Source organism: Schistocerca gregaria, chromosome 8, assembly GCF_023897955.1.
Source record: "Schistocerca gregaria isolate iqSchGreg1 chromosome 8, iqSchGreg1.2, whole genome shotgun sequence".
Taxonomy (NCBI): Eukaryota; Metazoa; Arthropoda; class Insecta; order Orthoptera; family Acrididae; genus Schistocerca; species Schistocerca gregaria.
This window is the reverse complement of record NC_064927.1, coordinates 138,876,045-138,948,133: the sequence shown is the minus strand read 5'-3', so window position 1 is coordinate 138,948,133 and position 72,089 is coordinate 138,876,045.

The window sequence follows — 72,089 nt, the reverse complement described above, 5'->3', positions numbered from 1 at the left end:
ATATGGCAGCAGAAGATTGCCTTTGACTAATGAAGGAGATAGGTGCCCCAGAGTACAAACAAAGGACACCAGGTGTCGAGGGCCCAGAGCCAAGATCACCAGCAACATGGTCAGCATCACTAGAACACTCTAAAACCTGCTTTTTAGAATAGTTTTTGTATAAAAGTCCATAATTTGTTGTGCCTCTCAGATATCGTAAGATTTTTTTTAAATTTCACTACATCACAACCTGTTGGTTTTTCAAGATTTCTTGATACAACACTGACAGCATATGCAATGTCAGGAAGTCTCCCACACATCAGAAACATCAGTGCTCCAACACCTTCACTTTTATGGAAATTCAGAGTTTCAAGGACTTTCTTCAATATCATTGTCATTTATAATGGTTGTAGTTACAGCCTTGACATTCTTCATGTGTAAACACTCTGGTATTTTCTCTGTGTAACGAGTTTGACTTACACATACAGTTTCACGTTCTTGTTGGACAATTTCCAGACCTAAGAAAAATGATGCAGGCACTGAAGTTATTTTAAACTCTTCTCTTAAATCACTGACAATGTCTTCAAGTTTCTGTTCACTGTGAGCTGCATCAGACCATCATCAACATAAAGCACAAGGAATATTTTCTTACAGCCTTAATGTCTCACGAAAAGACAAGTATCAACTTCACTCCTCAGAAAGCCCAATTTAGTGAGATTATTACTGAACTTCTCATTCCAGCAATGTAAAGCCTGTTTCAGTCTGTATAGACGTTTCTTCAAATGACATAACTCTCCCAGACCCATCATTACATTCTTGAGGTTGTTGCATATAAATGATTTCTTTTAAATCACTATAAAGAAAAACAGTTGAAACATCAGTTTGTAAAAGTTTCATGCTCTCACTTGGTGCAACACTTAGTAGTGCTCGCATGGTAGACACACTAGCTACAGGACTGAAAGTATGGCCATAGTCAACTCCTCTCTGCTGCGAATAACACTCAATCTCCAATCTTGCCTTGAATTTATTGACTGAGCCATCAGCATTTGCTTTGACTTTATACGCCCATATATTAGGAATGGACGTCTTTGCATATGGTAGGTCAACCACATACCATGATCTATTTTCTTGAAAAGCTTTTATTTCAGAATCCATAGCTTCCTTCCAGAAATCGTGTTGAACAGAATTCATGGCATCGCTGTATGTTTCTGGTTCCTGGAAAGATAGTGATAGGTTCATTACATAATCATTAAATTTTTGTGGAGCTCTGAGGATTAACCGATCACCCAGTCATGGTAAAGCTTCTCCACTTGTGTCTTCCTGATATTCCTCCTAAGGGTCTTCATCTACATCCGAGGAACTGCCATCCTCTTCACTCTCACTATCAATACCATTGGTCTTCAGTCTGAGGTGCTGGATCCTGATGATTGAAAACATTCACTGTAAGAGTTGAACTTTTCTCACTCTTCAGTAGCTTCTTCTCAAAGATGACATCTCATGACCTACTGAGTTTGCACACCTCTCCACAATAAATTCTGTAACCCTCATTGTTATCATATCCAATGAGGACACCTTTCAGTGCTTTTCGGTCCATCTTCCTTCTCTGTTGTTTTGGAATATGAGCATAGCAAGTGGAGACTATCACCTGTGGATGTTTCAGTCTTGGCTTCTTTCCATACCACAATTCATATGGAGATGTTCCTGGAATACTGGAAGGCCCTGTTTGGTTTAGAATGTAGGTCGTGGTGTTCACCATCTCTGCCCAAAGTTTTTGTGGAATGTTTGTATGTGCATGCATTATGGCTCTGGCAGTTTCCACAACTGTGCAGTTCTCTCTTTCATTGCACCTATTTTGTTCTGGAATGTATGGCATTATGAGGCGTTGAATTATACCCTCTTTGTGAAGAATCTCTTTTGCTTGTTTGTTGCCAAAATCTTTCCCATTATCACTCAGATGTTCCTTGATGGTATGTCCAGCAGCTTTTGCTTCAGCTATGAACTGCCTTAACTTTTCTGAAACTCCAGACTTTTCTTGCATTAAATATGTTGTCCTAAACTTTGTACAATCATCTTTGAAAAGAACAAAATACCAGTCCCCTGACACAGAAGGTACTTGAAACGGACCACGTAAATCAGCGTGAATAAGCTCACCTGGTTGTGCTGTACTCTTTCTGTTGCCAAATGCTAAACGATGAGCCTTGACATAAATACAGCGTTCACAAATCTCACTGTCCATTTCCACCTCATTATTTAACTCACTACAAAGTACAGACTTCATGTGGCGCTTGTTCTGGTTTCAAAATGTTTCATGATAAAGCTGTAACGTATTGTCTCTGCTAGTGGTATTAACTGCGCTGAGGCAGCTAGGTTTCACATTTCTTCCAGCAAGTTTAAAATGGCCTACAAAGCGATCACAGACAACTACCTATCAAATGACATTATCAATCTTAAGATGACAAATTTCTGCAGTTGATGTGAATTTACTTTCTGGATGTTTTTTCGTTTGCTGCAAGAACAGAGAATAGATTCTTGTGAATCTGAAGTACATACCATACATCAGTAAAGGTAATTCTGTTCCATTTTCCCCCAACTGCTGCTTCAGTGTCTATTGAACCGTTTTCCAGGTGCTTCTATTATGTCACCATTAGCTGTAGTAACTGAGTGTTTTGTTAGAAAATGCTCAAATGTTTTGAAACAATTCCTGTCATTTGTAATATGACTTGTTGCACCATTGTCTGTATACCAGTCCTCGTTTCTACATTCAGAGTTCATCACAGAAAATGTCACAGAAAGAAGTAGCATATTTGTTTCTGTGGTAGCTGGTTTTGTAGGTTTGCCATCCGCTGCCCACTTTCTACACAGATTAATTGTATGGTTGGGTTTCTTGCAGTAATTACACATTAATTTCTTTTTGTTCTTTTTCTCCATTGGATTTTCTTGCTGAAATGTCAGCCTTGATGAGTCTGTATTGAGGGCTCCTTGTTTACTAAAATCATCCTCATTTATACTCTTTGTTAGTTTATCAATTGTTCTGTCATCTCTAGATATTAGCATCAAAATAGATTTAAACGAAAAATAGTCTTCTGGTGGTGTACCTAATATTTTACAAATCAAAAACAAATCAGGCATTTCGCAATTATTTACAATATCTTTGGTCATTTCCAGCTTCAATTCACCCCAAAAAAAATTTCTGCTAGGAAATATGTGTCACAATATCATCTTCAGGAGCCTTTTTGTAACTAAAGACCTGCAAACAAAGGTTGTAAACTTTGTCTTCAGAGACACCATCAAATATTTTGTGTAATTCTGTCCACATTTCATATGCTGTATTTAGATGCCTTATTTTCTGCTAATTTCTTTCCAACATATTTCTAGTCAAAGCAAGTAGAGTGGTGCTGTCTGTTTTGTTAAAAGCTTCTAAAGCACTTTCATAGATCACCCTTTGTTCAGTGGTAGCACTTTCTGAAATAATACTATGTTTTACTACCCTGCCTTTCACAACATCAAGTGCGCTAGGAATTCCTCGTAGACAAATACGTATTTTGTATTTCCAAGTGTTCCAATTTGTTTTGCCTTCCACTATTCCGATGTTGAAAATTCTTGTTTAATCCATCGTTGGTTGCATGGAGTTAACAACTTCAAAAACTTTTTGCACAGAGCTACGTTATTATTTTCGTACAAGTGTCTTTTTAGCACCTACCTAGTCCCATAACCTTCTGAGATTTTCTTAGAAAAAAAAAGCATTTGCATATTTGGAAATACACATGGGTTATTAGGTACCGGTTCAAAACAAAGTACCTACAACAAGAACAACAATATACAGAAAAACCACACACAGGTGCGTATTACCAACCACTGAACATATCATACTGACTTTGGTTATTTAGTTGTTAAAGAGTGCCAAAGACATAAAATACATTAACACTGCACATACATTATCATACAACACCGCTCGACATTTACATTACAATTCATACTAAAAAATTGATACTTATGATCATCTTAACACAGTTTCTGAATTCTCTAACGTGTGCAATTCTGTGACCACAACTTTGAACTGCAAGAGTAGTTTGACTTCAAGTTGGATTGTGTTTGGACACCAACCCTGTAGCACCAAAATTTGTTACGTTACAGGTCAGCAGTAGTAATGTGTTCATTTTGCTAGGTGAACTCACTGAAATCTGTGAACAGCTGTCAACCAATAGCTCACTTTCTAGGCCACCTACTACTACTTTTACAATCGGATTGACATCAGCTGAAATGGGCACCAACTCTCCTCCACAAAACAACTCTTTTATTTTTGCTTTTTTTAACCAGCTCAGTCACAGGCATCGAATTTCTGTCTTTGCTCTTCATATTCACCATTCAGCCTGGGAGTCTACAAGCACACTGCATGAGCACTGTCCAACTTAGATAGCAGTTCGTATTTGGAATCTCCATCAAATACGAATTTATAAATCATATTAGTTCCGTCCAGAGGCACTGTTGTGTTTTGCAATGAACATTCTTGCAGTTCAGAAGTGCTTGCTTCCTTGCAGTCATTCATATACTGTTCTGGAGCCTGAAGTCCTCACACTTGCGACATCAACGAATTTTTACTTCTTATTGTTCCTGTTCCAGTCAGTTGCTTTTTGTCAAACTGTCACACTATCCCAATAGTACCAGCAGTGTTTAATCCATTAGTTATGTCATAATAATAACTGGTGTGTAAGTCAGGTGACTCTTCACACACACTCGGTGCAGGAATGTCTCCTTCACTCATCAGTGAGTCCAGCCCTACCAAGTTCAATAGAACTTCCCATCAGCTGCCCAACCAAGCTATTCAGCAATCTTGTTCTCCCATTGAGTGCACGTCCTCACCACCAAGGTCACCTGTGGTGGCTACTATCCACATTTTGTTTATATTTCTCACTATTACATGGCAGTTTTCTACTTAAAACTGGTCATCAAAATGACTGATATTTTGCCTGTTGTGCACATCATCATACGTGGCACCAGTCTTCCACCTTCCCGCAGCTGCTGTGGTATATTTCTCACTACACTGTAAGGGCCATCAGAATATTAGACTCTTTCGAAAAAACATTCATAATTCTCGTAATTGTCATGGAGTGCTGCTACAAGGTCTCACCAAAAATAGTATGGTAACAAAAGTTTTCTACTCACAGCAACAACTGTACAGTCACCCCCAAAACAGTACTTGCAGAGTGCCTTCATTGAGCCCTGCCGAGGTTGATACTAGTCTTCGGTGCAGAAATTTATGAGCAGTTCTCGCTGAATTGCTGTAGACCAATATTCTTTCAAAAATGGGACCTTGAGAATTTGGAAACAATTACAGTACTTAGTTACATCATTCACCTGTCTAAAGACATCATATTTTAATTGATCTGCTGTAAAAGAAACAGACAGCGAATGAGTTGTAGAAAAGGTAGTAAGAGCAACTTGACTTTCTGCGAGTTGTATCCAAGGCTATATCCTCAAAGTCTTATGTTAATGGCATTAGCAGCAGTTGGTTCCATGGCTAAATAAAGATGAGGACAGCAAACAGGCAACAGTCGGTTACTGCTTCACAGTGAGCTAATAGCACTTGTCCAGAAACGCATGGAAGTACTACTTCTTGACATGGCTTGAAGTACAAGAAGATTGTACTGAAAGATGTTAGGTGATTAGCCAGTTCCATCCATAGCTAGTTTCACACTCTTGGATATTTTGGTGCAACTTAATGATATAAACAGTAACAAATGTTATGAGCACAATGAAACAAACATAAATTAACAAAATATAGGCACTAGTAACTTCACTAGGTAAAGTTACATTATATCATTACCTTTGTCAAAGTATCATTAACCATGAAGCCACATGGCAAGATTAAAATGTGAGTATGTCCTTAATATAACTATTAAACATAGAAACTGTAGCTTATACGTTTGAAATCCGTGGTTACAGCTAAAGAGGCGAAACATAAAATGTAGTAATTGTTCCCAGTTTAAAATTTGTTTCAGACTTGGAAACAGACTCCTTTTGATGAACTGTTCCTTGTGATATGCACCTCCCTCTACTATTTATGTGTAAGGTCTATATGTTTTGGCATACAACTTGAAATTTGACATTTCTCTCATGTGGCATAGGCACCAGCACTTAAATCAGTGTCTTTGTTGTCCACAGGTGTGCTCGGTTGTCTTGGACAGGCCTACTGTCCCCTGTGATGGGTCAGCCAGCAGCGACAAAGTCATTAGTATCTGGGTGGACAGCCACTTTCCAGGCAACAGGAACAGGGACAGCTCATCACCGCTGAGGTTTTCTTTAGCGCAGCCATCGCATTAGCGGCAACATGTGCCAATGTCATGGACACAGACAAGACATCAGCTATTGGCTGGAGACGCTGTGGCTCTGCTGCTACCTCAACAGAAACATTACATCATTGTGAGGCTAACATCAGTACAGTCAGAAATGTTTACCTGGTATTTAAAAGAGATTTTTGGTTACAATAAACAAATTATTTGAACAACATGAGAATGCTCATTGAGAGTAACATAATACATGCATTGGCCTATGCACTTTCATTCAGCACATTGTTCCATCAGAAATTTAACAGCATTCTTGACGGTGTTCACTGTCAACCACTTAGCCTATCTGTAGCAATGTATGTTATGCGTCACCAACCTCGCAATTTCTTCATGGCAGAACTCTCAATATAGACGAAGTTTCCAGAGCTTCATGTTTCCGAAGCCATCTTCAGAGTATAAGAGTCCCAGATCGAGAGATAATGCCTGAGAAAGAAACTTATAATAGAGAATAATTTATCTGTGGTCGTCACAGACACAGCTAAGAACTAATAATCCTGACTTTTTTCCCATTGAAATCTTAACACCTAAACATCCCTCTTGACATATTCTGCCTGAGAAAGGCCACACCAGTTTAGTTACCACACTGTATTCATTGGTTCATCACAGATATTTCACATGAAAAGTCAAAATAAAAAGGAAATACTTTCTTGCTTGGCAGAGCGAGTGCACCAGCATACATCATTGGTTCAGTAAATGACATGTCGCAGTCACCTGAGTGGCCATTGGTCCCTCTCAGCAGACTTCCACAATTGGTGGCCAGAGTCTGGTTTGACATAGGAAAACTCTAGAGCGCAGTGTTTTGAGCTGCACCACAGCCAACAGCTTTTTTGCACAACATTTTTTGATCTTTCTCTATTACTGAAAGTCAGAAAGTGAAAAACATCACTTTTACTCTTCCACTATAGAAAACTGATACTTTTAGCTTGTAGGGGAATGTAAATACACGTCAGGTATTGCACATCACATAGTAGATATCCACTGCTGTACCAAAACACTGTTTCTAGGAAGTTGGATCTTCACCCAAATGGTGAGAGGTGGTAATAGCTAATGCATCCAGGAACATTGTCTAACATGATTGTTTTCATGGTGCAGGTGTTAATGATGGGCAAAGGCATAATGTTATTTGATTGAACTGACCACCACACCAACCTGTCAATGTTATTGTGACACTATACTTGTTCCCCACATTTGTCTTTCCGGAGGTGCATTCGGCACTGGCTTCAATTTTATTCATATATATATTATTTCTCAAGTAACCATCCATTTTCTTCAAGACATGCTTATCATACAAAGATGAATGAGGCACCGTTAGAAAATTTTTAATCGTTTCTCATACTCTATACCGATTTTGCGCTAAAACTTACTATTTGTCGAAAATTTTGAACTATCGTAAGCAAAAGGGCATCATAGATGTCCGGCATCATACCTGTAGTTTGTGGAGCTAACCTCTTACTCACGCACAAGAGACTCACTTTTCATTTTATCTTATTACAAATTACTTCTTATTAACTGGATAATTGGTATACATCAGTGTCATAGACGATAACGGTGACCACTGCAGTAGCCCATTATCTCTGCCCGTTGTACAGGTTGACTTTTCTAAACAAATATACCTTTCGAAATGACAAAAATATTAATCATTGCCAACCTAAATTATGATTTATGTATTGCTGCTATGGCCTGATGTGCTTACATGAAGTACGAAATGCAGACAGAATCCCAAAATATACTTAGAATTTATTAAGGTCTTAGTGAATGCCAGGTAAGAAGCAAATTAAAGTTTCATTTTCTGCCACTATAAGCAAGACACAGGGACAAAGTTTCAAATTTATTTACCATATCCATTCTTTACTTACAGGAGGTCACATGTAGCCATTGCAGGACTAACTAAATCAACCAACATTTTCGTATCCCTTAAGGAAAATGAAAGTTAAAAGTTCATGAAGCTCAAATTCTTATACAATATATCATTTAAAATGAGGTATACTAAAGCTCTGGAAACAATTTTGTTAAAATGTGCTGTGTGGAAATATATAGAAAAGTGTGCGTCATAAATTTATGATTATTATTTCACATTTTCAGTTTATTTTTAAAGAATTTTTATCAGTTCACAAACTATCCGTATCCCAAGTACTTTCTTATCCCAAATATTGACGTTATTTAAAACTATGAAAGTGCTTAAGTTTTGTACAGGGCTCCTGATGAGTAATAATGTCCAGCCGCATCGAACAGCTTTGTTGGAGGTGCTCTTGGAGTAGGAGGATATTTGGTGAGTGGGCTGGCCTGTACCGTGACGTGAATTTCATCGAGCACATGTGAGATCCTGTAGTAAAACATATTGCAGCATATCCACATTCACCAATGACCATCCAACAGCTGTCAGTCCTGCTGGTAGATGAATCAAACACCCTGCCACAAGGACTTATTACCAAAATTATGGTCAGCATAGGAGGATGCAATACAACATGCACTGTCATCAATGGTGATCACACCTTCCATTAAGACTCATGTTCTGCCATTTGTAATACCAGGGGACCATCATGAAAAGTGGACACTTTAGTGTAATTCAACTTTGAATGAAGTTATTTCTGTTCTCATTGCGCACTTCTTTCAGTCACCTTCTCTAATACACTGTAGCAATTCTTTCCATGAATGGTCCACATTTCGTTGAACCATATTACTTGGCAGACACACATCTTGCAAAAATTATGAACTTTTGTCCTTAAGGTTTGCAAAACAGTTGTATTGCCATGACTTTGCACACAAATAGCCAAGATATTGACAATAGTGCAAAACACCATTCACAGTAAGATTCTACACAGCTATTATGTTTTCATAGTCAATCGCGATTACAAGGCCACCTGCAATTATCTACCAGTACACCAGAATAGCCCATACGCAGTCAGATAGTGATGATAGCTCTACGTACCGGTCCTGTTGTGAGACATGGCACAGGAGTATGACAAAATTATTGTTCATCTCATCACATCTCCTACATGATAGCACATCATTTTATTTAGAAACATCAGTTGAAGTAACAATAAATCTTATTGCACCTCTGAGGTAGTGTCACCTTGAGCTACACCTGCATAAATATTCTGTAAGTCACCTTAAAGTGCCTGACAGAGGGTTCATCAAAACACCTTTACTATTCCTCTACCATCCCTCTCTTTAACAGTAAATGGGAAAAACGGAATTTGCTGAAAAGATATCACTACTCTGAAAAAAACAGCATTGTTTTAATGACTGGCATCATTAGTCATGTATTATGCCCATCTCTCTCTCCCCTATTTTTTGATAATACCAAATGAGCTGCCCTTCTCTGAACTTTTTCAATGTGCTCTGTCAATACCATCTGGAAAGGGTACTATACTGCACAGTCATACCCTAGCACAGAATGGACAAGCAAAATGTCGGCAATGTCCTTAGTAGACCTGTTGCATCTTCTACGTTCTCTGCCAGTAAAATGAAGTCTTTGGTTTGCCTCCCTCAAAATATTATCTATGTGACCATTCCAATTTCAGGAACATTGCATCACAATTATCAACAACTCAGGCACTGCAATACTATAACTATCCTCCAACAATTAGCAAGTGTCTTTCAATTAAAAATGTCACTTTTGTATGCAATATACATAATTAACATACGAATGCTGGTTACAGATGCATGATTGACAACATATGGAAATTTGGGTCTGGCTCAGATAGGCGAATGGTAAGGTGACCACTTGCGTTAAGTGGGAAATCTGCATTTGAGTCATCCTCCAGCACAAATTTTCATTATTGTCATTCAGTTATACAGTTGACGGTTGTCCATGCTGTGCCTGTTCCTTTCCACATGGATGCACATCTAAGGGAACATGGCATTGTACTTCAAAACAACAAAGCCACCACAAAATTTTATTTATCCACCAATAATGGGGAACTTCAATTAAAATATCTCTCCTGTACAGGAATATAAATAACAGATGTACAACGGCAGGTTGGCGACATACATGGAGAATGCATGGATAGCCTAATGGTAAACTGACAGCTATCAATAAGCCAGAAATCTGCCACAATTCTAGGTCCAGCACAAAAAAATTTTCATTGCCCCTTCATTACACAGCTAATGTTTGTCCATATTTGCAACTACAACTACATTGCATGCACTTGTCTGACTCAGTTCTGCCCTATGGTATAATCTGCAACTTGTCGAAGTTTAAATGAAAAAAATATTATTGCTGCAGAAGTTGAAATAAAAACATTTTGCCAAGTTGACAAATAAATATGTTTAAGAAGCCTCTTCAGGGAGCTAAGAATTCATTTACTTACATGTCAGTCATATACTCCATACTGGTATTTCTGGTTGATGATAAAAGTGAATGTATGGTGAATGCATAAATTCACTAACACAATATTAGAATTAAATATAATATTGATATAGATTAAATATCAGTTTCTAGTATTCAGAATGCAGCTTATTTATTCTGGTGCAAAACGTTATAATTGGTTATAAATTGGCGTATGGCAAGAAACTGAAGATATCCAAATATTTAAGTTGAAATAAAAGAATGTATTAGCCATTCTATGTGCAGTGTACTCAAGGGTACTCAAGAATATAAATTGTGTATATGTTTGCAAGTATGTAGGCAGCTGGTTGTGGTCTGAAAAAAGTTTCTGAAACACTCTGTTTGAAGAGTTAAGTTAAAACACTAGCTAATTAATGTATGGGAGAAGCAGGTCCCTTTTTTTCTTTTTCTTTTTTCAAAGTAGTCATTTCCCTCCTCATGATTATACAAATTTTCATTCTCCTTCGATTTGGTCATGGGCATGTTGTCACTGTAAAGGTTATCAACTTCTCTTGAAAGTTTTTTGAGCTCAGTGAGCAGCCAAACTTCAGCAGTTAAGACTGGAATCATACGATGATACAGTTTGTTACACTGCCACATATGGTATGTGTTTTTCTGTAAAGGTGACGTGTGAGGCTGTAGGGTTACCTTCACAGTGTGTCACAGGAGCGGGGAGTCATTCAAAGTTGACATACACTACAAATAGGCATCACTCCTGGCTGTGAGCATTCTTAAACTTTTTGAAATTGTTTCCATCAGTAGACATAATATCATCTACCGGGCCATTGGAAATGCATTCTGCTAGTTACACCACTTATAACTTGTCTGAGGAGAAATAATTCAGACACCTTAAGAAAATACACTTTTTATGTTAATTTTTCGACAACTGGCTGTAAAGGAGTCAACACATGTCTTTGATCCAAATGTAGTGATAATTATCACCTTCAGAGAAGATCAGCATTTTCAAATGCAGCTCAAGCTCACCTGAAAATTTTGAGAAATGGAGAGTGCCTGGGAACAATGTGCTTGTCTCGCTCATCTGACTTGCTTTTCTTCTCCAGGCCATAACCTTGAACCAATATTCCAGTATTCTGCGCCTCAAATTTATGTATGTCCTGCATCTTGATGGGGAAATGTATACCATCAAAGTTATAACACCCACGAAAATTATCACCTACATGGTATGTCCTGGGACACTGATGATGATCTCTGTAGCTGTAATTTCTCTCGCAAGCCAGAACTGATCGTGCGAAACAAATCTGGTCGGTTTTATTTTCGACATTAATTCATGCCCTCTTGCAAGCAATATCTTTAGGGAGCTTTATATATCTTGACCCTCCATTTACCAGAGCATAGACGTATATATGGATGTCCAGGTGTAGTATTCAGCTGAGTGTTTTAGCAGACCCTCTGACCTCCATCTCGGAAAACCGAGCCAGTATAGCACTCAAGGTGGATTTACGAAACCACCCGCTGATTGTCATGCCCCATGTTATCACCTCATCCCCCCCCCCCCAAAGATAATGAAGAGTTCATTCTTCATCACCAGAACCAACTTTGGGGGCCTGGAGTGCGATCTACCGATGCAGAGCACCGCATGGATAACTGAGTACTTTGAGAAGCTCCATTTAATGACAGGCAGGCATGCCCTTAGAAAAGCAACAGGGCTGTGGTACCCACCTACCAGGTTCTCGAGCCACGTGAATGAGATTTACTCGTCAAAAGCATCTCCAATCACCGAGTATTCTAATGTATGGTATCACTGACCTGATGTCCTTTATTTAAGGACAGGAGAGTGAACTGTCACTAGCACAGGATCTTCTCTATTACTATTAGTGTTATTCTGAGTCCACCCTGTTGATGATGGTGTTGGGGAAGTCCAGTCAGTATTCACAAAGGCACACATACCTTGCCTTTACATCGATTCTGACAAGGTTGATATGATGATCATAATGATAGAGGAGGATGCTGCAGTGTTACAAGGTCAGACTGATGGGAACAGCCAGGCTGCGGTGATGGTTCACAATGTTGTTGTTGCTACTGCTGCAGACTTGACCCAAGAACTTGAGGTGTGGCAGCTCGTTGTTCAGCCCATGGACGCCAGAGTGGTGGTGTTGATGTGGTGGCGGCTGTCCGGGCAGTGAGGTACCCTCGTGGCAACTAGCAGCGCCCTTACAGGCGATGCGTGCCTTACGGGGCATCACTTTGGGGAGGAAGAAGGTTTAGCCACCTTCGGTATGTGTGCCACACTGTGTTGTGGCTGCGAAGACGGGACTGCTGTAGAAGAAGAGATAAAAGAATAATAAATACGTACATTGCGTACCACTGCTGGCAGAAGTCCTTATCTTAAAACATTTGTCTAAATTAGGATGAAGGCCCAAACAATCTCAGAGCCTATGGGCAAAACAACTTCACCTTAAAAACAGCTGAAGAGCAATAAGGTTCAATATTTGAATTTTATAAGGCAGAATGCCTTTTTCTAAAATTTCTTTAAATCAGGTCCAAACAGTCTCACTCCTTAAGAGCAAAACAACTTTAATTTAAAATCGGCTAGAAGCTCTACATAAACAAACAACAATGACAAATAAGAAAAGGCAGCACATCAAACGGCGCTCAGAAGTTTCCAAGGGTCAGCCTGGAATTCAAACACTAACTCTCGCTTAGGTGAGAAAGACAGTTTGCCCAACAAATTCTCAATCCGACAGCAATCCAACCGACAGACTTTCAATGGACCAAACGACAGGATAGCTTCCACTCCACCCAACCAGCACACAACAGGGAGTTCAATGGAACAACTCAGAAGGTACTGGTGCCCAACAACTTACACATTCAGCTGTCAAACTACACGCCATGCTGGACAGCCGCAATACGATGAGGAAAATACACTGCCTGAATTAACGCCAATGGCCAGGACAGGTAACGGGAACGTTAACGACCACAAGGCAGAAGATTACGTTGGTGCACTTCAATTCAAAATAATCAAGTTAAGTTAAACTCCACAGGAGTGAAGTTAGAATTCACCCACTTGAAAACACACGTTGTTGCTCGCGGGAATGTCCCAACAGCACACAACAAATTTCAAACGACACAATGTGAACACTTGGGGCTGGCTGGTAGATTAAGTAAAGACTCAACTTCCGTGTCCAGGATCGGTGAGCCACGGACCTCATAGCAATGGTAACAGCCCCTCACACTCCAACAGCGTATGGACCCTGCCAGTGGCGCCAGCCAGACACGCACCACAGAGACTTCTTCGCTACTCCACGCCAACCAACCAACTGCCCAGGCCCAGAAACGGTGACAGGACCAGATATACATCGGCCGATGAGATGACTAACCGAACGACCAAGCAACGTTTGTCCCTCTCCAATCTCCCTCCATTGGACACTAAATGTGTGTCGCCAGCGGTCGGCGAGCACTGGCTGTCGGTGCCTCACTAGCGCTCCGTCCCCGACTTAACTGCTGCTGCGTCCCAACTGCACTGCTGGTCCATCCCGAACTGACTGCTAGACACACGTGACCCGGAAATACTATCGGTCACTCCAGAGATGGTACGACAGTGCATTTATCGATATGTGCAGCTGCTGCTGCTCACGGGCAAGTCAGGCAGGAAGTTAGTGAATCCAGTAAATAGAATAAGAAAAAACGCAGCAGTACCGTAATAGAGGATGACAAACAATAAATGGGATAAACGCAGGCTGTGCATGGCTCACTGACAACCTTTTAGCTGCACCTGTGGAGGTGAACCGCTATGCAAACATCTCTTGCTCAGCTCTGGACTAGCAGCTAAGCATCAACCACAGGCGCCAGTTAAACACGTGTTTTGACAGGAATTTCTGAGGTGTCAATTGTGAAAGGGATGCCAGAATATTATGCTTGCAAGACCCGAACGGATACCTGCATTTGGCCTGTCAGCTGATGGCCGCGTCGTCGCTTTGTGGGGCAGGCCATACCAACACATGAGCACGTTGGACGTCGTTAGGGAACAGTTTGCTCATACAATGTAGTCGAATTTCTTAATGTTAGTCTGAAAGTGATTTTAAGTGCAGTAAGTGGCTGTTCACTTCATTATTTTTGGCTGTTTAAGTGTTGTGAGCGTGTTGGCAGAGTGCTATATATGCATTAAATTTTGACAATTTTACATGTAGTGAACTTGTCTGTTGCATTATTTTGTGAATAGGACTATAGGCTGTGTAATGCATTATTTCAACAGTTTATAATTAGTGAGCATGCCTGCAGAGCGTTTTACTTGCTTTATTTTGGCTGTTTACGAGTTGTGTGTCCGTACATCAATATACTGCAATATTTTCGTGATTTATATGTAGTTTGCGACTCTGTATGCGGTGTATTGTGACCCCAAGCACATCAGAGCGAGTGTTTTGTATCAGTGTAATAAATAAACTACGTGAAATTCATCCATAAATAAATTGTTCCAACTTCCCACTGGAAATAAATGAAGTACAGTCCTTCCTCTCCAGCAGACAAGCGCAGGCTGAGTCCTTTTCTCACCAATTCCAAGGAAGAGGTGGTGGTCAGATACTTAGGTTAGTGGAGGTAGCCCAGGTGACCGGTTTTCCAGCCAAACTTTTCCATCCATTTTCTTAGGTAGACCATTTTCGGGGGGAGAAGGGAAGAAAGGTTAGGTTAGTGGGGGTAGCTCAATTGACCTACTTTTCCCGCAAAAATTTTAACTTCCATCTGTGACCTCATTATAGTGTTGCCATATCTAACGCTGCCATCTTGAATAAATTTGGCAACAATATAGAGGGAGTGACATCGCCCTTGTCCCACTATTGGTGAAGTGCTAGCAAACTATTATTGTATATGAGGGCCGGAGGGGGGAAGTGGCTAAATTTCCCTCCCATTACATAACCACACTTAAACTTTTAAGGCACATTCTAGTGTGGTTGCTCTGATAAGGCCTCTGCCAGTTTCCAACCTCAACTTTCCACAGCTCAACTCGTTCTTCACCTCTCATCAATGGGACATTACACACCAATATTTCCTCCTGTAGTAACAGTGTATCTGCAGCTGTCACGCTTAAATGGTGTTGTAAACTCTTCTTTCATATTTTTGTAGCATCTCACATATGTTCAAAAGTAATATGTGAGACTTTTACATCGGTAGTTTCAGTAGCTAACTAGCACACTATAGATGCAGACGTCAGGGTACCGACTCTTGGGCAGTACTAAGAACTTTTTTCTGCGACTTGCCTCTTCCTTCATTTCTGACAATTATTCGTTAATATCAAAAATGGCAAGGTGCACAGCCGTTAGAGTTTTTCGTTAAACTGTAGGTACATCCCCTCTCACACCTCGCCAAAAACCACTGCCAGAAACAACAACAATACCAACCTCGGATGGTCAGTTAAAAGTCGAGCCAGTTAAAAGTATGAGGGAGGCAATGGCGTGCTGCTGTATCCAGCGGGTCAAACGATGACAAAGGCATACGGCTAGCACGTTCAGCAGAGCAGCACTGCATGCAGTGTGCAGCGGTAGGAGCGGGACGCCGCAAACAGCACCACACCTCCCGACAGTGACCCACCATCAGCCACCAACCGCCTGTATCTGCGCTGCCTCAGCCTTCGGCCGACGTTTTAGTCGTGCCTGTACGCCTTCAACGTCGCCTGCCTTCAACCTCCAGTCTTGAATGTTGCCACACAGTGATTATATGATTCTGTTTTGGATTGCGGTTTCTACTTGTTTTCCCAGCCACTGGCGTCTGTTCTCTATTTTGAATTCTCGACCGAACACTGTCATTTCGCGTGCTACCCTGGCGGGCCTAGCACAGTGCTTTGTTGTTTTGCATTTACTGCGTTCAATAAATACGGCCTGCACCGATATGATGCTTCCCATTCTCACAGATCCATGAGCCAAGAAAAGTACCGTGTTGAGCGTACTGCCGACATTCTTATCTTCCAAGATGACAACAGCTGTGTTCTTAGGCTGCACTTGTACTGTCTTGTTTTGATGATTACTCAGATACTCCACCATGTCTCATTTGGCGCGATAAATAACTCGATCTCAACACCATAGAAAATGTCTGGGACTATCTGGATCAACAAATGAAACGTACTAATCAAGATTCCCGCATTTTGGTAGCTCTACGGAACCTGATTCGGCTGGACATGGCATGACCGAGGAAACCTGTTTATTCTCTCCCACGCACTCTTTAGGACATTTCCAAACGTAGAGGCGGTGTCACACGGTATTAGCGTTTCCTGTAGTGACTAGTTATCTGCATGATGTTCATAAGCTCTGATGAGCTGCACAGTGCGTGGCCGTCAGCAGGACGTCACGTAAGGCCTGTGCCAATGCATGGCTTCATAGGAAGCAACGTAGCTAATTATTTTCCATTCTGACAATCGACGCAATTGTGATTTTGTATCACAAATCAAAAAATGGTTTAAATGGCTTTGAGCACTATGGTACTTAACATCTGAGGTCATCAGTCCTCTAGAACTTAGTACTGCTTAAACCTAACTAATCAAGAACTTCACACACATCCATGCCCGAGGCAAGATTCGCGCGGTCGCGCGCTTCCCGACTGAATCGCCTAGAACGGCTCGGTCACAGTGTCCGGCTATCACAAATCTCTTCAGATCTCTTCACCATTTATCACTCAATATACCAACACTATATCAAAATGATTCCAATAAAAATTTTCGATTCATTACTGATTTCAGAATCTAATGTCCTCCATGAAGCTGCTACTGTCACACTGCTAACAGTTCCGTCCACATGACGACTTTCACAGAGTGAGTGTAAATTTTTTCGATACTCCCCCTACTAAGTCTTAACAAATATACAGTTCTGGAATACGTCCAACTTAATTCCATAGATTTTCTTATCCTTAATCTTGATTCTCTAAAATGACCATTCAATAATTTCCTAGGCTCAGCACCTCACAAAGACTGCACTAAAGGCTAATGTCACTCTCCTGCCTCCTCTATCAATGGATAAGCCCAGTTCAAATGTTTCAAATGGCTCTCAGTACTATGGGACTTAACATCTGAGGTCATCAGTCGCCTAGACTTAGAACTACTTAAACCTAACTAACCTAAGGGCACCACACAGATGCATACCCGAGGCAGGATTCTAACCTGCGATCGTTATCAGCAGCGCTGTTCCTGACTGAAGCGCCTAGAACCGCACAGCCACAATGGTCGGCCGATGCGACCAGTGCATACACTTTTGTTCCGGTGATAATTTTACTTGCCAGTGATAATTTTACTTGCCAGAGCTCTTTACTATCCAGCAGCTCGGTTGTGATGCTCATGGGTAGTAAGTACAACTACCAAACAAGCACGTCCGCGAAATGTATATTGCAATAAATACGTATTCTATTTGTAGAAAAGTTTAGATGTATTTTTCTGTAGATCTAGAATGATTATAGTACTCTTTCCACGTAATATTTCATGTAACATTACTGCCTCTTCAAGTTTACTGAAAAACGGATGACTCGCGTTTCATTTCCGTCGGCGCATTATATGGCATTACCTCCAGTCCACTTCTGTATTGTCATGTGTAGTGGTAGGTTAATCTTCTGATAATCTATCTTACTGATAGTCTATCCACATTTTCCAGATATCCACGTTACTTCATATTTATGTAATGTCACAGAGTGGTCTAACGGACGACCTGTTCGTGACCTGCTGAATGCGAGTGACCTGCAGGTTATGTCTCGGCCCCTGACCCAAGAAAATAGTCAGCAGCATGGAAAAGCCAAACCACTTTACAGAACAAATGTAGATATATACTGTGTTATATTTAATGTCATAATGGAGTGGGCTGTAACTATAACGATACTGCATCCGTTCAGATCTATTAACTATATCTATGGTAAACTTCCATCGTCCATGAGGCATCATTACAGAAATGCGAAATAGCTGAATGAGGATACCCAAATGCGGGTGTGAAACATGGTGTTCACGAATACAAATGTTGTGTCTTATCTCTCCATCACACCTTCCAGTGATGAGAGGAAACTCCGTAGAATCATCTATTTGAGCCAGAGGACGTGAGCTAGCCTGCTAATTTTTGCAATATAGCAATCCTGAGAAGTCCGCATCTGGACCTGACGTAACTTCTTGCAAGAGAATGTGAGAGCATTTCTCATGTGTCTGAACAATTTGAGTGCGTTAGAACGTAAAATCCGAAACAGTATTAGAGACACGCTTATAATTTATCATTTTAATAATTTTCGTTTGAACAGTTTCACAGGGTTTCATCCTTTATTTATGACGCTCCAAAAAAGATAATAGTGAAGAAGTCGCAACCGTTTTGGGTCAATTTCGGTTAAACTGTTTTGTGCATTCATCGATATAGCAATATCGTGCTCGAACGGACTACCTAATGAATACCACATCCTATTGCACTTATTGAAAGCTACTGTGGCTCACAATGTGGTTTTAATACGGTACGTAGCGGAGAGATAAACTCATTATTCAGTGTCCACAATAGCTTCTTTCGAAGAGGTGTAACCGAGGAAACGTCATAGTTGGTATAGAATCGCCACGATGGAGATTGCCAGCGCTGTCGCGATTGCTCTTTTCGTGATGTATAACGTGATTGGGTGGTAAGCTGCATCAGCGCTATGCTTGAGACGCCTGTAGCTCTGTTCTTAAACTTAACTTGACAATTTCGGCATTAGCGGCAAATGAACAATAGAAGTAGGCTCCATAAAGCATCTTCCACATTTGGCGTAGATCTCTTAACGACGGTTGCAGCTATGGATGCGTTCCTGGTTTTCTAGACACGTGAAATTAGTAATAAACCGAATATGTAAGAAACTTTAAAGATGATTTGTGTAGTAATAAGTCGGGTGTGAAAGAAACTTCAAAGATGATTTGTGTATGTGAGTCGAATTTAGCAAGGATTCGAAACGATTAGAAGTGAAGTCTCGCAGTTTTCTAGCCACACATTTCCATATTTACGCTACGTGAGTGAAATCAACTTCTACATCTACATCTATTCTCTGCAAACCACCGCGATGTGGATGGCAGAGGGTATGTCCCACTGTAACTCGTAATTAAGAGTTGTTCCTGTTTCTTTCACGTGTGGAGCGCAGAAAGAATGACTGTTTGAATGTCTCTGTGTATGCAGTAATTATTCTAATCTTATCCTCACTATCACATGCGAGAAATACGTAAGGAGTTGTAGTATATCCCCAAAGCAATCATTTAAAGTCGGATCTTGAAAATTTGTTATAAACTTTCCCGGGATAGTTTGCGTCTGTCTTCAAGAGTCTTCCAGGTCTACGGCATGCTTTACCCACGACTGAACCTAAGTGATAATTCTAGTTCATATCCCTTCCAAGTGTTACACCCAGGTGTTTGTATGAGTTGGACGATTCCAACAGTGACTCATTGATATTGTAGTTATAGGGCAACACGTTTTTTTCGTTTTGTGAAGTGCAAACTTTTTTATTTCTGAACATTTAGAATAACTAGTTAATCTCTGCACCACGTTGAAATCTTATCTTACATTTCCGAACATTTAGAGCAAGTTGCCAATCTGTGCACCACGTTGGAATCTTATCAAGATCTGACTGAAAATTTATGCAGCTTCTCTCAGATTGTATTTCATTATAGACAAATTCATCATACGCATAAACCCTGATTTTATTACTAATATTGCGCAGCCCACTGATAAAAGTGGAAATGGGCGGCATTTTCTTTTGGTTGTCCTAGTTAAGTGCTACGGTACTGCAGTTTGTACCAGTATGGCAGACAAGTCGTTGCAAATAATCAAAAACCTGATTACGTAACTTTATTTGTTCTAAATGACATTTAACCTCATTACTATACTTCGAATTCAGTGTTGCAGAACTCTTTGTTGTTCCAATTGAAATAGTGCTTATTTTGTCATATAGTATTGCATAGCATCACCTTTTATCCTTTTATTACAAAAATTTTTACTTTCTTAAAACTTGCAACATTGCGCTACAAAATTCCAAGAAAACATGTTTTCACCACAAGTACAGTTTACATGAAGTAAAAACACATTGTAATAAAACGATGTTGGTAGTTTACAGTTGTTTTGGGGAGGAAAACTTATATCAAAACTTTCTCTACTGTTATTATGCAGGGGGTGCACAAAAATATGGAAACACCAAAAACACAACACATTGCCATGACAGCTATGGCGTAGAAAACCGTTGGCATTCAAAACAAATTCGAATAGTCTCGGAATGGACAAATACAGGTCCTGAGTGGTATTCAAGGAAATGTTGTACTATACTTCTTGCAAAATTGTGGCAAGGTCAGGTAATGATGATGGAGGTGGCTAGCGTTCACGCACCCTTCTGTCCAAAATGCAGTACCAAGGCTCAATAATACTGACACTTGATGCCTGTTGCGGCCAGTGGAGATACAACAGTTCATCCTCGTGCTCACAAAACAAGTCCTGGACGATGCGAGGTGTGTGAGCGGCTCCCTGTCCTCTTGAAACGCAACGTCATGTTGGATGGACCTGATCAGCCACAATAGTCACATAATCCCTGGCAGTAATGCGATCTTCCAGAGTACCGATTGGGCCCCTGGAATACCACGATATGGCTGTCCAAACCACCACTGAACCTCTGGCATGAACTTCCGTTGCGATGTTACCTCGACTAGAAATTAGAAACAGTGTGAAACAAGACCCAACCGACCAAACGACACACTTCACCTACTCTACAGACCAGGTGTTATGCCTTTGGCACCACATTTTCTTGTTACTTGCAGTTATTTGCATCACTGGTGAGAGGTTTTGGAATTGTATCTCGCCCTGCAGTTCCGAACTTTTAGAGTTCCCTTCGTGATGTTTTGTTGCTGACAGGGTTCGCGAATACGACATTCAGTTATGTAGTGACTTTGGCGTCTGTCGTCCTCTTAATTTTCGTCGCAATCACCTTCAATGACCCTCCTTCACCATCACTCAACACACAAACACTTTCGTCCGCGTTATGGCTTAGCGGCTGATGTTTTCCGCTTTCCCTTTATTGCGGTATAATTTTCGATACGGTGCCTCTTGCAACACCAAAAATCTCAGTTACGAATGCCCAAACCATTCGAGCACTAGCAATTTGCCCATGTTCAAATTCATTTAGCCCTCATAACTACATCGAACACTGTTCTACCACGTCTCACATACTGACGAAAAATGTTGAGGGAATTGCACTGGCGCTGTTCGTGGTCAAATAGGACATAAAAACCTACAGGCTTTACTAGCGTCTGCGTTTACTTTCAAACATGCATTTCTCGATCTGTTTAGATATTTTCGTCCAACCCCTGCATATTATACACATTACAGAACAACGCAGACCTGTCAGGGTTGTACGTTGTTCATCCATAGAAGACATGGACGATGATAAGACATAGTCGTATGACATGCTGAGGGATCAGACATAATACTTGCTGAAAATGAGAGTGAATGCTGATGTAACAGCCTCACGTAGAAATCTGACACAGTTGAACTGCAATGAAATGTTACCAAGAACTTGATTCATCAAAAACTATCTCTCACACTCGTGGCAATGGTTTACACTGTCTGTCGAAGAGAACGTCGTCTGCTTTTCAATTTTTCACTCATACCACTACGCTGATCTGTAGCATAAGACATGATGATGTAAATATCTTCGATTTTCTAATGTGATACATCCGTGAAAAACACATTAACCAAAATGACAGTCACCACGTGGAACAATCAAGACAGATAATCCCAAAACAAGACCCTGAAGCGAAGAATTTATGAAATAAATATTAATTCCAGCCTATTTTAGTTGCTATCACGAATTAAATACTTGTCCTAACAAATGTGACGCCCTTGAGGGATTAGAAAATGAAAAGGAAAACGTGGAGGAATAATTATAAAACGGTTCGGTAGGCTGTATCCGCTCAGTATTTGCGGCTGTCGTCCGCAACGTATAAAAAAACTTTTAGTTAATAAGGTTTTCCGCACTTATTTCACACCGCGTCAGTGTAAAATATCACAACAAGCACAAGACCGGGGAATTTTTTCGCATCATAGCTCAGACGGAAGATGGGTAGTCTCTCGATAGATTTCGAAGTGTGAGAAGCATCTATTCTAACACCTGCATCGTACCGCCAAACGATTTGCTAACGCTGCTGAATTCAGAACAGTCGGAGTGGACATTTGGCTCAGCAGCGCTGAACGGCAGTAACTCGTTCGTCATTGTTCGCCCGCACTGCCCAGACAATTCAGCACTAAAGGTGCATGGGGGTAACAGTAATAACAGAAAAAAGGGACATAACATGTGTAAGATCTTTACTCTACATTTTTTGTGTTTGCATCTAGTTAGTTCGCCTTAACTTTTGAAAATAAATTCAGACCAACGTACTCACTTCTAATGATTTCGGGAATCAAATCTTTAATAGTCGAAAAGGAACTAAATATAAAACTGTGTGGTCACTGAACATTATGTTAGAACCTACTGGTGAGGTACTGTCACAAACTTTAGCGTCGAATGCCACAGGGCTTTCGTTCTCCAGTGAGAAGAGTGTAGGTGATAATTTTAATTTTATGCGTCATCTTGTTAATGCACTTGCATTGGTACTTGAGAGACAACATTATCAGCTTTAAATTATCATTGCGCTTGCTAAGTCTCTGATCTAACGAGAAATCTAGTTGGTTATCACACCAAAAACCATGAAAATGAAAAAGTTGAAGTTTCCAAATATTTTTGAGTGCCTCCGTTACAGGACAACGGATAAGACAGGTCTTCCCTGTTTTCGTTTTACAAAGCCTTTCCTCGGTCCCGGTTGGAAACATCCCGCTATGAAGCTTTAGGCGCCTGTAAAACAACGATCCAGACACAGCATTAGCTGCCGAAGCTTGTGAGCCATCACTCTACGACCTACGAGAGATCCTGACGGTGCAATCAATATTTACTATAAAAATGGATGCACATACATGTGTACATATGTATATTCAAGAACTCTTCCTTTACCACAGGACTGATTACAACTAAACTTGGTGCACATATCAATTTCTCTCTGGAAAGGTTCGCTGTGGAGCTAAGGACACCTATAAAAGGGGTGGGGGTGCAAAACCAGAGGAACCCATATGAAGTCAATACCAGTTACTTTTCTCATCCAGAATTTGAGAATGAGAGCACTTACAGACTTGCAACAAACTTTACTTATAATTTCATATCTTTACGAAACATTTTCTTGCCAACGAACCCCAGAAAATGATGAAATGAAAAACGTTTCCCTCTTACTACTTTTTTGCTGTTCGTGAAATTAGACTGCTGTATTAAGCATTACATTTTAATTTATCATATCTTTATTACTAACTGTATTCACATGTATCAGAGATCGTACCATCAAAATTATGTCATTGTATAGCACATAGTTCAGGAGATGTGACGTCGAATACTGAGACGCACAAAACACTGGCGCGTCATGCGTGACGTTTTATTTTTATTTATTTATTTATTTTTTGCTTCTAACTATATTCAAAATATTCCGATAGTGAAGGGATGCGAGGACAATATTCTGGAAATGGAAGAGAATGTAGATGAAGACGAAATGGGAGAAGGTGCGTGAAGATTTTGACAGAGCACTGAAAGACCTGAGTCGAAACAAGGCCCCGGGAGTAGACAACATTCCATTAGAACTACTGACGGCCTTGGGAGAACCAGTCCTGACAAAACTCTACCCTCACATTTCAAGAAGAATATAATAATTCCAATCCCAAAGAAAGTAGGTGCTGACAGATGTGAAAATTACCGAACAATCAGTTTAATAAGCCACAGCTGCAAAATACTAACGCGAATTCTTTACAGACGAATGGAAAAACTGGTAGAAGCCAACCTTGGGGAAGATCAGTTTGGATTCCGTAGAAATATTGGAACACGTGAGGCAATACTGACCCTACGACTTATCTTAGAAGAAAGATTAAGGAAAGGCAAACCTACGTTTCTAGCATTTGTAGACTTAGAGAAAGCTTTTGACAGTGTTGACTGGAATTCCCTCTTTCAAATTCTGAAGGTGGCAGGGGTCAAACATAAGGAGCGAAAGGCTTTTTTACAATTAGTACAGAAACCATATGACAGTTATAAGAGTCGAGGGGCATGAGAGGGAAGCAGTGGTTGGGAACGGAATGAGACAGGGTTATAGCCTATCCCCAATGTTATTCAATCTGTATAGTGAGCAAATAGTAAAGGAAACAACAGAAAAATTAGGAGTAAGAATTAAAATCCATGAAGAAGAAATAAAAATCTTGAGGTTTCCCGATGACATTGTAATTTTGTCAGAGACGGCAAAGGACCTGGAAGAGCTGTTGAACGGAACGCACAGTGTCTTGAAAGTAGAATGTAAGGTGAACATCAACAAAAGCAAAACGAGGATAATGGAATGTAGTTGAATTAAATCGGATGATACTGAGGGAATGAGATTAGGAAATGACACACTGACAGTAGTAAATGAGTTTTGCTATTTGGGGAGCAGAATAACTGATGATGGTCGAAGTAGACAGGATATATGAAATATAGACTGACAATGGCAAGGAAAGTGTTTCTGAAGAAGAGGAACTGATTAACATCAAGTATAGATCTAAGTGTCAATAAGTCGTTTCTGAAAGTATTTATGTGGAGTGCAGCCATGTATGGAAGTGAAACATGGACGATAAATAGTTTAGACAAGAAGAGAATAGAAGCTTTCGAAATGTGGTGCTACAGAAGAATGCTGAAGATTAGATGGGTAGATCACGTAACTAACGAGGAGATACTGAATAGAATTGGGGAGAAGCGAAATTTGAGGCACAGCTTGACTACAAGAAGGGGTCGGTTGGTAGGATACGTTCTGAAGCATCAAGGGATCACCAATTTAGTATTGGAGGGAAGCGTGGAGGGTAAAAATCGTAGAGGGAGACCAAGAGATGAATACATTAAGTAGATTCAGAAGGATATAGGTTGCAGTAGGACTTGGAGATGAAGAAGCTCGCACAGGATAGAGTAGCGTGGAGAGCTGCTTCAAACCAGTCCCTGGACTGAAGACCACAACAACAACAACTTGGTTCACATTACATTTCACAGACTGTAGGCATATACACTGCTGAATGTACCTGCAATATCATATCACTGTGCAGGACCTAGTTCAGGAGATACGACATCATAAATATTGAACTGAATGAAAATGAAACTGCAGAGCGAAATTAGCTAGAGATAGAGGCAAAAAATGTATACAAACACGTGTGATATATGTTAAAAATTTGATATCTGTGAAATACTTTTGACATGTGTGTGCATGGGTAAATCCAAGGATAAAAAGTTCATCCTAAAGACCTGAAACGACATCAACAAATGTGTTACATATGTTAGTTACGATCTACATGCAAAAACTGTGTATGTGTGTGGGGGGGGAGGGGGGGGGAGATAAGAACCATCATCCTCCTGTTGGGGTGAGATTGATGACGTGGAGAGAGAATCGAGTAGGAGGAGATGGACAGACAGCATGGTGCAAAGAGAAGATGGAAACAGATTTGGAGGAGCTGCAGATGGATAGAGAGTGGGGAGGGGGGGAGGAGGACAAAGAGAGGTGTGGAGACGACGGGCAGAGGGAGGGGAAAGGAGGGAATGGACAGAAGGAAGAGAGGAAAAAAAATTACATACCCAGGACACGTTGGGCATTCAGCTTATACTATAAATTCCTTCAGTCATTAGTATTTATGCTAGTTTCCAAACATCATCTTGACATGTCTTCATGGATTATGGAGTGGCAATGAGACATTTTGGGATGCAGCGTCACTGGAAACAAGTATCAGTTACTTCTGAGAAGCCAGACAGTGGAGTCAGGAATACCTGTGAGGTAAATGGGGTAATGCAGTGTTTCACTACATTACATGCTACCATCTCACACCCTTCAAAGACCTTCTTTATGCCAAGGCGTGAATGAGTGCTTGGGGATAGAAATCAAAGAATTATGTCAGGTAAAGCCTTATTACGAGGAACTGGCGGACACCATTCCAATCCCTCTGACAGAAAGGAATGCAACTAACAAGACTGTGAATAAGGCCTGCTCCACAACGCATGGTGTCTTCGTTATGGATAGGATTAGCTGGTTTGTGATGACTGTGACATACTAGTTAAAGCGGGCCACAGATTGATTGATTCCGTTGTGTATTCAGAAGAAGATCACAAATTTGTCTCGATAGTACCCTACCCTCTGTTCTGGGAAGCAATGAATTGAATGTGAAAATCCTGTTAAATTTTTATATGTGTCCTGCCCTCCCACCTAAACTGATAAGAAGAACTAGAATTCTGTAACGTTTTTCGGAGTAGCTGATTAGTAGGTACACCTCCTTAGCGAACGAACCATATTTCTTAGTTTTTTTGTTCACTTCCGATTCTTTTTTTTTTACGATTCTTTTGCCACCATTTCAATCAAGAGGTAGACTATATGTACTGGAGGTCGTTCTGAAACGTAATGTCTCCTAATATTTTATGTGAAAACTCTTAAAATTTTTTAAATAAAACGAGCTTTATAAACACATACATCCCTACCTTCATGTCTATATACCTGTTTGGCAAGATAGCCACCCTTGTGACGAACATATTCCTTCCAACGAGAGACCATGTTGTTAACAGAGGACTGCAACATGTGTCATCACAGCGGCAAAGTTGACACGTAATACCTCAATGGATATTGAGAAATAATAAAATTTCGGAGGCATTACTTTTCAGCACGCCCTCGTATTTAGCATCTGCATGTCGGATTGTACGTACGCCTCTCCTATCACATCATGTTATTAAACCATAAGTGTCCGACAGCTCCGAACACGGTGGCGTAGTTATTAACGGACTGGATTCGCACCCAGAAGAACGACAGCACAAATACGCGTCCCGCCATCCAGGTTTAGGTTTTCCGTGATTTTTCTAAATCTCTACAATCGCTACGGACAAATGCCGGGACTGTTCCTTTGCAAACGGTACGGCCTATTTCCTTCCCCGACTTTTCGCACATAAGCGTGTGCTCCTTTTCCAGCGTCCTCACTGTTGACGGGACGTTAAATTCTAACATTCCTTCCTTTTCTTATAATACCAAAAATATCCATCATCCATGCAACAGGTGGTTTCAAGAAACAACACTCGGACTTCTTAAAACAACACTGCAAAAATTCTCGTAGACAGAAAACCGTAGATGCTGCTAAATTTTTGCAGACTTGCCTTGAGTATAATGTGGTCGGCAAGTGTCATAGTTAATCTATGGGCTGACGGTTCACTTTCTGACGGTGCATTGCGGTATCTGGTGACAGAAACGCCCTTGCAATTTTTTTTATGAGTTCTGAAAGCGAAAATTGTTTCGATAGAGCGCTTGAATACTGTACCTCTTCATCACAATTGTGTTTATATATTTTGTAGATGGCGTGTGCATCCTTGGATGCAGTTAGAAACGTAAAAGAAAGAACTGGATATGGCCCACTTCAAAATTCCTCTTCCACTTTCTAGATTACATACATTAAAAACAAGCTATACATACCTAACATTTGTTTGGTTATCAACTAGCAAGAAATTTCAGCTTTACTGGTTACTGAATTTGTATGACATCCTATTCAATGATGTGGTGTAATAGTTAGGGATTTGTACAGTCGATTTGGAGGTCATTCAAATTACACGTCCTGTTACACACTAACGCAGTTACACAGTAATGGCGATAATTTATGCACCGAAGAAGCATTGGTTGTAGTATGAGAAAGTTTCGAGAGTGGGATTAAAATTCAGGTTGAGAGAATATCAGTGGCAAGATTCGCTTATGGCGTTGTTATACTCAGTGAAAGCGACAAAGAATTAAGGGATCTGTTTAATTTGAGACACAATCCATTGATTACAGAATGTAGATTGAGAGTGAAACGAAGAAAGACGAAAGTAATGTGGAGTGGCAGAAATGAGTTTAGTGACTAATTTAACATCAAAATTGGGACCACAAAGTAAACTAAGTTAGGGATTTCCTCTACCTTGGAAGCAAAACCACACACAACGGACGAAGCAAACAAGGCATGAAAAGTAGGCCAGCACAGACAAAGAGGCTACTCCTGTCCAAGACAAGTCTTTTAGTATCAGACATCAGCGTTATTATGGGGAAGGCATTTCTGAGACTGTACGTATGATAACTAGGAATTCGGCTGGGAAGATTTGGGATCGGATCTCCGTAATGGAAGTTGGGAGGTCCGCATATAACTGCTTCAGCGTTCATCATCTTTAGTACATAACTTTCTTTTATTAAAGTCAAACAAGTTTAGAAACACTATCAACAACAAAACTGACGGAGAAGGATTTAGAAAAATGATTTTTAAACAGATGCCACCAATAACGAGCCACCAGTCATTAAGTATACGCCAAAAGTACAGAATTTTAAAACAATAAACTACAGTTATCAAAATTCACTCAGCTATTTTTTAAGTAAATGATCTTAAAACAGCTACCAGCAATTATGAACCCCCTGTCACTAAGTAGAGAGCAAGGATACAGCATTTTATAAACAATTAACTGTCACTGAATAGTTAGATACAGTTAACTATAATTTTCTGATCAGATTTTAAGCAATTGATTTTTAATCAGCTGTTATTAATTGTGAATCCACTGTCATTCAGCACACAGCAAATGCAGAATTTTAAAAACAGTTAACAGTCAATGGATAAACAGCTACAGTTAGCCCAAATTCACTGATCAGATCTTAAGCAAATGACTTATAAACAGCTGTCCTTCATTACAACCCACTGTCTTTCTGAACATAAACAAGGAATAGAATTTTAAACCAGTTAACAATCACTCAATAGGCAGCTACAGTAAGCGAAAATTCACTGAACATATTCCTTTTGATTGACAGGCCTTAACCTACCGTTCCCCCACACCTCCACCAAGCCCTCTCCCCAAACCCTCAGAAACCCCCTACCCACCTGTACACTGATACAGGTACACTTTTAGCTAGCAGTTATTCGAATAGCGTCCACTAATTCTTATCAATTGACTGACTACTAAATTAAATTGATCAATTAATTAACCTCTCGCCTTCTGGTAAAACCCCTCACCCATCCTCCCCCCTCTCCCTGCCCCACCCCTAGCTGGAAATTGATGGCTCTGCAGTGGAGAGAAACGATCTCATAACAGGAAATTCTGGGGTATATTGTTAATTTATAAAAAAAAAATTCAGTTTGCAAGGTTGGATTTCTCTTGCTCATTGTTCTCTTCTGCTTGGGAGGATGGAGGTCTTGTAGGAAGTAATTACATCAAACGCATTTCTTATTTTATTCAAATAGTGCAAGGAATATTGTCATGAAACACCTCTGACATGTAATTACACTGGTAAAAATTTTTCAATCACGAAGCATGTGCCATAACTGGACCACACAGAACGCCACCACACATGCTGCCAGGAGTCAGAGTGCACTGACAGCCCCTGCAAAGCGACAACGCGGCCATCAGCTGCCAAGCCACATGCTGGTGTCCATTCGCAACCCGCAAGTGTTAGGTGGTGGCATCCCTTTCATACTTGACAGCTGAGAAATTCCTGTCGAAACAAGAGTTTTCCTAGCCACCAAAGCTGATGCATAGCTTTCATAGCTGTGGGTCCAGTACCGATCGAATGCTTGCATAGAGGCTCACCCTCGCAGATGCAGCTAAAAGGTAGTCAGTGTTATATTGACATTTCACGTTTACGTAAATAACAGCCAAGTCTCCCTCTGGATGTACTCTAGAAATTTGATGCAATGCATACAGAAAACGTTTACGAAAATATCCCATAATAACACAGGTTCCTTTGTTCCTAGGGATCCTAACGGGATAGCCCATTCGTCATGTGTTACGCTAACTGCCTTCAACATACATCTCAGAAATGGTAAGCATCCTCACTGCTAAAAGACTTCATCATGTCTGTTCATGGTTGCAAAAACACTGCTGATCATAAAATCATTCTTGTTATTTGGGAAGAGAGCACTATTAAGCACAGACGAGAAATTCAGGACAATTACACAAATAGAATTCGAAGCTCTGCTCTACAGTGGAGATGTCCTAATGCCACAACCCCGCCAGAGATGGATGGTATGCTTCCACTTGTCTTTGAACACTTGAACAAAGAAGACATCACTTTACTCTCGGAACTTTTTGTAGATACCTTGCCCCCATATTGTTTGAGCCAGTCTGTAGTGGCCAATATGTCTCAGCGAAAAGAAATTCTTGTGAATGAATGGAGCATTCTGGTTAGCTCTTCCTGAATTCACCCATCAAGTTACTGACACTGCCAGTGTGCCAGCATTGTTCGCCATTCGCTTCTGCAGACGAGACTTTCAGTGGCAAACATATTTTGTACAGGTCGCCATATTGCACTGACAGTTAAATTCTTCATATAGGTACGAAAAGGGGACCACTATACGTTCAGCTACCTAGTTTCTACTGCTTTTCAAGGTAATCAACTACCCACTTTCCGCATCTGAAATACATGGTCATGGATCATTGTATTTAGGAAATATCTTAGGATTTTTGGTAGATTAGCGAAAAAGAGAAGCAGATATTTTTGTACCAAATGTTTGTTAATTTTAGCATATACTTTTACATACAGAAAACAACTCTTTCCTTATTTTTGTTACATGTAGTTTCAATGGTGCCCAATTTTTTTTTTTAATTATTAAGTTAAATCCACATCTGAATCATCTATTTCCTTCTCATGTCACGGGCATCTTGCACACAAAATAGCGCAATCGGCCTAGCAGTTAAGCAGAGTGTATTACCGGAAATCACTTGACCATAAGTGCAATCATCTTGCGTCTTTAGAGTCTAAAAGAAGGCTTGACAGTCGCAACTAATCAGGCTTCCGCGGTAGTTGAAAGTGTCAACATAGATTCCTCCAAAGTGCTAAACATCCCTCACCTATTAGGGAGGAAGACAAGACCAATGGACGAACGCTTTGATTTCTGGTTATTATAGCATAATCTGGATAATCTGGCTACTGACATTGGCAACATAAATTACACCTAAAAGAGTAAACTACTTAGCGAGAAGAATGTAAAAGTACCTACATGTATTACAGAACCGTTTTACGATAACATTATGGTCACTTAAAATCTGTGATCAAGTTTGCTGTCAAGAAAAATAACGAAGAGGACGGTCTGTCATGTTAAAGAAGGAAATATGTGGCTCATTTTACTATTATGTACGTAGTAAATTAGCTTCAGTTTGGAACCGCGCGATGGCTACGGTCGCAGGTTCGAATCCTGCCCCGGGCACGGATGTGTGATGTCCTTAGCTTAGTTAGGTTTAAGCAGCTCTAAGTTCTAGGGGACTGATGACCTCAGATCTTAAGTCCCATAGTGCTCAGAGCCATTACGTACTAAATTCTCCAATTTCGTCTCTGCAAGACATGGTGTCAAGCGGAAGCTACCTTTTCTCCTACACGGGAACAACAGTGTGACAGTAAGAGGAATATGGGAAAAAATGGCGAGGAACCACTGGAAACTACTTCGAAAAAATGTTAAGAATCTACCATATATAATGGAATTGTCTGAAGTTAAAATGGATGTTATAATAGAGGAGCTGCCTGGAATACTACAACAGCTACGTGTAGACGACTATCACCCTTTCACTGGGACATAACGGGTGACTTCACCAGCATTTTTAGCAATATGGGGATTTGCGACTACTTAATATCAACCCAGGATTTCTGCATGGAAGGAGATCACTAGGGAAGCAGCAATGTGATTGTGGACAACGATATGACAGTTAGAATTGACTGTCTAATGTGGTTAAACTCCAACTGTCGACTAAAGATATATAACAAATTTATGTGTCAGTCACGAGTCCAAGAATGAACAAACATATTGGTAGCCTCACTATAGATTTTATAATGAGTCCAGACATGCGACTGCGAGAAACTTCAAGGCCTATCTTGGCTAAGCAGCATGGCATTGTTAGGTTGGTGGCTACAACATACAGCTAAACAACTACAATGTGGTCCACTTTACTCTGTGCCACTTGCTTCCATGTGGCGCCAATTAACGGGTAACGTACAGAATAACTCTTGTGTCGTGTTTAAAAACGTCCTGCAGTTTGTGTACTGGATAATAAGAGTACCCGAAAATGGGCAGGTGTACAAGTAAGTTTTCCAGATATTTCAGACAGAGAAAAGCTGATCAGCTATGTTCTGTCTGCATACAGTTTTAATTATCTACCAGTAAACTACGTGGAGATTCTTAACTCTGACTCGAATAAAGGCGATATAAGTACTCTACAGAAGTGTTATGTTAAAGCAGGAGAATCTTATTTATCTCAGTCTAGAACACTGTTCTCCACAACACCGTCCGATATAGATATTAGATAACTGGGACTGGTTGACACGAGCAAAGTTATTCCAAAAGTCCAGACTCAAACCATATCGCATTAAAGAAATTACACCTTTAAGCACAGTCAGTGTGTTATGTGCACGGAAAAGGAAACTAGAAATGGAAGACATTGAAGTAAAGTAAATAAAATTTGAGTATACAGAATAAACAACTGCTATAAAGAAAGAATATAAGATGCAAATGGAAAAGAAAGGGGCTACTGCAGATGTGTTGGCCAGGTTTACATACAGCATTAAACTCTACGACTGATGAATACAAAATAACAGCGTTTACTGTAAAGAGCAGTTGTAAGTGACCGTATGTTTGAGTACTGGCCGTAAACGACGGACTGGAGCATGTTAATTATGTTAAAGGACACACGAAAAATCAGTTTATCTAACTCCATTTCACCTTGGAGCTGCTTAAAAATAATAGATACATTATATTGAAATGTGATGTGTTTGATGTCATACAATTAGCAACAGAACGACTGTTTTCAGAGCTTAAAACCAACGACATAATAACCTTTAATGGCAATTGTTGTAAACTTAAGGTTCTATACCTAAATTCTGCAAGCAAGTGGAGCAGAAGAACTTGCAGCTTACACCGAGGATGATGTGGAGTGTTATAACAACAGTGTCCTGCAAGAAATAAGAGGAACAATTAAAATCTCCCGATGCTCTCATCTACAAGAATTGTCGAATGGAACGGATCTAATTGTTAAAGCCATAAAAGAGGTAGTTTACAGGAGAAAAATTAGATATGTACTTTAGTTCGAAAACATACCTTCTCTGTATTTATCAAATTACTGCCTGGAGAAGGAAATAGATGATTCAGATGTCGATTTAACTCAAAAATTAAAAATCTAATTGGTCATTATTAAAACTACATCTAACAAAAACAAGGGAATTGTTGTTTTGTGTACGTAAATGTATTTGCAAATGTTAATAAAGATTAGGTACTAGAATAATTGCTTCTCTTATTCCCTAAACTACCAAAAATTCAAAGACATTTCCTATGTACAAAAATCCATGGGCATCTATTTCTGATGTGGGAAGTGGGTATTTCAGTTGCTTTGAAAATTAGTTGAAACTAGATAACTGAAAGTATAGTGAGCCCCTTATCGTACCAATATGAAGGATTTAACTGTCAGTGGAATATGGCGACCTGTACAAAACCGGTTAGCCACTGAAAGTCTCGTCTGCAGACGAGAATGGCGAACAGTGCTGCCACACAGGTTGCGTCAGTAATTTGGCGGGTGAATTCAGAAAGAGCTAACCAGAAAGCTCCATTCATTCACAAGAATTCCTCTGCGCTGGGACATACTAGCCTCTACAGACTGGTCCGAACAAGATGGGGCAAGGTATCTACAAAAAGTTCCGAGAGTAAAGTGATGTGTTCTTTGTTCAAGTGTTCAAAGATAAGTGGAAGCATACCATCCATCTCTGGCGGGATTGTGGCATTAAGACATCTCCACTGTAGAGCAGAGCTTCTAATTCTATTTGTGTAATTGTTCTGAATTTCCCGTCTGTGCTTAGACACTGTTCTCTTCCCAAACAACAAGAATGCTTTTATGATAAACGATGTTTCGCAACCACGCACATCCATAATGAAGGATTTTAGTGGTGAGAACGTTTAACATTTCTGAGACATATGTTGAATGCAGGAGAGCATGAAATATGAAGAATAGGCTGTCCCATTAGGATTGCTAGAAAGAATGCAACCTGTGTTATTGTGGGATATTTTCGTAAATGGAGGGAGACTTGGCTGTTATTTACATAGACATGTGATTTCAGTATAACACTGTGAACCTTTTATCTGCCCCTGCGAGGGTGAGCAACTTGGTGCTGGACCCACAGCTATGAAAGCTACGCGTCAGCCATGGTGGCTAAGAAAACACTTGCTTCGACAGGGATTTCTCATGTGTCAAGTATGAAAGGGATGCCATCACCTCATGCCTGTGGGACCTGAACAGACACCTGCACGTGACTCGGCAGCAGATGGCCGCGTCATTGCTTTGCGGGGCTGCCAGTACACCCCGACTCCTGGCAGTGGCGGCGTTCTGTGCAGTCCAGTGGACATCACATGGTTCTGGATCGAAAGATTTTTACCAGTGTAATTATGTGTCATAAGTGTTTGATGATGGCATTCTTCACACAATCGGAATAAAAAAGGAAAAGCAATCAATGTGATTGGTTCTTGCAAGACCTACATCTTTCCAAACAGCAGAGAACAATGAGCAAGAAAAATTCAACTTCACAAACTGAATTTTTTATAAATAAACAATATACCCTTGAATATCCTGTTATGAGATCCTTTCTCTCCATTGCACTGCCATCAATTTTCAGGTAGGGGAGGGGTGGGGAGAGGGGGTAGAAGAGATGGGGATATTTACCAGAGAGGGAGGGGTTAATTAATTGATCAGTTTAACTAAGTAGTCAATCATGTTGATAAGAATGAGAGAGGGCTATTCAAATAACTCAGAGCTGCAAGCGTGCCTATATCAGTGAGGGGAGGGGTGCGGTGGAAGTTTCCTGAGGGTTCAGAGGGAAGGAGAAGGAGATGAAGAGGTGGGGAACAATAAGTTAAGGAACTGTCAATCAAAAGGAAGGGTCATGTTAGCAAAACAATAGGTTAATGACATGGCAGTATATTAGGTTGGCCCTGAGTGCCTACTTGCCCCTGATATAGGCAACCCACACTAACAAAATGCACAGACACTGCCCGTGGCCCACTACTTCTGAGTTGGGATGACAACCAGTAAAACAATGGCATTTTTTATTGCAGTGAAAATTTTCCATGACATTTGAATATACTGTGTTATGCTGTATTTTGTGAACAGCCACATTCATAGGGAAGGATGATCCCTGTAATGAAATATGGTCGTCAGAGCTTTGCACAGAAATACTGAAATGTTCGTTTTTACTATGTATTGTTAGTAAGTGGAACGGTAGAGAAATAGTGTGAAAGTGATTCTATGAATCATCTGCCAAGCACTTCAGTATCAATTGGAGAGCAGTTATGTAGATATATATGTCGGATATCATTTGAGGTGAATAGACGGTTGAGGTTCTAGTAAACAACGATAGGTTAATTCTTCTTTTTGTTTAGTGAGGAAAGTGTTCCGACTCTAAACATTGTTCAGCCGACCTAACTTCAAACTATAGTCTTCCTTACTTGATGCAACAATGGGAGGACCGTTGATATTGTGCATCACTGAAAGCGCAGTCCAAATAATCAACATCCCCAATTATTCCTACTCATCTGAAAAAAAAATATATTGACTGGGATTCAATTCACAAGTGGCGAAGTATCAGACGCTAAGCGGAACTGTTCCTACAACAACTGTTGAATAAAGAAATAAAGACGCTTAACCTAAGGCCCACTGACTGCTGCGGATGGTATTGTTGCCTCGAATAAACTAAACATTTGTCTCCAAGATCAAATCTTTTCCCAAACTGTTTCCTCATAGGTTACTGACAAAAAATTATTTAAAACAACGTCTGTCTGCAGTAGATGAAGAAGTCTCATAAGACTCATCCCTGTGGAAACTAAATCTACATAAATACTAATTATTTTTCCATAGCTATCTTAGGATATAGGTAGGTGCTTAAATATACGAATATGCAGTATGCTGAACTGTTTTTAGATTTTTCTCATGCTCAGTATTCATGTGTCTCACATGTAGGCCACCTCCTACAACTTTTACAATTAAATTTTACTCTCATTTTCAAATTTTCTGTTAATTACTAGAAGCCCATAATACATGAAAAAGTTTATAAAACGGAAGGGAGGATGGTTAAGGTACAGCTGGAAGGGTGGTTTGAGTTTTGTACTTGACAAAACAGTTGGAGGTGTGGAAGTCCCTCCCAGTGTATGAACAGGCGCCGACAAGAGAGGCGGCAGCCTCTTTGCTGCAGGAACTCCTCATAACACAGGCGGCAGACAGCAGAAGCAGATGGCAGGGCCGTACAGAACAAGGCTGACCACACAGCGTCCTCACACAGACAGTGACACGGAAACACTTGTCGCACGCACTGTAACACACTCTTACTGTCTTGTGTCTACTGCAGTATACAGTCTAATGTTTAAACTTCTCATGTTTCAGGTTCCTCTGGTGGACCTGTATCGTCCTGGATCGGTAAGACCCATTGTGACTTTTTCTTTTACTTTACATTATCCATAGATATTTCTAATTACTTTACCTGCTCACAGGTAAAGTACATTTCCTTTGATTACAATCCTTCCATCATCAAAATGAAACGAGTATGTGGAATAACTCTGGGGCCCCAAGTTCCTGACCATGCCAGATGTCAAAGAAATAATGATATGTCCCAGATCGATGTAAGCTTCAGGATTCCAGAATGTGGTTTAGGCCATTACTTGGAAGGGATATCTTCTTCACATACATTTGAAGCAATCCTTGTGTATATACGAGTGCTGTATCATACGAATCTTTCTAGTGCAGAGGGTTGTAATGAATTAGTGTAGAGGTGACTTTGTGTCCTTGATGGTGAAAGAGGAGGTGACAGCAGTTATCACACCTAACTTCTTCTTCTCCAGTATCAAACCAGAGGGCAATAAAAACTATGTCACAATATGAGCAACGAACTGCAATGACACTTTTGTACCCAGTAATTCAACATGTCTCTGCAGAACGCCTGGACATTGAAGCCGAGGCGCAGAGATATAGTCTGGTGCCCAGAGAGTATCCAAAGCTATGTCTGAACATCAGTCTGATGGAAACCTATGGAAACCTCTCGTATCAAGAGGACTTACACCGAAAAAGCCATAGACTGAACACCTCCACAAGATTCTCTGAATCTTCATGTATGGAACGCCTATATAGGCAACATTTATAAAATTTTTAACAACTTTTCGTCTTTATGGCCCTGGTTTATTTTCCAGAGATAAACAAATAGATCATACAGTTTTATTTGGAATGAGAATCTCCTGCGTGGAAATGAGCTGTCCTGTGGTCCTCCCGCCCACTGCTGGATGGAGTGCCATTGCATCTTTAAAAACAATGCTTCGTCTAGCAGAGAGAAGATTCTGCGAAGTCGAACCGCCACCACAACTGAAGTAGATCAGCTGGAGTTAGCTCCAAAACATAAACATCTCGCTCGATGCTCTACCAGGTGTAGTTAATAGGACCAGTGTCAAGTGACATGAAAGCTTACACCAGTAGTCTCGTGTGTGTGGAGTGTTCTTCAAAGCATTCGCACTTAACATACGAAAATAAGGAATTGGACTCCTGAAACTACAAGTCAATGCTGGGTGCCAAAGTTGGTGAAACAGATTTACACATTTATAATCAAACAGTAGGTTAAGGTACTGATGGCTGGGAAAAGATGATAGTAGTGCATCAAACACCTCTTTTCATCCTGCATACTAAACATGTGGCTCGAACGAATTTGATCACTGCCATTGGTGTGCACCGGCTTATATCATGATACGTTACTCCTGATGTTTATTTTCCAAGCTTATAGGGCAAATATTCTTCCGATCTCCAACACTTCGACCACTGTCGGTAATTCAGAGTACACTACACACCTCTCGATAAGATAGTTGGGACTGAGTGAGGTGGTGGTATGGTCAGACACTGGACTTGCATTTGACAATACAGAAGTTCCAACTCTATCACTCACAAACCTATCTTAGGGTTTCCGTGATGTCCCTAAACAGCTTAGGGTAAATTTCTAGATGATTTCCTCAGTAAGAAAACAACCAGTTTCCTTAACTGTCCTTCCCCATTCTTTCCCAATCCAACCTTGCGCCCAACCTCCAGCACTCTCGTCATCAAGGGGACATAAAAGTTTAACTTTTTTTTTTGCGTCCATAGCAATTTCGGCTGCTTGTGTTGTGCAGCGAGTGTAGGTACACATGTGGAGCGATGAATTACCTGCCACAGGGATATGGCAATATGGCTGTTGGCAGGATGCTATCGTCCAGCATTAAAATGGCTAATAGTCGCTGCATTATTACCCATCAATCCACAGTCAAAAGCCAACACAGTTGACTATAACAAATTACAGTATAAATACAGTGTTCAGATGTTGACAAGAGGCGGTGGTTTTCCTCGAATCGGTGCTCATGGTGCACCTTTGACACAGCAGTGCTGTGTCCTCACGACATCGGATAAATAGTGACATACATACTGATATCACAGAGCTTATGCCATGTATGCTCTTATGTACGGTACATCCCAACCATGGGTGCCAAGTCGAGTAGCACGATTTATTTTCCTGTGTCTGGAGAGTACGTTTGACTACAGTGTCATTCTGTGGACCCAAGATGGCAGACAGCACAGACTTTTGACTGCTGTGAGTGCCACTGTGGTCGAGCTAATATCGAGCATGTATGGTGGTATAGTGCGTCAGCTGCAACCAGAGGAACCAGTAATGTCTTCCAGCAGCATCTCCAAGTTTTAAGAGGTGAACAAGCCTACAGCGAAGCACCAGCGGCCAAAATGTCATGGTAGACAATATGTCCATACTGTGGGGTGGACCTGAAGATGTTGGAGTTACTGAGCCGCTGCATGGAGACGATTGTGCAGGTTCTGTGCAGAACTGTTGATGAGGGCCTCAAGAAATTGATGCACTGCACTTCTGTCACCTAAATGTCACTACATATGTGAGGGGCATGGCTGCTGTGTGGACACAACAGCTTGGTGGAGTGGTTGGTGCCTGTTCACAGCCAGATGGACAGTGATCCCAGTTGAGGCAGAGAACCTGGCTTCAGTGTATCAAGAGGAGCACTAACTGAGCTGACAGTTGCATGCTGGTGACTTTATCGTTGGTACAGTATATCGTGTGGTATACTAGCTCTACACTGGGTACATCTGGTAGCAAAGCATTCCACTTGGAAGTCTGTGATTGTTGTGTGACAAGGTGTGGTTCTTTATTGATTGCACATAGAAGTGTGGGTATGTGTGCAGTGAGTGAGAGTACTTCAATTTGTTAACTACATGATGTAAGTGTGATTAATTGTATTGATCCTAAAATGTTAACTTAAACTGTACTGTGAACATAACTCTCTTGTTGAGACTTCGGCTTAAAATTCATCTTGTTTAATGTTCTACATCAAAAATCAATTTGTTGCATTATTAGATAAGATGTTTCTGAAAAAAAAAAAACACTTTCAGCTGCAAATGAACTTTTACAGAGCAGAGTTTTTAGTTCATTGTGGTATTATAGGGTAACAGTGGTAGTGGTAAACAAAACGCAATTATGTGTTGCGATCCTAGTTAGGTCATAGAGTGTTTTTCCATTCTGTGTTTTGCTCCTGAAGTTGTCTCACATATTATTACTGGTTATGTCCGAGAGCAAAGCACTGCAAATTTTTGTCCTTGTTAGCTGTGTATGATTCGGTTAAGGTAAGGTTATTTGATGGAAGATACTTTTTATTGATTGTTTAGAGCCTAATGTCAGTATCTTTATAGGCTACAGAAATGTCTTACTTAAGGAAAGCGTATTTCTAATCTGATGATGTTAAAGAAAATAATTGTTACATTGAGTCCCACACGTACACAGCTCCCAGTCCAAACGCCACTTTATCTAAATCCTCGGCCACACATGTTACACAACTTGTTCTTCAATAGTATGTGTCAACAGGAGTAATCTGGAAGACAAGCGTTAAAAATTCCAACCACTGTTAAGGAATGGTTCTCGAGATATAACATCAGCAAACAGTCCTAGAACTAGAGTGGAAGAACCTTAGGGAAACTCGTCTCAGAACAAGATAGGCCAAAGACATTCTTCAAAATTGGGCAGATCACAAAGAGCTTTCGTTAGCTGCGCTAATCTAATGAGCATGACTCTCGTTTTTATTACCAGGGTGTCATAGCAGTGGAAGTTGTAGAAACGTTAGTCAATGTGCAGTCTAGTCATATACTGAAGCATGGTTCTCGTCCTTGCAGCAAGTCTGATGAACGGGTACCAGAGAACGAAGACTGGTCTGGGCCACCTGCTGCACCACCACCACCACCAGCAGCAGCAGCAGCAGAAGAGGGTGCTGCAAGAGAGATTCCCGTGGACAGCCTGAGCCTTGTCGCTGGTAAGTGGGGCAACTTCTTGTATGCAATTTAGTAGGCACAGCTGCTTCCTGCACACCTGTACAACAGCCTGGAAAAGTCACAAACGTTCATGTAAGGCAAGCACTGTATGTACTGTTTAGACCCAATCCTGTGACCTAGCCTTTGCTTCAGTCTGCACGGTTTTACAAGGGAATGCAAAAATTATGAAACCCCTGTTTCGAGGAACTTCAGAAGTTTCATCCAGAGTCTATGATCGTATATAGATATAGGTCTCAGAACTCTAGTTGGCTCCATGGAGCTGTGGAGGTTCGATGGACTCTTACACTTTTCTGTGCCAAATAAGTTCAAATGTGGAAGAAACACATCATTTGACTGTAGCAAACGCTTCTGATGAGGTTTCCTCGATACCTCTTTCTGAATAAAGAAATTAATCAGCAGATAATAAAATTGTGGCAGGTTCTTTTTTTGCGCTCCTGTTTTGACCCAAGCACATAGTGAAATGAGCTTTGGTTAAATCGATAGCAAAAGTATAGGCAACTGTTCTTTTAAGTGCTTCCCCCATTACACAGCGTATGATTTTTATGTCAATCTTAATGAAGTTCAAACACTTCAATCACTAGCAAAACGGTATTCACCATTTTCGCAAAACTACTGTTTTAAGTTCACTCTTTTTTCTCCAGGGAGTAAGACCTACAGAAATTCAACACTGCTGAGAGTCCTTTGAACTGACTTTGAGTTTTTTTAAACGCACTTTTGAAGTTTCCCCTTAGGGCATTTCGCTTCTGCATTCACAACGTGGAACACCCATTTCGAGACTGGTTCATAAGATAATTCATTTCATGCGAGATGTCTACCTTTTCTTTCTTTCTTTCTTTCTTGTAATTCGATTCCCCCCTGAAGGGGGCGGCCTGGCAGTAGCGTAATACGCCGCTCTGCAGCCTACAGATAAATTAAAAAAACATTATGAGAAGATATAACAATACAAAGAGGTGATAAAACGGTGACTGTTTAAAACTTGTACATGGCGAAAAAGTTGTGAAGGAAAATGAAAAACAAAGAGGTCAGTGATGCTGATTAAAAACACAGACAGACAGGCACAATTAAAAAACATTGCGACAGTCTGGTTTCTGTTCGGAACACTAGAAAAAGGGAACGCACAACACTGGACACTCACAGAAACGGAAATGGTTTTATAGCACACTTCTGTACTGAACCAATACATGCATCCAGACCAGTAATCCGGCAACCCCTTAAAATTAACCCATAAGAGGTGCACTGCTTTGTCAACAGTTGGGATAATTATGACGAAGTCTTAGGATGTTCTCGTTGGCACTATTTCATGGTTTACTCTCGTCGCAGACAGCTGGGGTACACTGATTTCATCCCGGTGGGAGGGGGGCAGGGGAGGAGGGCGGTGGCGGGAAAGTAATCCGACCATCCCCTAAAATTAACCATGCCACTTCTGTACTAAAAACTGCCGACCCTGTGCATGATGCGGGACAAAGGCAGTCTCAAAACAAGAAGAACTAATTACTGAATAAAAATGAAAAATTCATATTCATGAAAAATGAGTTGTCAAAATGAACAAACCCAAGTGAAAAGATGTAAGGAGAGAAACGTCTTCTGAAATGTTACTGTCACTGTCAATTGATGCAGCAAGAAGCCAACTGCATTTACACATGCAAATACTTTCATTTCCAAATAAGTTCTCGTTAGTTCCCTTTCTATAAATATTTGTCACAGAGGAACTAACACCATTGATAGTATTTGCTGTTTAAAATATACTTCCTCCAATGGGCTGAAACAATATTTTTGTCCCTTTTTGCAGATAGGATAAATAGTCATCCTAATTGGACTAACATGGTTGAGAGGTTAGCAAAATAAGAGATTACCAGGAGCAGTCAAGAGTACGATGAGATCCAGAACATGTCATCTGTAATGGAAATACAACGAAGCGTTAAGACACTAACGGATAACATCTTCCTCTACCAGAGTACATTGCTATAGTGGCGTCCAAGATGCACTGTCTGACGAAAATAGAGAAATGCCCAGAAGAGGTGGAGGGGACAAAATGAAATTTCACGAGTTGAGAGGATACATGGTGCTATTTCAGTGGTTAACACACTGAGTCAACTGTACTTCATTTATCAGCAAGACGCTGAAATCCCTCCTGCCTGAATGCATGATGTAAATTGGTTAGAAAGGGTTTCATAAAGCCCTTGTATCTTCACCTGAGGTATCCCAACCTACGACCATTGTAATCATACTTGATATTCTTGGTACAGGAATGATGACGTCGTTGATGTTCAAACTGGTCCAAATCATGCACCATGAGGGATAGATCTAGGGATCTTGCAGCCAATAGGGGTACCTCAGTTACGCAGACAGTTCACCGATATATGTTCATGTGTGCTTAAGCATTGTCCTGTTAAAAAATGCAACATGTCACGTGAGAGATAATGCATGATGGTGGAGCATGTCCATGTCAAACCAGTGTGCTATAACAGTTCAGTTAATCTCTACCAGCTATGACATGAAATCATATTTGATAGCTCCTCTCAAAATGAGACCAGGTGCAACCAAATTGTCTCTCTCCAAACCAGTGGATGAATGGAACCTCTCCCCATGCCGCCGCCACACTCGTCGACCATCGTCGTCAGGGAGGTGTAGAACACCGATTTATTGCTGAACTCAGTGCAAAGCCATTTGTGACCAGTCTGTACTTCCCAGGCATGGCATCACTCCAAATATGTCCATGTGTGTAGTAGTAACAGTAGTCTATGCATGTGAGTGTGTGTGTGTGTGTGTGTGTGTGAGTGTGTGAGTGTGTGCGTATTCAAATTTAAACCAATGTGACATCTGGACACTGCATTATTTGACCAGCCAACCAAATGGAAGCCCATTGTGAGGCTACTTTCAGTCCAGTCAGGAGCTGGTAATGCTGTCTCTCATGTGTACGCAGCATATCAATGTCATTTACAGTGACCCCTCAACATTTGAAGCTGTTCACGTTCCTTATATATCTGACCAGTTCTGGTACAACACCAAACATGAACACCACTAACGCAGTTTGGTGTCCATTCTGTCTTAGACAAGTGCTACACTAATCTTTTATGATTGCATTGATTCAGAATGAGATTTTCACTCTGCAGTGGAGCCGGCCGTTGTGGCAGCGCGGTTCTAGGCGTTTCAGTCCGGAACCTCGCTGCTGCTACGGCCGCATGTTCGAATCCTGCCTTGGGCATGGATGTGTGTGATGTCCTTAGGTTAGTTTGGTTTAAGTAGTTCTAAGTCTAGGGGACTGATGACCTGAGATGTTAAGTGTGTTTGTGTGTGTGCGTGTGTGTGTGTGTGTTTGTGTGTGTGTGTGTGTGTGTGTGTGTGTGTGTGTGTGTGTGATAGTGTAGTCGAGGGATGAAAATTTTCTGAACTTACGCTGCAAAGATAGAACGCTTGAATGGTGTTTAGGATGGCTGTATGACTGCCTTAACCAGCGTTAAATAAAATGAAATTTACAGCATTGGATAAAATGCTTACTATCCACTCTTCAAAACACTACAGAGTTGCTCCACCACTGCCCAGCACGTAACATAAGAACTAAACTACTTACTGTAGATACTCAGGCGACATTTGTGTTTTGATCATAAAAACATTTTACCCGATGTTTTCTACACTGTAAACTTCCAGATTTCTCGGTGTAAACAGTTGAGATTAAATTTACTGCACAACTAACTAATCAGTTTTGTAAATTTTATTGTGTTCTTACATCAGTTTATATTTCTTACCTTTGTAAACAAGGGTATGTTTTCATGAAAGTTAATCCTTTTCTTTACAGTGCACTCAGGCATGTCGGATGTACACGAATTTGTTTTGCCCCATGTGGAGCCAGCGTTCTGCGCGCTAGAGATTGAGCACGAGAAGTAGACTGGTTAGTATACAATCAACACTGCTGTGATATTGCGTTCATAAACTTGTTTATATTGTTTAGCAGTGTCGATTTGGGTACATTTTGATAAACTTTAACCCTTTTGTTCACAGTCTTCTCAAGCATGTTAGCTGGGAGTGTGTCAGTTTTGGCCCCGATGAACACCTCTTCCGCACACTCCACAATACGGCCCTTGGGGTCAGCACTACTCAGACCTGTAGGCCGGGAAGCAGCTGGTGTCAGTCCAGGGAAGCAAGCATTCCGCTCACCACACAAAACGGCATTCAGACTAGAGCACAAAAAGTAGAATGGTGAGTATATGATCCAGTCTGCTTGATATTTTGCACACACACTTACGTTTTTTATCTCTATCGATATGGGTAAACCTTGATAACATGTAACCTTTTTTTGTTCACAGTCTACGCAATCCCGCTGGACAGAAGAGTGACTATACTGGCCCAGGGCAGCAAGTGATGTGCTGTCTAAACAAAACACCCTCCAGGACCAAGCACTGGTCAAGGCTGTTGGCCGCAAGAGATCTGATTATAGCCTGGAGCAGCAAGAATTCTGCTCGCCATGCAAAACGGCGTTCGAACTCAACCAAAGGAGCTAAAATGGTGAGTATACAGTCCAGTGTCCTGTGATAATGTCTTCTTACACTGGTTTATATTTTTCACATTGATGAACTGGGGTATATTTTAATGAAACATAGTTCTTTTGTTCACAGTTAGTCAGGCCTGTTTGCAGGCAGTGTGCTTAATTTGGCCCAAAGCAGCAACTGTTCTCAACACTTGACAAAACGGCCTTCAGAGCCAACTACTACTCAAGTCTATTGTCCAGGAAGAAGCTGATTTCAGCCCAGAGCAGGAAGCATTCCGCTCACCAGGCGAGATGGTGTTCAGACTCGACAACAGGAAGTGGGATGGTGAGTATATAATCCAGACTGCTTGATATTTTGTTCACACACTTGTTTATATTTTTTACCCCTAACGACGTGGGTACATTTTGATAAAAAGTAACCGTTTTTGTTCACAGTCTACGCATTCCTGCTGGACAGAAGACTGACTATACTGGCCCAGAGCAGCAAGTGTTGTGCTGTCTAAACAAAACACCCTTCAGGACCAAGCACTGGTCAAGGCTGTTGGCCACAAGAGATCTGATTATAGCCTGGAGCAGCAAGAATTCTGCTCGCCATGCAGGCAGTGTGCTTAATTTGGCCCAAAGCAGCAACTGTTCTCAACACTTGACAAAACGGCCTTCAGAGCCAACTACTACTCAAGTCTATTGTCCGGGAAGAAGCTGATTTCAGCCCAGAGCAGGAAGCATTCCGCTCACCAGGCGAGATGGTGTTCAGACTCGACAACAGGAAGTGGGATGGTGAGTATATAATCCAGACTGCTTGATATTTTGTTCACAAACTTGTTTATATTTTGTACCCCTAACGACGTGGGTACATTTTGATAAAAAGTAACCGTTTTTGTTCACAGTCTACGCATTCCTGCTGGACAGAAGACTGACTATACTGGCCCAGAGCAGCAAGTGTTGTGCTGTCTAAACAAAACACCCTTCAGGACCAAGCAGTGGTCAAGGCTGTTGGCCGCAAGAGATCTGATTATAGCCTGGAGCAGCAAGAATTCTGCTCGCCATGCAGGCAGTGTGCTTAATTTGGCCCAAACCAGCAACTGTTCTTAACACTTGACAAAACGGCCTTCAGAGCCAACTACTACTCAAGTTTATTGTCTGGGAAGAAGCTGATTTCAGCCCAGAGCAGGAAGCCTTCCGCTTACCAGGCGAGATGGTGTTCAGACTCGACAACAGGAAGTGGGATGGTGAGTATATAATCCAGACTGCTTGATATTTTGTTCACACACTTGTTTATATTTTTTACCCCTAACGACGTGGGTATATTTTGATAAAAAGTAACCGTTTTTGTTCACAGTCTACGCATTCCTGCTGGACAGAAGACTGACTACACTGGCCCAGAGCAGCAAGTGTTGTGCTGTCTAAACAAAACACCCTTCAGGACCAAGCACTGGTCAAGGCTGTCGGCCGCAAGAGATCTGATTATAGCCTGGAGCAGCAAGAATTCTGCTCGCCATGCAAAACGGCGTTCGAACTCAACCAAAGGAGCTAAAATGGTGAGTATACAGTCCAGTGTCCTATGATAATGTCTTCTTACACTGGTTTATATTTTTCACATTGATGAACTGGGGTATATTTTAATGAAACATAGTTCTTTTGTTCACAGTTAGTCAGGCCTGTTTGCAGGCAGTGTGCTTAATTTGGCCCAAAGCAGCAACTGTTCTCAACACTTGACAAAACTGCCTTCAGAGCCAACTACTACTCAAGTCTATTGTCCGGGAAGAAACTGATTTCAGCCCAGAGCAGGAAGCATTCCGCTCACCAGGCGAGATGGTGTTCAGACTCGACAACAGAAAGTGGGATGGTGAGTATTTAATCCAGACTGCTTGATATTTTGTTCACACACTTGTTTATATTTTTTACCCCTAACGACGTGGGTACATTTTGATAAAAAGTAACCGTTTTTGTTCACAGTCTACGCATTCCTGCTGGACAGAAGACTGACTATACTGGCCCAGAGCAGCAAGTGTTGTGCTGTCTAATCAAAACACCCTTCGGGACCAAGCACTGGTCAAGGCTGTTGGCCACAAGAGATCTGATTATAGCCTGGAGCAGCAAGAATTCTGCTCGCCATGCAGGCAGTGTGCTTAATTTGGCCCAAAGCAGCAACTGTTCTTAACACTTGACAAAACGGCCTTCAGAGCCAACTACTACTCAAGTTTATTGTCTGGGAAGAAGCTGATTTCAGCCCAGAGCAGGAAGCCTTCCGCTTACCAGGCGAGATGGTGTTCAGACTCGACAACAGGAAGTGGGATGGTGAGTATATAATCCAGACTGCTTGATATTTTGTTCACAAACTTGTTTATATTTTTTACCCCTAACGACGTGGGTACATTTTGATAAAAAGTAACCGTTTTTGTTCACAGTCTACGCATTCCTGCTGGACAGAAGACTGACTATACTGGCCCAGAGCAGCAAGTGTTGTGCTGTCTAAACAAAACACCCTTCAGGACCAAGCACTGGTCAAGGCTGTTGGCCGCAAGAGATCTGATTATAGCCTGGAGCAGCAAGAATTCTGCTCGCCATGCAAAAAGGCGTTCGAACTCAACCAAAGGAGCTAAAATGGTGAGTATACAGTCCAGTGTCCTGTGATAATGTCTTCTTACACTGGTTTATATTTTTCACATTGATGAACTGGGGTATATTTTAATGAAACATAGTTCTTTTGTTCACAGTTAGTCAGGCCTGTTTGCAAGCAGTGTGCTTAATTTGGCCCAAAGCAGCAACTGTTCTCAACACTTGACAAAACGGCCTTCAGAGCCAACTACTACTCAAGTCTATTGTCCGGGAAGAAGCTGATTTCAGCCCAGAGCAGGAAGCATTCCGCTCACCAGGCGAGATGGTGTTCAGACTCGACAACAGGAAGTGGGATGGTGAGTATATAATCCAGACTGCTTGATATTTTGTTCACACACTTGTTTATATTTTTTACCCCTAACGACGTGGGTACATTTTGATAAAAAGTAACCGTTTTTGTTCACAGTCTACGCATTCCTGCTGGACAGAAGACTGACTATACTGGCCCAGAGCAGCAAGTGTTGTGCTGTCTAAACAAAACACCCTTCAGGACCAAGCACTGGTCAAGGCTGTCGGCCGCAAGAGATCTGATTATAGCCTGGAGCAGCAAGAATTCTGCTCGCCATGCAAAACGGCGTTCGAACTCAACCAAAGGAGCTAAAATGGTGAGTATACAGTCCAGTGTCCTATGATAATGTCTTCTTACACTGGTTTATATTTTTCACATTGATGAACTGGGGTATATTTTAATGAAACATAGTTCTTTTGCTCACAGTTAGTCAGGCCTGTTTGCAGGCAGTGTGCTTAATTTGGCCCAAAGCAGCAACTGTTCTCAACACTTGACAAAACGGCCTTCAGAGCCAACTACTACTCAAGTCTATTGTCCGGGAAGAAACTGATTTCAGCCCAGAGCAGGAAGCATTCCGCTCACCAGGCGAGATGGTGTTCAGACTCGACAACAGAAAGTGGGATGGTGAGTATTTAATCCAGACTGCTTGATATTTTGTTCACACACTTGTTTATATTTTTTACCCCTAACGACGTGGGTACATTTTGATAAAAAGTAACCGTTTTTGTTCACAGTCTACGCATTCCTGCTGGACAGAAGACTGACTATACTGGCCCAGAGCAGCAAGTGTTGTGCTGTCTAATCAAAACACCCTTCGGGACCAAGCACTGGTCAAGGCTGTTGGCCACAAGAGATCTGATTATAGCCTGGAGCAGCAAGAATTCTGCTCGCCATGCAGGCAGTGTGCTTAATTTGGCCCAAAGCAGCAACTGTTCTCAACACTTGACAAAACGGCCTTCAGAGCCAACTACTACTCAAGTCTATTGTCCGGGAAGAAGCTGATTTCAGCCCAGAGCAGGAAGCATTCCGCTCACCAGGCGAGATGGTGTTCAGACTCGACAACAGGAAGTGGGATGGTGAGTATATAATCCAGACTGCTTGATATTTTGTTCACACACTTGTTTATATTTTTTACCCCTAACGACGTGGGTACATTTTGATAAAAAGTAACCGTTTTTGTTCACAGTCTACGCATTCCTGCTGGACAGAAGACTGACTATACTGGCCCAGAGCAGCAAGTGTTGTGCTGTCTAAACAAAACACCCTTCAGGACCAAGCACTGGTCAAGGCTGTCGGCCGCAAGAGATCTGATTATAGCCTGGAGCAGCAAGAATTCTGCTCGCCATGCAAAACGGCGTTCGAACTCAACCAAAGGAGCTAAAATGGTGAGTATACAGTCCAGTGTCCTATGATAATGTCTTCTTACACTGGTTTATATTTTTCACATTGATGAACTGGGGTATATTTTAATGAAACATAGTTCTTTTGCTCACAGTTAGTCAGGCCTGTTTGCAGGCAGTGTGCTTAATTTGGCCCAAAGCAGCAACTGTTCTCAACACTTGACAAAACGGCCTTCAGAGCCAACTACTACTCAAGTCTATTGTCCGGGAAGAAACTGATTTCAGCCCAGAGCAGGAAGCATTCCGCTCACCAGGCGAGATGGTGTTCAGACTCGACAACAGAAAGTGGGATGGTGAGTATTTAATCCAGACTGCTTGATATTTTGTTCACACACTTGTTTATATTTTTTACCCCTAACGACGTGGGTACATTTTGATAAAAAGTAACCGTTTTTGTTCACAGTCTACGCATTCCTGCTGGACAGAAGACTGACTATACTGGCCCAGAGCAGCAAGTGTTGTGCTGTCTAAACAAAACACCCTTCAGGACCAAGCACTGGTCAAGGCTGTCGGCCGCAAGAGATCTGATTATAGCCTGGAGCAGCAAGAATTCTGCTCGCCATGCAAAACGGCGTTCGAACTCAACCAAAGGAGCTAAAATGGTGAGTATACAGTCCAGTGTCCTATGATAATGTCTTCTTACACTGGTTTATATTTTTCACATTGATGAACTGGGGTATATTTTAATGAAACATAGTTCTTTTGCTCACAGTTAGTCAGGCCTGTTTGCAGGCAGTGTGCTTAATTTGGCCCAAAGCAGCAACTGTTCTCAACACTTGACAAAACGGCCTTCAGAGCCAACTACTACTCAAGTCTATTGTCCGGGAAGAAACTGATTTCAGCCCAGAGCAGGAAGCATTCCGCTCACCAGGCGAGATGGTGTTCAGACTCGACAACAGGAAGTGGGATGGTGAGTATATAATCCAGACTGCTTGATATTTTGTTCACACACTTGTTTATATTTTTTACCCCTAACGACGTGGGTACATTTTGATAAAAAGTAACCGTTTTTGTTCACAGTCTACGCATTCCTGCTGGACAGAAGACTGACTATACTGGCCCAGAGCAGCAAGTGTTGTGCTGTCTAAACAAAACACCCTTCAGGACCAAGCACTGGTCAAGGCTGTCGGCCGCAAGAGATCTGATTATAGCCTGGAGCAGCAAGAATTCTGCTCGCCATGCAAAACGGCGTTCGAACTCAACCAAAGGAGCTAAAATGGTGAGTATACAGTCCAGTGTCCTATGATAATGTCTTCTTACACTGGTTTATATTTTTCACATTGATGAACTGGGGTATATTTTAATGAAACATAGTTCTTTTGTTCACAGTTAGTCAGGCCTGTTTGCAAGCAGTGTGCTTAATTTGGCCCAAATCAGCAACTGTTCTCAACACTTGACAAAACGGCCTTCAGAGCCAACTACTACTCAAGTCTATTGTCCAGGAAGAAGCTGATTTCAGCCCAGAGCAGGAAGCATTCCGCTCACCAGGCGAGATGGTGTTCAGACTCGACAACAGGAAGTGGGATGGTGAGTATATAATCCAGACTGCTTGATATTTTGTTCACACACTTGTTTATATTTTTTACCCCTAACGACGTGGGTACATTTTGATAAAAAGTAACCGTTTTTGTTCACAGTCTACGCATTCCTGCTGGACAGAAGACTGACTATACTGGCCCAGAGCAGCAAGTGTTGTGCTGTCTAAACAAAACACCCTTCAGGACCAAGCACTGGTCAAGGCTGTTGGCCACAAGAGATCTGATTATAGCCTGGAGCAGCAAGAATTCTGCTCGCCATGCAGGCAGTGTGCTTAATTTGGCCCAAAGCAGCAACTGTTCTCAACACTTGACAAAACGGCCTTCAGAGCCAACTACTACTCAAGTCTATTGTCCGGGAAGAAGCTGATTTCAGCCCAGAGCAGGAAGCATTCCGCTCACCAGGCGAGATGGTGTTCAGACTCGACAACAGGAAGTGGGATGGTGAGTATATAATCCAGACTGCTTGATATTTTATTCACAAACTTGTTTATATTTTTTACCCCTAACGACGTGGGTACATTTTGATAAAAAGTAACCGTTTTTGTTCACAGTCTACGCATTCCTGCTGGACAGAAGACTGACTATACTGGCCCAGAGCAGCAAGTGTTGTGCTGTCTAAACAAAACACCCTTCAGGACCAAGCACTGGTCAAGGCTGTTGGCCGCAAGAGATCTGATTATAGCCTGGAGCAGCAAGAATTCTGCTCGCCATGCAAAAAGGCGTTCGAACTCAACCAAAGGAGCTAAAATGGTGAGTATACAGTCCAGTGTCCTGTGATAATGTCTTCTTACACTGGTTTATATTTTTCACATTGATGAACTGGGGTATATTTTAATGAAACATAGTTCTTTTGTTCACAGTTAGTCAGGCCTGTTTGCAGGCAGTGTGCTTAATTTGGCCCAAAGCAGCAACTGTTCTCAACACTTGACAAAACGGCCTTCAGAGCCAACTACTACTCAAGTCTATTGTCCGGGAAGAAGCTGATTTCAGCCCAGAGCAGGAAGCATTCCGCTCACCAGGCGAGATGGTGTTCAGACTCGACAACAGGAAGTGGGATGGTGAGTATATAATCCAGACTGCTTGATATTTTGTTCACACACTTGTTTATATTTTTTACCCCTAACGACGTGGGTACATTTTGATAAAAAGTAACCGTTTTTGTTCACAGTCTACGCATTCCTGCTGGACAGAAGACTGACTATACTGGCCCAGAGCAGCAAGTGTTGTGCTGTCTAAACAAAACACCCTTCAGGACCAAGCACTGGTCAAGGCTGTCGGCCGCAAGAGATCTGATTATAGCCTGGAGCAGCAAGAATTCTGCTCGCCATGCAAAACGGCGTTCGAACTCAACCAAAGGAGCTAAAATGGTGAGTATACAGTCCAGTGTCCTATGATAATGTCTTCTTACACTGGTTTATATTTTTCACATTGATGAACTGGGGTATATTTTAATGAAACATAGTTCTTTTGCTCACAGTTAGTCAGGCCTGTTTGCAGGCAGTGTGCTTAATTTGGCCCAAAGCAGCAACTGTTCTCAACACTTGACAAAACGGCCTTCAGAGCCAACTACTACTCAAGTCTATTGTCCGGGAAGAAACTGATTTCAGCCCAGAGCAGGAAGCATTCCGCTCACCAGGCGAGATGGTGTTCAGACTCGACAACAGAAAGTGGGATGGTGAGTATTTAATCCAGACTGCTTGATATTTTGTTCACACACTTGTTTATATTTTTTACCCCTAACGACGTGGGTACATTTTGATAAAAAGTAACCGTTTTTGTTCACAGTCTACGCATTCCTGCTGGACAGAAGACTGACTATACTGGCCCAGAGCAGCAAGTGTTGTGCTGTCTAATCAAAACACCCTTCGGGACCAAGCACTGGTCAAGGCTGTTGGCCACAAGAGATCTGATTATAGCCTGGAGCAGCAAGAATTCTGCTCGCCATGCAGGCAGTGTGCTTAATTTGGCCCAAAGCAGCAACTGTTCTTAACACTTGACAAAACGGCCTTCAGAGCCAACTACTACTCAAGTTTATTGTCTGGGAAGAAGCTGATTTCAGCCCAGAGCAGGAAGCCTTCCGCTTACCAGGCGAGATGGTGTTCAGACTCGACAACAGGAAGTGGGATGGTGAGTATATAATCCAGACTGCTTGATATTTTGTTCACACACTTGTTTATATTTTTTACCCCTAACGACGTGGGTACATTTTGATAAAAAGTAACCGTTTTTGTTCACAGTCTACGCATTCCTGCTGGACAGAAGACTGACTATACTGGCCCAGAGCAGCAAGTGTTGTGCTGTCTAAACAAAACACCCTTCAGGACCAAGCACTGGTCAAGGCTGTCGGCCGCAAGAGATCTGATTATAGCCTGGAGCAGCAAGAATTCTGCTCGCCATGCAAAACGGCGTTCGAACTCAACCAAAGGAGCTAAAATGGTGAGTATACAGTCCAGTGTCCTATGATAATGTCATCTTACACTGGTTTATATTTTTCACATTGATGAACTGGGGTATATTTTAATGAAACATAGTTCTTTTGTTCACAGTTAGTCAGGCCTGTTTGCAGGCAGTGTGCTTAATTTGGCCCAAAGCAGCAACTGTTCTCAACACTTGACAAAACGGCCTTCAGAGCCAACTACTACTCAAGTCTATTGTCCGGGAAGAACCTGATTTCAGCCCAGAGCAGGAAGCATTCCGCTCACCAGGTGAGATGGTGTTCAGACTCGACAACAGGAAGTGGGATGGTGAGTATATAATCCAGACTGCTTGATATTTTGTTCACACACTTGTTTATATTTTTTACCCCTAACGACGTGGGTACATTTTGATAAAAAGTAACCGTTTTTGTTCACAGTCTACGCATTCCTGCTGGACAGAAGACTGACTATACTGGCCCAGAGCAGCAAGTGTTGTGCTGTCTAAACAAAACACCCTTCAGGACCAAGCACTGGTCAAGGCTGTCGGCCACAAGAGATCTGATTATAGCCTGGAGCAGCAAGAATTCTGCTCGCCATGCAAAACGGCGTTCGAACTCAACCAAAGGAGCTAAAATGGTGAGTATACAGTCCAGTGTCCTATGATAATGTCTTCTTACACTGGTTTATATTTTTCACATTGATGAACTGGGGTATATTTTAATGAAACATAGTTCTTTTGTTCACAGTTAGTCAGGCCTGTTTGCAGGCAGTGTGCTTAATTTGGCCCAAAGCAGCAACTGTTCTCAACACTTGACAAAACGGCCTTCAGAGCCAACTACTACTCAAGTCTATTGTCCGGGAAGAAGCTGATTTCAGCCCAGAGCAGGAAGCATTCCGCTCACCAGGCGAGATGGTGTTCAGACTCGACAACAGAGAGTGGGATGGTGAGTATTTAATCCAGACTGCTTGATATTTTGTTCACACACTTGTTTATATTTTTTACCTCTTACGACGTGGGTACATTTTGATAAAAAGTAACCGTTTTTTTTCACAGTCTACTCAAGCTTGCTGGCTGGAGGGTGACTATATTGGTCCAGGGCAGCAGGTATTCTGCTCGCTTGGCTGTGTACTACTCAGACCTGTTGACTAGAAAGGAGCTGAATTTGGTGTAGAGTAGCAAGCATTCTGCTCACTACATAAAACAGTCTTCAAACTCGAGCACAAGAGATGGGACTGTGAGTACATGTTTCAATCTGTTGTGATACTGTGTTCTTATATTCTTCTGCAATTATTACCATGATCTATAAATATACACTTTGATGAAATGTAACCAGTTTCTTCACAGTCTAATCAGGCCTACTTGGTGGTGAGGAGCATTTTGGTCCAGAACAGCAACTACGCCCCTGGCGAGACAAATTGGCCTTCGGTGTCTAGCACTACTTAGAAATGTTGACCGGGAAGGAGCTAATTGGAGAATTCAGCATTCTTTACACCCTGCAGAACGGCCTTCAGCCTCGGGAACAAGGCGAATGGTGAGTATATGTTCTAATCTTCTACAGTTTGTGATCTTACACTTGGTTATTTATTTACCTTCATCGACAACAGTATAGTTTGATGAAACTTAATGCTTTCATTCATAGTCTACTTAGACGTGTTGGATGGGAAAAAGTTTTTGTTGACTCTAAGAGAGCACACAGATTCGTGTCGACATCTTCCCAACTATGTTGGACTATTCTTATTTCCTCACATATCGCCATTCTACATTTCTAACACTGACATGCGATCACACATCTTAGTAAGCACCTGTAGACCATTCCGTTTTTTGTTTCTCACTGCTTAACCTTCCTGTTCGGGCTAAAACTACAAAGTTGCTCATTCACAAAAATTTGGTCCGTTTTTCACTACAGATAGCAATGTTACAGATAGAAATATTTCATTACAACCTTTTCTCTCTGAGACTGTCACTTTGTGAAAGCCATACTAACAGACACAAACCGTTATTTACCGGTAACTTCCGACTGTTGCTTGTGTTAGCTACCTGTGTTCTACTGATCAACACCATTCATTGAAATTTCAACTTAAACTGTAACATGGTTGACCTTCTCTCGCTCATTTTGTGAACATAATTTATCAATTTGATGTTAATACAAATAAGTACACTGGACTGCACCGAGAGAAAGACCCAAGGCAGTACACACTGCGGTAACGTAATACGGAACAACTTGCATGTGGCGGTAATCGACTATCTAACAGGAGTGCAGGATTTCGTTTTGTCATAGAACTACATTAAGCGCCTGCATGCCTTAAGGCCAGCCACACAACCCATACCTATGATATGCAGTTCTTTTTATGATACACTCCAGTCGGCACACATCACTGAATCTTGCATGACTACAGTAACAGGGTCAGTGTACCAAGACTATCTGGTAAAATCAACTATTTTGTCGAGGTCCGTTACTTGCCAATGAAGTTGATGTTACGACTGCACAACATTTGTGCAAAATTGGCAACAGTACTTATCTGAATTCAGAGAGTTTGGGAGACATCAGAGAGTTTGGGAGACAAACTAATGTGGATGCAAAACAATCCCGTTGTGTCCTATTTAGTTACTCGTAGATAACCTTAAAATCCCTTTGATGATGTGCCATGTTGCTCTTAGGAAAGTTTTGGACTCTGCCTTCAATAAAATCACACCGTTTCTTCAGAACAAAAATCACACTAGCAACCTGGACTCAACCATACGGCTATCGTCGACATCCTGTTACAACAATGAGCCAGTATACCAATGAAGGCCTCAACCCACTGACCGACAGTTGGTTGAGTCATGATGTATGACCTGCCATATGCTTTGTTCACTTAAACTACTTCCATCTACGTCTGTAGACATTGCCATCAGCAAAAATAAATCTTGAAACGGCAACTGAAAAGACTGCCTATGTGATTGTATGTATTTAGTCTTATTTAATATGAAATGAACAAATAAAAATCATATGATTTAACCAAGGCAGATTACAGTCTGAAGTAGGTCCGACATCAGTCAAGCCCCAAGACGTTTTCTTTCATTCAATGGCCTGTCTGTATACTTAGAATCTATGAGGCTGCTGTGACATCAGACAAGCCACTTTATCAATTATTTGTCTATCAAAACTGCAATGTTCTATATTGGTCTCTCCAGTGGATACTCTTTAGCAACACTAACTGAAAAATTTTCGCTTCATTTTTACTATCTTAAAATGCGTTTTTCGGATGTACTATTTTTCTTTTCTTGGTTGTCCTTTCCTTGAACTCGCCCATTAACTGATTTCCAAGGGATATCTGCCCTCAGAAATTCAGTCTTACTAATTGTTTGTGCCTTAACGAAACCTTATGTCAGCTCTTCGAAACTTTCTGCAACTATGCTCTCCTGCCTGCCCTAATGACATGGTGGCCTTGTCCCCCCTCCCCCCTTCCTTTCCACCCTATGCAACAATGGTAGCTTCCTGACTTCATACGGTCCTACAAATTCTAATTTCAGTGCTTTGTTGAAACTGATATATCTTGAGATCTAACTCTTAAATCACAAAGCATGTTTTTACAAAACTTACTGTAATCAAATTGTATGTACATCATCCTGTGACTGCATATACTTATCACTCTCCTTCATTATTTTAATTTATCGTTGTATTAACTATGCATGTGCTGAGCATGCAAAGTGGAAGGATCTACCACTCCCATGTCTCAACCTTCTCACATTGTTTTTGAAACTTACGTGAGTTCTGAATATAGGTCCATGATAAACTTCTCATTCCTTTATTTCTACATCATGTAGGTATGTTTTACTTTCTCACATTTTCTCCTACCCCGAACTGTCCACAGCCTTCAATTCTGGCATTTCCTTTTCTTTTACAAGTCTTACCCGTTTTTAGAACTCTCCCAACATTTAAAGCTATATACTTCAAGAAAATATGCAGTGATAGTTAAACCCTTTTCTTTGCAGTGTTATATATATATAAAATTTGAAGTTAATTCTAATACAATATATTTCAGTAAGAGTATCTTTTTATGGTATGTATGTAGTGTTATCACAGTTACTTTGTTGTACTATTTAACACTTCACATCTAACTTCACCACACAGTTTCACATGCTAGTGCAGGTGTGTTAGCACATAAGATATGAGGTAAGTGATTATGATCCTCCACGTTGAGATCTAACCCTAGGCATTGGACAAAAGAGTGTATTGCTGCCCACAATGTCTGCCATGACACCTCCGTCCTCATCAACACCATGGTCCACTCCAATTCCTACTCCAGAGCCCTCTTTCTCGAGATGTGAGCTAGGTTTATAAATCTCAGAATATTAGCCTCAAAATGACAGCTGAAAGACACCATTTTTCACACCATGTAACAAAGTTTGTTTTCAAACTACGTACAGATTAATTTGTTACACTACTTTTTCCAAATATTTTCAGAATAATTTTAGTCATGACTTTAGTGATGGAAGCTAATCATTATTTCCCATGATTTACTCTATCCATACTCTAACCTACCATAAAAACACTGTTCATACTTGTATATCACAGAGTGTTACTTCCAATATCGTGGTTTACACAGAATTTTGTCATGTTTGCACTTCATGTCCCCCTTGTTATTTTCTCTGTATTTCAAAACTCTATTCACACTGTTCTAATTTTGGGATTTTATGTTTATCATGATATCTTCATGACTTTCTGCGTTCAACCATTGACTTACTTCACATATTCTCTTGCCATTCAATAACTTCCTGACTTCTCAGTTGTCATACACACATACTGAAGAATACCAACAATAGATTAAACAAAAGAGGAAGAGAATACAACAAGGAAAGAATGCATTGTTCTATCCAACTCAAGTACGCACAGTTGCCTCAGTGTGAAGTTCCCCATACAGCAGGAAACATCATGCCCTTTTTAATGTGCCTCATCCACCATCCCCTCATCAACATTCGACACATCTGTTTCTGGTCCTCCTTCCAAAGGATAACTCTTAATTCCAACTTAACAACTGAGAGTTGCGTCAGGGCACCTGTATTTTGTACTTTTCAAAGATGACTGTACAACGTTTAGGGCAACATATTTAATACAAGAAAATTCTGGAATTGCAGAAAAGTTACAGCAGTTCATAGCTGAAGCAAAAGCTGCTGGACATACCATCAAGGAACTTCTGAGTGATAATGGGAAAGAATTTGGCAACAAACAAGCAAAAGAGATTCTTCACAAAGAGGGTATAATTCAACGCCAAACAATGCCATACACTCCAGAACAAATGGGGTGCAGTGAAAGAAAGGACTGCACAGTTGTGGAAACTGCCTGAGCCATAATGCATGCACATACAAATATTCCACAGAAACTTTGGACAGAGATGGTGAACAATGCAACCTACACTCTAAACCGAACAGCGTCTTCCAGTATTCCAAGAAATTCTTCATATGAATTGTGGTATGGATAGAAGCCAAGACTGAAACATCTGCAGGTGATACTCTCCACTTGCTATGCTCATATTCCAAAACAATGGAGAAGAAAGATGGACCAAAAAGCACTGAAAGGTGTCCTTATTGGATATGATCACAATGAGGGTTATAGAATTTATTGTGGAGAGATGTCACAAGATGTCATCTTTGAGGAGAGACCACTGGAGAGTGAGAAAAGTTCAACTCTTCCAGTGAATGTTTTCAATCATCAGGATCCAGCACCTCAGAATGAAGACCAATGGTATTGATAGTGAGAGTGAATAGGACGGCAGTTCCTTGGATGTAGATGAAGACCCTCAGGAGGAAGATCAGGAAGACACAAGTGGGGAAGCTTTACCATGTCTGTGTGATCAGTTATTCCTCAGACACCCCCCCCCCCCCCAAAAAAAAAATTTAATGATTATATAATTAACCTCTCATTATCTTTTCAAGAACCTGAAACATACAGCGACGCCATGAAGTGTGTAGAAAACGTTTTCTGGAAGGAAGCTATGGATTCTGAAATAAAAGCTCTTCAAGAAAATTAAACGTGGGATGGGGTTGACCTACCAAACACAAAGAGGTTCATTACTAATAGACGGGTGTATCAAGTCAAAACAAATGCTGATGGCTTTGTCAATAAATTCAAGGCAACATGGGTGATTATGGGTTATTCACAGCAGAGAGGAGTTCACTATGGCCAGACTTTCAGTCCTGTAGCTAGAGTGTCTACCATTCGTGCACTACTGAGTGTTGCTGCAAGTGAGAAAGTGAGAGCATGAAACGTTTACAAATTGATGCTTCAGCTGCTTTTCCTTATGGTGGTTTAAAAGAAACCATTTAAATGCAACAGCCTCAAGGATGTGATGATGGGTCTGGGAGAGTATGTTGCTTGAAGAAAAGTCTGTATGGACTGAAACAGGCTCTGAATTGCTCGAATGAGAAATTCAGTAATCATCTCACTAAACTGGGCTTTCTGAGGAGTGAAGCTGATCCTTATCTTTTCATGAGACAGTAAGGCTGTAAGGAATATTCCTTGTGCTTTATGTTGATGATTATCTTATTGCAGCTGACAGTGAACAGGAAGTTGAAGACATTGTCAGTGATTTAAGAGAAGAGTTTAAAATTACTTCAGTGCCTGCATCATTTTTCTTAGGTCTGGAAATTGACCAACAAGAACGTGGAACTGTATGTGTAAGTCAAGCTCATTACACAGAGGAAATACTAGAGTGTTTCAACATGAAGAACGTCAAGGCTGTAACTACACCCTTTATAAACGATAATGATACAGAAGAAAATTCTTGCAATTCTGAATTTACATACAGCCAAGCTGTTGGAGCACTGCTGTATGGGAGACGTCCTGACATTGCATATGCTGTCAGTGTTGTATCAAAAATCTTGAAACATCAACACTTCATGACGTAGTGATAGTCAAAAGAATCTTATGATACCTGAGAGGTACACCAAATTATGGACTTTTATACAAAAACAATTCTAAGAAGCAGGTTTTAGAGTGCTGTAGTGATGCTGACCATGTTGTTGGTGATCTAGGCTCTCGCTCTACATCTGGTGTCCTCTGCCTGTACTCTGGGGCACCTATCACTTGGATTAGTCAAAGGCAATCTTCTGTTGCCATAGCCACAACTGAAGCTGAGGTTGTGGCTGCCAGTGAAACTGTTCGGGAAATTGTCTGAATCCAACACCAGTTTTGCAGGTTGACAACGAAGCTGCTATCCAGCTTGCTCATAATCCCGAGTTTCTCCAAAAAAAGTAGCATATTCGTATTAGGCATTTCTTTGTTCATGAACTAGTTAGCGCTTATGAAATCGCAGTTGCAAAAGTAGACACTGTAGAACAACTTGCTGATATACTAAAGAAGCCACTGTTATCCATCAGATATCAGTATTTATGTAATAAGATTAGACTTTGCAAGTCATTAAAAAAGGGAGAGTTTTAATGTATTTTAGATCTTTGGTGTTCTTTAATAACTAAATAACTAAAGTCAGTAGTTCATGTTCAGTGGTTGGTAATACGCATCTGTGTGTGGTTTCTCTGTATGTTGTTGTTGTTGGATTACATGCTTTGTGTTGAACTGTTAGGTCTACCTAATAAACCATGTGTTTTTTCAAGTGGGCAAATATTCGTTTTCTGACTAAATCTCAGCGTGCAGGAAAAGGCAGTCATCAGATCAGCGAAGGTGAACACTGTCAGACTGGGCTATAACTTGGATGGGTGCCCATTAGGTTTGCCAAGCACTGTTGCTAAGTGGGGTGTATTCAGCCCTTGTGAGCAAAATGAGGAGCTACTTGATAGAGAAGTAGCAGCTCTGGTCATGTAAACTGACTAACGGTAGGGAGTGCAATGTGCTGACCACATGCCCCTTCACATCCACATTCAGTGACACCTGTTGGCTGAGGATGACATGGCACCCATGTTGGTACCACTAGAACTTCAAGGCGCCTGTTCACGCAGAGTTTAGTTAGGAAAAGGCAGTAGTAACACAATTTTTGTAGCAAAAGGATCCATTTCTGGGCAGTTTTGAACTTCCAAGTAGGACTATGGTTGTAACAAAAAATAAGTATGAAATATAAGTTTATACATTTTTAGACCTCAAAGGGAATTAAACTTTGTACAATCAACTTTGAAAATAACAAAATACAGGTGCCCTGAGCAAAAGGTACTTGAAATGGACCCCATACATCAGCGTGAATCAGCTCACCAGGATGTTCTGTCCTCTTTCTGTTGCCAATGGTAAACGATGAGCCTTGGCATAAATACAGCCTTCACAAAGCTCACTCTCCATTTCCACCACATTATTTAACTCGCTTCAAAGTACAGCTTCACATGGCACTTGTTCTGGTTTCCAAATGTTTCATGATAAAGCTGCAACGTATTGTCTCTGCTAGTGGTATTAACGCGCTGAGGGAGCTAGGTTTCACACTTCTTACTGCAGGTTTAAAAAGGCCTACAAAGCAATCACAGACAACTACCAATGTAGTGACATTATCAATCTTAAGATGACAAATTTCTGCAGTTGATGTGAATTTACTTTCTGGGTGTTTATCCTGTGCTGCAAGAACAGAGAATAGATTCTTGTGAATCTGAGGTACATACCATACATCTGTCAAGGTAATTCTGAACCTTTCCAATTACTTCAATTATGTCACCATTAGCTGTAGTATCTGAGTGTTTCGTAAGAAAAGGCTGAAATGTTTTGAAACAACTCCCATTATTTGTAATATGACTTGTTGCACCATTGTCTGTATACCAGTCCTCATTTCTACATTCAGAGTTCATCACAGAAAATGTCACAGAAAGAAGTAGCATATTTGTATCTGTGGTAGCAGGTTTTGGAGGTTTGCCATCCGCTGCCCACTTTCTACACACTTTAATTGTATGGTTGGGTCTCTTGCAGTAATTACATATTAATTTCTTTTTCTTCCTTTTCTCCATTGGATTTACTTGCTAAAATGACAGCCTTGATGAGTCTGTATTAAGGGCTTCTTGTTTACTAAAATCATCCTCATTTGTACTCAGAGCTTTTTCAAGCGCACAGAATTGATTTGTTAAATTATCAGTTGTTCTGTCATCTCTAGATGTTAGCATCCAAATAGATTTAAACGAAGAATAGTCTTCTGGTGGTGTACCTAATATTTTACAAATCAAAAACAAATAAGGCATTTCTGAGTTATTTACGATATCTTTGGTCATTTCTGGTTTCAATTTACTCCACAAATTTTTCTGCTAGGAAATATGTGTCACAATATTGTCTTCAGGAGCCTTTATGTAACTAAAGAACTGCAAATAAAGATTGTAAACTTCGTCTTCAGAGACACCATCAAATATTTTGTGTAATTCGGTCCACACTTAGCACGCTGTATTTAGACGCATTAATTTTTGCAAAGATTTTTCCGACATATTTGTAGTCAAAACAAGTAGAGCATTGCTGTCTGCTTTGTTAAAAGCTTCTAAAGTACTTTTGTTGATCGCCCTTTGTTCAACGGTAGCACTTTCAGAAATAATAGTAGGTTTCACTAACCAGCCTTACACAACGTCAAGTGTGCCAAGAATCCCTCGTAGACAAATATTTAATTTGTATTTCCAAGTGTTCCAATTTGTTTTGCCTTACACAACTCCGATGTTGATAATTCTTGTTGAATCTATTGTTGGTTGCATGGAATTAACAACTTCAAAAACGTCTTCTGGGAGATAGCTTTAAAAACATTTTGCACAGAACTACGTTAATATTTTCGTACAAGTGTCCCTTTAAGACGCACCTGGGCCCATAACCTGCTGAGATTTTCTTAGAAAAAAATATTTGCATATTTGGAAATACACATGGTTTATTAGGTACCGGTACCGGTACATCAAGAACAACAATATACAGAAAAACCACACACAGGTGCGTATTACCAACCACTGAACTTAAAATACTGACTTTAGTTATTTAGTTGTTAAAGAGAGCCAAATATGTAAAATGCATTTACACTGCACGTACATTATCATACAACACCGCTCGACATTTACATCACAACAATTCATACTAAAAAATCGATACCTATGATCATGTTATCACTGAGTTTCTGAGTTCTCTAACGTGTGTAATTCTGTGACCACAACTTTGAACTGCAAGTGTAGTTTTACTTCATGTTGGATTGGTTTTGGACACCATCCCTGTAGCACCAAAAATTTTATCGTTACAGATCAGCAGTAGTACTGTGTCCATTTTTCTGGGTGAAGTCACTGAAATCTGTGAGCAGCAACTGTCAACCAATACCTCACTTTCTAAGCCACCTACTGCTACTTTTACAATCGGATTGACATCAGCTGAAATGGGCACCAGTTCTCCTCCACAAAACAACTCTTTTATTTTGGATTTTTTTTTTTTTACCAAACTCAGTCACAGGCATCGAATTTCTATCATTTGTCTTCCTATTCACCATTCATCCTGGGAATCTAAAGGCACACTGCATGAGTGCTGTCAACCTTGATGGCAGTTCATATTTCGAATCTCCATCAAATACGAATTTATAAATCATATTGCGACATCAAAAATTGTTTTATTTCTTATTGTTCCTGTTCCAGTCAGTTGCTTTTTGTCAAACTGTCACACAATCCCATTCGTCAGTTATGTCACAATAATAACTGATGTGCAAGTCAGATGACTCTTCACACACACTCGGTGGTGCAGGAATGTCTCCCCCACTCATCAGTGCCCCCATTCCTACCAAATTCAATAGAACTTCCCATCAGCTGCCCAACCAAGCCATTCAGCAATCTTGTTACCCCACTGAGTGCACCTCCTCGCCACCAATGTCACCTGTGGCAGCTGCTATCCATACTTTTTTTTATGTTCCTCACTATTACTTAAAACTGGTCATCAGAATGACTGATATTCTGTTGCCTGTTATGCACATCATCATATGTGGCACCAGTCCTCCACATTCCCGCAGCTGCTGTGGTATATTTTTCACTATACTGTAAGGGCCATGAGAATATTAGACTCTTTTGAGAAAACGTTCATAATTCTCGCAATGGTCGTGGATTGGTGCTACAAGTTCTCACCAAACACAGAATGGTAACAAAAGTTATATACCCGCAGCAACAACTACAGAGCCACCCCCACACCAGTAATTACAGAATGCCTTCTCCTGTGCCCTGATCAGATTGATACTAGTCTTCCGTCCAGAAATCTGTGAGCAGTTCTCGCTGAACTGCTGTGGACATATTTTCTTTCAAAAATTGGACCTTGAAAAATGATTATAGTACTTAGTTACATCATTCACCTGTCTCAAGACATCATCTATGAATTGCTCTGCTGTAAAACAAGCAGACGGCGAATGAGTTGTACAAAAGGTAGTAAGAGCAACTTGACTTTCTGCGAGTTGTATCCAAGGCTATATCCTCAAAGTCTTATGTGGATGGCCTCAGCAGCAGCTGGTTCCATGGCTAAGTAAAGATGAGGACAGCAACCAGGCAACATTTTGTTACCGCTTCACAGTGGGCTAACAGCTTTTCTCCAGAAACCCATGTAAGTACAACTTCTTGACATGGCTGGAAATACGAAAAGATTGTACTGAAAAATGTAGACGATTAGGCAGTTTCATCCATAGCTAGTTTCACACTCTTGGATATTATCGTGCAACTTAATGGTATAAACAGTAACAAACGTTATGGACACATTGAATAAACAAAAATTAACAAAATACAGGCACTAGTAACTTCACTAGCCAAAATTACGTCATATCATTACCTTTGTCAAAGTATCATTAACTACAAAGCCAAATGGCAAAATTAAAATGTGAGGATGTCCCTCATATTACTATAACACGTAGAAACTGTAGCTTATACGTTTGAAATCGATGGTAACAGCTAAAGAGGCGAAACTTCTGAAATGTAATAATTTTTTCCAGTTTAAAATTTGTTTCAAAGTTGGAAACTGACTCCTTTTTATGGAATCTTCATTGTGATATGCACCTACCTCTACTCTTTATGTGTAAGATCTATGTGTCTTGGCATACAACTTGAAATTTGGGATTTCTCTCGTGTGGCATAGGCACCAGCACTTAAATCAGCGTGTTTTTTTTGTCCACAGGTGTGCTTGGTTGTCGTGGACAGGCCTAATGTCCCCTGTGACCGGTCACCCAGCAATGTCAAAGTCATTAGTATCGGGGTGGACACCCACCTTCCAGGCAACGGGAACAGCTCATTACCAACGAGGATTTTTTTTCCTATTGTGGTATGCATCCGCCTACTATAAGTGCAGCCAACACACTAGCAGCACCACGTGCCGACGTCATGGACACTGACAAGACACCACCTGTTGCATGAAGACGCTGTGGCTCTGCTGCTACCAAAACACAAGCGTTACGTCATTGTGAGGCTAACATCACTACAGTCAGCAATGTTTGCCTGGCATTTAAAACTGATTTTTGTTTACAATAAACAAATTATTTGAGCAACATGACAATACTCATTGAGTGTAACTATTGTTGTTTAATAGTTCTCGTAAAAAGCATTCATTGAGTTCAGTGTAGGGCATATGTTTTACCTTTGTACTAGAGTGCTAGTTATACAACGGTACATGCATTGGCCTATTCACTTTCATTCAGCATCTTGTTCCATCAAAAATTTAACAGCATTGTTGAATGCATTCACTGCCAAGCACTTAGCCTACCTGTAGCAATGTATGTTATGCCTCACCAACCTTGTAATTTCTTCATGGGAGAACTCTCAATACAGATCAAGTTTCCAGTGCTTCATGTTTATGAAGCCATCTTCAGAGTATAAAAATCTTAGATCGAGAAATAATGCCTGAGAAAAAAAACTTGTAATAGAGAAGAATTTATCTGTGGTTGTCACAGACACAGCTATAAACTAATAACCCCGTCTTTTTACCCATGGAAATCTTAACACTTAAACATCGCTTATGACATACTCTGCCTGAGAGATGGCCATACCAATTTAGTTACTGCACTGTGTTCATTCGCTTCATCACAGATATTTCATATGAAAAGTCAGAAGAAAAAGGAAATAATTTCATGCTTGGCATAGTGAGTGCACCAGCATACATCATTGCTTGAGGAAATGACGCCTTGCAGTCACCTGAGTGGACATTGGTACCTATCAGCCGACTTCCATGACTGGTGGCCAGGCTGTGGTGTAACAAAGGCAAACTCTAGAGCACAGTGGTTTGAGCTGGATCACAGCCAACAGCTCTTTCGCACAACATTTTTGAATCTTTTTCTATTACTGAAAGTCAGAAAGTGAAATACATTGTTTTTACTCTTTCACTGTAGCATACTGATACTTTTAGCTTACAGGGGAATGTAAATACATGTCAAGTATTGCGCATCACGTAGTAGATATCGACTGCTGTACCAAAACACTATTTCTGGGAAGCTGGAACTTCCCCCATGTGGCGAGAGGTAGTCATAGGTTATGCATCCAGGAACATTGTCGAACATGATTGTTTTCGTGGTGCAGGTGTTAATGGTGAGCAAAAGCATAATGTTACATGATCGAAATGACCTCCACGCCCACATGCCAACATTATTGCGACACTGCACCTGTTTCCCTCGTTTGTCTTTCCGGAGGTGCATTCGCCAATGGCTTCAAATTTCATTATAAATATTATTTGTAAATTCAACATCTCTCTTCTGAAAGACATTCTAATCGTGCAGAGATGAATGAGGCATCGTTAGAAACTTTTTAATTCTTTCTCATACTGCATACATAGTTTGTGCTAAAAACTTACTGTTTGTCAAAAACTTTGAACTATAGTAGGCAAAAGAACATCATGGATGCCCAGCATCATACCTGTATTTTGTGAAGCAACCTCTTACTCACGAACAAGAGACTCGCTTTTCATATTATCTTATTACAAATAACTTCTTATTAACTGGATAATTTGTATACACCAGTATCACAGATAATAACGGTGACCACTCTTCGAGCATAAATATTCTGCAGTAGTCGGTTATCTCTGCCCGTCGTACAGATTGACTTTCCTAAACGAATATACGTTTCGAAACGACAAAGATATTAGTCATTGTCAACATAAATTGTGATTTACTTATTGCTGATACGGCCTAACGTGCTTACTTGAAGTAATAAATGCATTCAAAATCCCAAAATACAGTTAGAATTTATTGAAGTCTGGGTGAATACCAGGTAAGAAGCGAATTAAAATTGTATTTGCTGTCGCTGTAAGCAAATCACAGGGACAACAGTTTCAAAACGCAGGATCGTATTTACCATATCCATTCTTTACTTAGATATAGTTGCAAATAGCCATTTCAGGACTAACTATATCAACCAAAATTTTCGTATCTCTTAAGGAAAATGAAAAATATAAAGTTCATGAAGCTCAAATTCGTATCCGATATATCGTTTACAACGAGGTATACTAAAGCTCTGGAATCAATGTCGTTCAAATTTTCTGTGTGGAAATATATAGAAAAGGGTGCGTCACAAATTTATGATTATTATTTCACTTTTTCGGTTTATTTTTAAAGAATTTTATCAGTTTACACAACTATTCTTATCTCAACTACTTTCTTATTCCAAATACTTTCGTTATTTAAAACTATGAAAGCGCTAAAGTTTCGTACAGGGCCCCTGATGAATAATAATGTCCAGCCGAATCGAACAGCACTGTTGGATGTTCTCTTGCAATGAGAGGATATTTGGCGAATGGGCTGGCCTGTCCGTTCTCGTGACATAAATTCCATCGGACACGTGTGAGATCCATTAGGGAAACATATTGCATCATATCCACATTAATCAAGGACCATCCATCAGCTGTCAGTCCTGCTGGTAGATGAATCAGACGCCCTGCCACAAAAACTTATTACCAACCTTAAGGTCAGCATAGGAGTCCTCCTATGCAATAGGGCATGCACTGTTATCAGTGGTGATCACACATTCCATTAAGAACCATGCCCCGTCATTTGTAAACCTGGAGACCATCAGGAAACGTGGACATGTTAGTGTGATTCTAGTTTGAATGAAATTGTTATTTTCGTTCTTCTCATTTCGCACTTCTTTCAGTGACCATCTCCGATACACTGTAGTAGGTCTTTCTATGAGTGGCCCACATTTCAGTGAACCATATTACTTGGCAAAGGCACATCTCACGAAAATTATGAACTTTTTGTCCATAAGGTTTGCAAAACAGCTATATTGCCATGACTTGATACTCAAATAGCCAAGATATTGAAGATACTGCAAAACATTCACAATAAGATTCTACACAGCTATTATGTTTCTCTACTCAATCGCGATCACAAGGCCGTCTTCAATTATCTACCACAACACCAAGAATAACCCATACGCAGTCAGATAGTGATGATAGCGTTACGTACGAGTCCTGTTGTGAGACATGACACAGAAATATGACATCATTTTTGTTCATCTCGTCACATCTGGATCTGCAGGTAGTATCACCATTCAAAATTAATTTCTGTGCCTAAAATACACTACTGGCCATTAAAATTGGTACACCAATAAGAAATGCAGATGATAAACGGGTATTCTTTGAACAAATATATTATACTAGAACTGACATGTGATTACATTTTCACGCAATTTGGGTGCATAGATCCTGAGAAATCGGTACCCAGAACAACCACCTCTGGCCACAATAACGTCCTTGATACGCCTGGGCATTGAGTCAAACAGAGCTTGGATGGCGTGTACAGGTACATTTGCCCATGCAGCTTCAACACGATACCACAGTTCATCAAGAGTAGTGACTGGCGTATTGTGATGAGCCAGTTGCTCGGCCACCATTGACCAGACGTATTCAATTGGTGAGAGATCTGGAAAATGTGCTGGCCAGGGTAGCAGTCAAACGTTTTCTGCATCCAGAAAGGCCCGTACACGACCTGCAACATGCAGTCATGCATTATCCTGCTGAAATGTAGGGTTTCATAGGGATCAAATGAAGGGTAGACCCACTGGTCATAACACATCTGAAATGTAATGTCCACTGTTCAAAGTGCCGTCAATGTGAACAAGAGGTGAATAAAATAGAAAGAAACTTCCACATGGGAAAAATATATTAAAAACAAAGATTCCAAGACATACCAAGCGGCAAAGCGCTGGTAGACAGGCAGAAGAGGTGACAGACTGACTCCCCATACCATCACACCAGGTGATAATGCCAGTATGGCGATGACGAATACACGCTTCCAATGTGCGTTCACCGCGATGTCCCAAACACGGATTCGACCATCATGATGCTGTAAACAGAACCTGAATTCATCCAAAAAAATGACGTTTTGCCTTCCGTGCACCCAGGTTCGTTGTTGAGTACACCATCGCAGGCGCTCCTATCTATGATGCAGGGGTAACCACAGCCATGGTCTCAAGCTGATAGTCCATGCTGCTGCAAATGTCATTGAACTGTTCATGCAGATGGTTATTGTCTTGCTATCGTCCCCATCTGCTGACTCCGGGATCAAAACGTGGCTGCACGATCCGTTACAGACATATGGATGAGATGACTGTCATCTCGACTGCTAGTGATATGAAGTGGGTGGGATCCAGTACCCCGTTCCATATTACCCTCCTGAACCCACCGACTCCATATTCTGCTATCAGTCATTGGATGTCGACCAACGCGAGCAGCAGTGTCGCGATACGATAAACCGCAATCGCAATAGGTGACAATCCGACCTTTACCAAAGTCGGAAACATGATGGTACACATTTCTCCTCCTTACATGAAGCAGCACAGCAAGGTTTCACCTGGCAACACTCGTCAACTGCTGCTTGTGTATGAGAAATCGGTTGGAAACTTTCCTCATGTCAGCACATTGTAGGTGTCGCCACCGGCCCCAATCTTGTGTGAATGCTCTGAAAAGCTAATCATTTGCATATCACAGCATCTTCTTCGTGCCGGTTAAATTTCGCGTCTGTAGCACGTCATCTTCATGGTGTAGCAATTTTAATGGCCAGTAGTGAACCTCCTACATGATAGTACCTCATTTTATTTATCAACATCAGTTGAAGTAACAATAAATCTCATTGCACCTTATGAGGTAGTGTCACCTTGAGCTACACCTGCATGAATACTCTGTAAGCCACCTTTAGGTGCTTGGCAGAGGGCTCATCAAAACACTTTCACTATTCCTCTACCATTCCACTCTGTAATAGTGAATGAGAAAAATGAACTTTGCTATAAAGATATCCCGGCTCTAAAAAACAGTTTTGTTTTAATGAATGGAATCATTAGCCATGTATCATGTCCATCTCTCTCTCCCCTAATGTTTGATAATACCAAATGAGCTGCTCTTCACTGAACTTTTTCAATGTCCTCTATCAATCCCATCTGGTAAGGGTACCATACTGCACACTCATACCCTAGCAGAGAATGGACATGCAAAATGTTGGCAATATCCTTAGTAGACCTGTTGCATATTCTAAGTGCTCTGCCAGTAAAATGAAGTCTTTGGTTTGCCTCCCACAAAATATTATCAATGTGATCAGTTAAAAATGTCACCCCTGTATGGCAATATACATAGTTAACATATGAATGCCAGTTGAAAATGCATGGCTGTGGGTCACAGTCGGATAGCTTAATGATAAAGTGACCACTCCTGATATGTGGGATATCCACATTTGAGTCCTGGTACAGCATAAATTTTCATCATTCTTATTCAGTTATACAGCTGATGGTTGTCCATGCAGTGCCTGCACTTTTCCACATGCATGCATGTCTAAAAGGACATTGCATTGTACTTCAGAACAACAAAGCCACTGCAATATTTTATTTATCCATCAATACTGGGCTAGTGACTTCAAATTAAAATATCTCTACTGTACGGGAATATACATAACAGATGTACAAGTGCAGGTTGACGACACATGGAAGTTTGGGTCTAGCCATGGAGAATTCTCGGGTAGCCTAATGGTAAACTGACAGCTATTAATAAGCCAGAAATCTGCTGCAAGTCTAGGTCCAGCACAAAAATGTTTTCATTGTCACTCCATTATACAGCTAATGTTTGTCCATATTTGCAACTACAAATACATGTCATGTACTTGTCTGACTCGGTTCTGCTGTCAAGTTGACAAAAAACTATGAAGAAGCCTCTTTAGGGAGCTAAGAACTCATATACTTACATGTCAGTACATGTACTCCACACCAGTACATGTCAGTTATACCGGTATTTCTGGTTGATGATAAAAGTGAATTTAGGGTGAATTCATAAATTCACTAACACAGTATTAGAATTAAATATAATTTTATATAGATTACATATGAATCTCTAGTATTCAGAATGGAGCTTATTTATTCCGGTGCAAAAAGTTGTGACTGGTTATAAA